Genomic DNA, 72,089 nt, shown 5'->3' with positions numbered 1-72,089 from the left:
TTCCAGACCTTGGCTATTTTAAACTAGTGGCCCAGTGCATGAAATTTGTGCATGGGGGTTTAGCTCAGTTCAGCCTACACCCTCCCCCACAGAGATCTGGCCTAAACTGGCAGTTGGACATCCGTCTCTCAATCTGGGACCGCTGGCCCTATCCGCTCACTTGCTGCCTGCTTGGTCGCCCCCAACTGCCTCTGCCTGCCTTCCTGATTGCCCCTAACACCTCTGCCTGCCTGCCTGATCGCCCCTGCCTGCCTCTGCCTTCCTGCCTGATCGCCCCTAATTTCCCTCCCCTGCCAGCCTGATCTCGCCCCTAACTGCTCTCCCCTGCCAGCCTGATTGCCCCTAACTGCCTCTGCCTGCCTAATTGTTGGGGTTTGCAGTGCAGGTGAATGGGATTCCTGGCTGGCAGGTCACTGACAGACAGAAAGCTATGCCACAGCTGATTCTGCAAGGAATGGGGCTCCATCCTTCCTCCTGTCAGGGTCTGGTTTGAAGGCCAGCCATGCCACCGATCTCGCGAGACCTAGAGTTCTACTGCACCAATGCTGGGGCCCACAGCTCCTTCCTGCCACAGCGCTGGGGCATCCCAGGGCCCACACCCCTCTTCTGCCATGGCACTGCAGTGTTCTGGGGCCCACAGCCTCCTCAACAGCCAGTGCTTGGTCACCACAGCGCCTGTGGTGGCGGCTATCAGTGCTAAGTCGCCATGGCGCCAGTGGATCCCTGCGCCAGCAGCCCCCTTGGCAGTCCACAAGAGGCGGGGGGGAGGGACCAAGAGGTCAGCAGTTCAGCCGGCTTTCCAGCAGTGCACTAAGGTTCCCTTTTCTCCACATCCTCACCAGCACTTGTCATTTGTTGATTTAATGATGGTAGACATTCTGGCAGGTGTGAGGTGATACCTCATTGTAGTTTTTAACTTGCATCTCTTAGATGATTACTGACGTTGAGCATTTTCTCAAATGTCTATTGGCCATCTGTATGTCCTCTTTGGAGAAGTGTCTATTTAGGTCCTTTACCCCTTTTTAATTGGATTGTTTGTGTTTCTGGTGTTGAGTTGTATAAATTTGTAATATATTTTTGAAATTAACTCTTCATCAAATGTATCATTGGAAAATACATTTTCCCATACAGTGGGTTCCATTTTCACTTTGTTGATGGTTTCTTTTGTTGTGCAGAAGCTTTTTAGTTTGATGTAGTTCCATTAGTTTACTTTTTCCTTTGCCCTAGGACAGTGATGGCGAACCTTTTGAACTCGGCGTGTCAGCATTTTGAAAAATCCTAGCTTAACTCTGGTGCCATGTCACATATAGAAATTTTTTGATATTTGCAATCATGGTAAAACAAAGATTTATATTTTTGATATTTATTTTATATATTTAAATGCCATTTAACAAAGAATCAACCAAAAAAATGAGTTCTCGTGTCACCTCTGACATGCGTGTCATAGGTTTGCCATCACTGCCCTAGGAGATACATCAGCAAAAATATTGCTATAAGAGATTCTGAGATTTTGTTTCCTATGTTTTCTTCTAGGATTTTTATGGTTTCATAACTACATTTAAACCTTTAATCCATTTTGAGTTTATCCTTATGCATGGTGTAAATTCTTTGTCTAGTTTTATTTTTTTGCATGCACCTGTCCAATTTTCCCAACACCATTTATTGAAAAGATTTTTTTTACTCTATTGTATGTGTTTGCCTCCTTTTCCAAATACTAATTGACCATGATAAACTAAACTTTTGATGTTATATCTCAGAAATGATTGCCTAATTTAAAGTAACAAATGTTTACTACTATGTTTTTAAGACTTTTATAGTTTCACCAGTTTCTTTAAATGTGTGATAAATTGTAAGTTGAACTTTATATACTCAATCACATTAGTATGTAGACTAAAAGAGCATATTCTCTCATAAGAAATTAGGATTTATAATCAGAAGAAAGTAGAATGTACACAGGTGAGCACAGACCACAGACATCCATTGCTCTTGGAATAGTGAGTTACCCCTCTAATCTTGAATATTCCCATCTGTCACACATGGGGTATAATTGTATGTTAACAATCTTGATCTTAAATGGTTGTAAGGCCTGTAGAAAGTGATTGAATTTACTCTTTAGTATGTTTTTCATGTTATTTACTCAAAACTGTAATATTTTTATAATGTGCCAAAATAAAAACTACAGGCAAAATATGTAATAATTATAAACTTAACAAATGGTGTTTTTTTTTTCAATACAGATGTTAATTATTTGCCTTTGAAATAAATTTTTATAATTATTAAGTGACTCATTATAGTTATATTGTGATAGAAAATGCCTTAGTCTACATCATGTAATATAGTGCACACAATTCAAATTTACTTGATTTTTTGTTGTTATTTCTGGCATAGTCTTTGCACTGGAAAAACTGAAAAAATATATAAACCAAAATGAACAGATATTTTCTTTATATAAGAAGATAAACTCCAAAATTTTGATTTGTTAGTGTACAACCCTGTTCAACTGAGATCCTTTCTCAAGCTTTGGCACCAAGGGATGTAATTCTTTTCTCTGATGACAGTCTGGAGTTCCTAGGGTGCTTGTGTTAATCAAAATCTCTTTTGAAACATGCTACAAGTGAGAGAGGTGGTTTTTTTCTCCTTTAGCACTCCTTCCCATCCCTAGATTTTAGAAGCCTGTTATACTAGCCTTTTATCAGCAAAGCCAGAAGTCTCTCTGATGGAGCCAGGACAACATGCATACTAACTTTTCTCACCTCCTTCTCTTCTCCAGCATGACATATTTTCCCATTAATTACAGTTCCTGGCTACATTATATTGTGATTCTGTAGCTTTAGGCAAGTTATAATTAGGTAGTTACAATTGAGTTTTCAAATACCACCTGGCCACACCTCAGTTCCCCATTTTATGGCTTACTCTGAATTCTAAAGACTGTGACCTGGAACTGGAGAGATGTTTTCAGAATTCCACAGTAGCCCCATCTCATTCTATCCCACACTCAACAATGTCCTAATTCTGTGTATGATATTAAAATTTAAATTTATATGCTGCTTATGTTCAACTTCTCTCCCATTCTCAACTCTTTTTATTCTAAAGAATATTTTGGTTATGTGTTTCCAAGTAACTCTTTTCATGTGTTTACTAATTTAGACATAATAAATGGAGATTTTAATTAATCTAATTGTCCATAGTATATGTCAACAACTTCCTGTATTAACTCTGTATTTATTTTCTAAAATTGTAAGACTTACATATAAAATGCTAATCTAGCTTCCAGAAAGTTCATCAATAGCTCTACAGAGGAAGAAAAGAAAAACATAAATCCAATCTGTCAATATTCTTTTTATATTTTTGTTGTTTAAAATATCAATTTATTTAATTTTATTACAAAAAGTAATTCTCCTTTGGGCTTAAACAAGTTAGAATTGATTTTTGTGTTTTGAAACCAAAGGATATCCACTCATTTTCTATAATGGATTTAATTTTCAACACACACCATTATAATAACATTTACGATTTTAATCATTTTTTTTACTCTAGAGAATTAAAGGAGCCACAAAGTAATATGAAATTGATACTAAGAAACATGTCATTGTGTTTAGATAATTGCCAAATGTTACATCTTCCCAAAACATACTGAAAGATGCTCATTTGCTTAAACCCTAAAACAGCAAAATTAAACACATCATTTTTTTCTTAAGGTTACCATATATATATATCTCCTTAATGTTGCTGTTACAAATGACAAATTGCTTGGCCAGAAGTAATATCAGCCCAGATGCTCTGTGCCTGACATGGGAAATGGGACCTTAAAAGCTCTCCCTTATTATTCTTTTTCTTATTTTTTGTTCACTAGTCACAATTAGTAAAGCGGCAGATGCTTCCACTTATTGCCTACTGTTTCAGAATTATACTTGACATAGATGATAATGCCCTTCCTATTACCTCATTACGGAACATGCAGCTGCATCTGAAAGAGAGCAAGGAAATATCTATGAAAACAGCTTGCTTCTAATTGAATAATTTAAAAGATCTACTAGTGTCCAGAACTTGTTAGAGTTCATAGTAACTGGGAGTGTTCCCTCTGTGATACAGCAAGACAAAGAGTGAACAGACATGGGTACTCTAATTAAAAAAGAAAAATGAGTAGACATGCTGTCAGGCCAAAAGGGATTTAATATACAAATAGGAACTCCATGTGTAAGACATACAAAGTGACAGTTTGAAAGGCTTTTACACTTAACACATTTTCATTAGAATTGAACATGTAAAACTAGACATTCTATTACCAGATCATAAAACCAATATATCCTTGGTTGTTTTTTGAAATGAGATTTTCACAAATTTGCAACTGTAAGAATGCAACCTTAGGAAAGGTTCTGAAGGGCCAATCAAAAGTTAATAGGAAAATGTACTCAAGGAAAAATTTTTAACCTAAAAAAAAAAGTTCTTTCATTCTCTAAACAATGGTATTCAATAGAAAGAAAATGCCTAAGTTTATATGAAGCTAGGCAATAATTATATTTATTCTGAATATCTATCATATTTTAACAATAATACATTAAAATTTGGCTTATAATACTGTCAGTATAAGAAGGAAACCATTGCCGAAGCCGATTTGGCTCAGTGGATGGAGCGTCGGCCTGCGGACTGAGGGGTCCCAGGTTCGATTCTGGTCAAGGGCATGTGCCTGGGTTGCGGGCACATCCCCAGTGGGAGATGTGCAGGAGGCGGCTGATCGATGTTTCTCTCCCATCGATGTTTCTAACTCTCTATCCCTCTCCCTTCCTCTCTGTAAAAAATCAATAAAATATATTAAAAAAAAAAGAAGGAAACCATTTTTAATATGCTTTTAGAAGAAGAAAAATCAATTCAAAAAGCAAAAAAAATAAATTCCTGAATAAATTTAAAGTAAGGTAGATTCTGAATTGACATGTTATTTTGATCCTTTCATTTATGATTACCTTTTATATGTTTATATTCAGTCTGCCCTGCTTTATTGTCTTTTTTCTTTCACTCAATCAATAATGTGGTGGTCTTTTACTCAGCTAAAGTATTCCAGTAGATTTTATTAACAAAGTTAATATTTGGAAAGATTTTAGTTTAACCAATTATCCTTGTGATACTCTTTTTAAGTCATTCCAGTTAGATGAAGATTTACTTCAAAATAAAATGAAGACCACATGAAGGATGAAAAACTAACATAATGGCATAGTGCACTTATATCCAAGACTGTTCATTTGACATTTGCTTTGATGCCAAAAAAGTTACTTCCATAGTAGATATAGAAACAGATTCTACTCTGGATTACAGCCATTTCTATCTATAAGTAATGGCTGATAAGGAATATATTTGATGCATTATAATAAACACTAATGTACCAATTATTTAGCAATGAATTTCAAATGCTACAATCCTATTTGGGCAGTCAGATTTGCATAGTAATTTGAACTCTCCTATACCCCTAGAAGTATCTATTATCACTGGTTTAACAATAGATATTGATTAAGCATCAATTTTGATTCAGGGACTGAGATACTATATAGCATTAATAGAAATAATAGTTGAATGAGTTATAAAGATGGAAAAGACCAATAGGAGCTAGAATCTGCATCAGTAAAAAGAAATTAAGGCAATCACAAGTAACCAAGCTAGAAATTAGATAAGTTTGAATCCTAAAGTAAGTCCAAGGAGATAGGGGCAGCCTTATTAGAAAACTAGTGGGCAATATCCGATGGCTAGAGAACATTATGCAAGGGTCACTATACCAAAGGCGAATGTACATATTTAAAATCCCTTTATTCAGACAACATGTAAAGTTACTCATACTGTTTTAGGCGTCTACTATAAGGCAAACACTCTGGGCGGTGGTGCACCAACATTTTAAATTTTGAGATCTCAAAAACATTACATGACAGTCAACTTATGACAATACTAGTAGCTTTGCGCATGAATCCGTGCACCAATAGCTCGCCAGTAGCTCGCTACCACCCTTCATTAGCTCTCCAACCGCTGCCCTGTCCTCCTGTAGCACCCTTTGACTGGCCCACCCCCAGAGCTTGCTGCCTTGGCCCCTCCTGTAGCTCTCTGCTGCCCGCTTGTAGCTCGCTGCCCCACCCTCCTGCTGATCTGTGACCCGGTCGTTAAGTGTTAGGTCATTACACTTCATGGCATAATGACCATTTGCATATTACATCTTTATTATATAGGATTGGATATAGAACAGGTACCCAGTTTAGGGATGATTAGGTTAAAAGAATAGAAGCATTGAAATAGAAGGACACCGTGAAGAGATGAATTTTACTTAGTTTACCCTTTCATTTAAATCAGAAGTGCTAAATATGGGACACAAAAAACACTGTAATGCCAACTGCCAAATATGGCAATCACTGCTAGGTGAACAAAGTGTTCTATTCCATCAAACTAGAATGCTTCCAACCCAGAATTCTAGAGCCACTTTTGTGGCTCAATATAGCTTAGAATGAGTTAAAGCTATTTAGGTTACCTAACATTCCCCAAATAATAAGAAATATAAACCAAAACAAAAATCAATACTTAAATCAATACTGTTAGTAGAGATTATCAGATCAGAAATAGAACTTAATAGTACATACCTACCAAAATCATAGAGATTTGTTAATACCAACCCTTGTGTGTGGCAACAATGAATGTACAGATATTCCCCAAGTATCATGGACTGCAAATAACAAAGGCTTTGATATTTCTACTTCCATGTAGAAAGCATGCTAGAGGTTCCCATTGGATAAATAAAATTTAATGTTCTTATTGTACCATATTTATCTTTTTATACTGTAGCAACAGAGAGAGCTCTGTATAGCAAAACTTAATGATCCTATATAATAAAAGAGAAACATGCAAATTAACCATTGCTCCACTATGTTCAAGCCATGCCCACAAGCCACGCCCATGAGCCATGCCCACAAAGCCAATTAGGAGTGAGTTTGCAAATTAACCCAACTAAGATGGCAGTGGCCATGGAGCTGGAGCAAGCAGGAGGCTTGGGTTGCCCCCAGCGGTGGAAAAAATCAAGCTTCCCACCTTCCATGGCTGGCCCTCGGCTCCACTCAAGGCTACAAAGTTTCAATTATAGAACATAAATAAATCCCAGGAAAAAAAAGAAAAAGAATAAAAGGAGAGGCTGGAGTTTGGGTTGCCGAGGGGTGTGGCCAGACTGCAAAGGACCATCAGCTCTTCACCCAGGCTGGCCAGGCACCCCAGTGGGGATCCCCACCCTGAATGGGGTGTGGCCACTCTGAAAACGGCCCTCAGCCCCTCAGCCAGGCTGGCCAGGCACCCCAGTGAACCCCTCCACCCTGAAGGGACTGTGGCCAGCCTCCAAACAGCCATCAGCTTCTCACCCAAGCTGGCCTGGCACTCCAGCGGGATCCCCACCCTGATCCAGAACATCCTTCAGGGCAAACCAGCCAGCCCCCACCTGTGCACCAGGCCTCTATCCTATATAATAAAAGTGTAATATGCAAACTGACCCTAACAGCAGAACAACTGGGAATGACTGGTCACTATGACACATACTGACCACCAGGGGGCAGATGCTCAATGCAGGAGCTTCCCCCTGGTGATCAGTGCTCTCCCACAGGGGGAGCTCTGCTCAGTCACAAGCCAGGCTGACGGCTGCCAGTAAAGCGGTGGTGGGAGCCTCTCTCGCCTCCTCAACAGCACTAAGGATGTCCGACTGCAGCTTAGGCCTGTTCTCCGCTGGCAAGTGAACATCCCCCGAGGGCTCACAGGCTGCCAGAGGGATGTCTGACTGCCAGCTTAGCCCCAAACTCCCCGGGGAGTGGGCCTAAACCAGCAGGTGGACATCCCCCAAGAGGTCCCAGACTGCGAAAGGGTACAGGCCGGGTTGAGGGACACCCCCCCACCTGAGTGCACAACTTTTGTGTACCAGGCCTCTAGTGTTATAATGGTTCCAAAGACCATACTACTTCAATAAGTTAGTTTTCAAACACATGAATATAAATGAGCTGAAAAGCTTGAGAGTGCAACAGTCATGAGGGAGGTTAGAAGAAAAGAACAAAGTTTTAAAAATGTGAGTTTTTGTTGCTGTTATTTCCCATGGACAAGATATAAGCAAACAAAAATATCCAGCCAGACTCTGATTTCCACCTAAGCATTCAATTAAAATTGTGCACAATGGAATAAAGCTATCAACAAAGTCACTGGAGAGGATAAATACTTAGCCTCAACCATCTGCTTCCTTTAGAGGGAAGGGAGGCATTCTCAATCAATAAGTTGTTCATTTTTATTTGTGGCCTGTTTTTTAGAGTAATCACAGAAATCAAGCCAGGCTTCAACCTCACCTTACTCCCTGTTTAAGTCCATGATACTCCGGTACATTTAACTTACTTGTGCTGTGTTCCTTGGGGAGTGACTGTGTCCTCCAGCATTGCTAAGGTATTTGTTGATAATATTCTATTAAATGCAAATGTAATAATCAGTAATCTTCTTCTAGTTTTAATTGTACTAAAACATTTTATACCTTATCTCCTACTTTTAAAATTACCTATTCCTCACAGTTAAATTGAAATACAGAATTTTAACATAAGTTTGAATATCTTTAAATCTTATATACCAACTAAAGGCCCAGTGCACAAAATTCTTGCATGGGAGGGGGGGTTCCCTCAGCCGGGCCTGAACCCTCTTGCAATCCGGGATCCATCAGGGATGTCCAACTGTCGGTTTAGGCCCAATCCTGGAATTAGGCCAAAACCAGCAGTCGGACATCCCCCTCGCAATTCAGGATAGCTGGCTTCTACCCACACACCTGCCTGCCTGCCTGATCATCCTAACCACTCTGCCTGCATGCCTGATTACCTCTAATCACTCACCTGCCTGCCTGATCATCCCTAAATGCCTCTATCTGCCTGCCTGATTGCCCCTAACCACCTCTGTCTGCCTGCCTGATCTCCCCTAATCACTTGCCTGCCTGCCTGATCACCCCTAACTGCTCGCCTGCCTGCTTGATCACCACTAACCACCTCTGCCTTGGACCCTGCTGCCACGGCTGCGTCAGGAAGGACATCTGGAATGATGTCCAGAAGGTCATTCGGCTTTCCAGTCTAATTAGCATATTATGCTTTTATTAATATAGATGTGTTGTATGTGGTAACATTTCATTAAATACTAGGGGCTCAGTGCACGAATTTGTGCACCTTGAAAGGAACTATGGGCCGCAAGGCTGCTGTGGGCACAGGGGTGTGTCTCAGCCCATCCTCTGTGCCCCTGCCTGGCCCCTCCCACTGAGTCCCCCAGTCCCCTGTCTTCCAGCAGCCTGGCTCCTGCCTCCACCACTCCTATGTGCTGATGGCATCGGCCCTGCTCGAACCCACTGATAGCACTGAGCAATTGGGTCTGGCGCCAGCAGCAGGGGTGAGCAGGGCCAGTGCCGTCAGCAGGTGCAAGTGTCAGCTGCTGCCCTGATTGCCCCTTAGGAGCAGGGGGAGGTGGAGAAGACCTCATGGGCGATCGGGGCCAGCAGCCGCTGCTCGCACCCACTGATGGCACCAAGTGATCAAAACCAGCACTGGGTGCTGGCAGCAGGTGTGAGCAAGGCCAGCGCCAGCAGCAGGTGTGACAGGTGGCTGTTGGCCCCGATCGCCCCTCAGGAGCAGGAGGAGGTAGAGAAGCCCTGAGGTGCGATCTGGGCTGGCAGCCGCTGCTTGCACCCACTGATGGCGCCTGACGATTGGGGCTGGCACTGGGGGCTGGCAGCAGGTGCGAGCTCCAGGCAGGACCACGACGTGTGGGAGCAAAGAATTTTCAGTAACTACCAAAGGGTCTCCCTGATAATAGTGATTGGCACCCCACCTTGGTCTGGCGTCCCCGCTTACCTGCTCCACCATCCTGCCACAGCCGATGCCCACCATGTTCAACGTGCACCCCCTGGTGGTCAGTGCACATCATAGTGACTGGTTGGTTGCTCAGTTGTTCCGCAATTCAGTCTATTTGCATATTAGGGTTTTATATATATATAGATAGATAGATATGTTCATTAAACTTTGAAGCTGGATATTTTCCCCCATTTTTTTTTTCCTTTTACAGTATTTCAAAATCAAGAAATTGTCTTCCCATATTTAAATATAAAATTATTTCTGCCATGGATTGAATTTCTACCTCAGCAATTCCATTAAAGATATCTTAGCCACACATAAAATTTTAATTATCCTTTTTCACAACGCTGAGATTCTAGTGGGAAAGACACAGTGGTTTGTGGAAAGCATATAATTGGAGAATAAACAAAAGCCAGAGTTTTGTTTGCTTTTTCTTAATTGAATTTATTGAGGTGAAATTGGTTAATAAAAGTATAGGTTTCAGGTGTGCATTTATGTAATTAATCATCTTTATTATGTTTTCACCATCTCAAGGCAAATCTTCTTCCACAATCATTTATCCCCCTTTTACCCTCTTCTCCCTCCACCTCCCGCCCCTCCCCCCGCTTTTCCTCTTTGGCAATCACCGTACTATTGTCTGTGTCTATGAGGTTTTTCTTAATCCTTTCACCTTTTTACCAGTCTCCCAAACCACCTCCTCTCTGATAGCTGTCAGTTTTTTCTCTCTGAGTCTGTTTCTATTTTGTTTTTCAGTGAATTTTGTTCACTAGGCTCCAAATATAAGTGAAATCATATATACTTGCTTTTCTCTGACTGGCTTATTTCTCTTAGCATAATACTCTCTAGGTATAATTTTAAAGTTTTTAATGTAGTCACATTAAAAAAAATAATACTCAGGTTAAATTAATTTAATAATATATTTTATTTAATTAAATATAGCCAAATATTACCATTTCAAGGTACAATGAAAGTAGTTATTATGAAGATATCTTATACTTTTACATATTACAGTTTCAAAATCTGGTATGACTTTTACACTTAACAGTATATATGAATTGAAACAAGCCATATACCAAATGCTCAGTAATCACCTGTGGCTAGTGGCTACTGTATTGGACATTGTAGCTCTATATTCATCCTGCTTTTGGGGCATATGTAATACAGTGTATTTGATATCAAAAGTTGTTCAGTTTGCCATGTACAAAAGTTCTTCTCTTTAAAATGGCTTTAATACTGAGATGGAGAGCCTCAAATTATACAAACCCCTATAATAACAATTCTGTGACTAGTTTTTAATGGTAGAAATTCAGTACAATGAGTAGGTACAATGCTGAATTATTGTTGTTTTGTGTGTGTTTTTTCCTCTGTGCCATCTGAACTTATAATTCACTTGAAACTATTATTCTTTGGGTCATCATCAGTTTATTATAGACTGATCAGTAGTCAGAGGTAAATCCTAATCACAAGAGTGCTCATTTTCATCACTTGGCTTAAGATTAAAAAATAAAAGTCAATCTTTTATTAATGTTTTAGATCAAGAGCTGCATTCCAGAATTCTTTAACACCAGCAAAAATCTCTAGGTTTTTCAACAGTTACCAAATTAATTTAACTGAAAACCATGTTTTGTTTAGCTTTTCTCTTTTATGATGAATAGCACCTTTACATCACTTAACCTGTCATGGTCTATAAAAATTAAAACCTGAAAAACAGTTATGGCATGGTAGAGAAGCTAAGAGAAAAGAAAAATTAACATATAAATATTATTATATTATTGGATTCAAGGCTAAATTTATTTTTCAGCAATGCTAATGTTAAATTTGTAGGAAAAGAGAAAACAAAGCAGAAAATGTTCCATAAAATTGGTTTTGATTCTTTTTCATAGGTAAGAGATTCTAGTTCTGAGATTCCAAAAGATGGAGATCAAAGCTGGATATATAGTTCATTTTATTTCTGGAAAGTTTCTACCATAGAAGTGAGTTCACTAAGCTCATCCACATCATGAAACCAATTAATCAAATCAGGAGTAATTTTTTTTGAGAACAATCTAGCTTTATTTTTTTAATTCTAATAGGTTAATAAATACCCTGTGAAAATGTCCTTCTTATAAATTCTTTTAACCACAGAAAATAATTGATGATCCAGTCAGAACGTCTTCCTAAATCAATCTTGTTCTTGGTCTGTGGATCTCAACTTCAGGAGCAGTGCATTTCTGTCTGCACTTTTGTTGTTCCCCTGCAGGGTCCTACACCTGGGACAGCACACCACAGTACAAAATGTCAATGGGAATTGTGCCTTTTGTCTGCACCACAGAACAAACATAGCTGTGAAAGGAGAGGTGGGAAGCAATAGCTAGTAGGTAAATTCTTAGTCATGTCAATTTTGGAAAAACTTACCTAGAGAATTTAAGACCCAGAAATTGGTACTCATGCGCTGGCTAATATCCGCAAAGTTCTCTTTTTCTTTAATTTGAAAATTATGACTTAAATCTTCTACCTTGTTTTTGCTACAATCTCTGTTAAAATTTTATTGTGGTCATGTAAAATCACTGAGTTATAAAATGTTTGAAGATAGGAGTGGAAGATAATTCTGAAAATTACATAAATATGTCTGAATTCAAAAATTCACAAAACTTTTGACCAAATTATTTAATAGTTGTTTTATGAAGCCCAGAGTAGCAGTAATACCAGTTGCCTCAATCACATCGACTTGACCCTTTTCTGATTCCATTCAAGGCTTGTGTAGGTGGTTCCATGCAGCCTTCCCAGGCCAAGATTCACTTTAACCTGACAAATCCTCACTTGATGAGCTCTGTCATTTTATTTCAATATAAAATTTGAAATTTTTAGCAATGGGAGTGCCTCAGAAATATGGGGAAATTATCAGTGAAGGGAATAAAAAAATAAGAGCTAATGAGAGACAAATAACATTGAGGACATTCTGAATGCTTCTCAGGATAGGTACAATGTTGAATTGTTGTTGTTTTTTCCTCTGAGGCACCTTAAATTATTCAGGTCATTTCATGGGATGACCTGAATAATTCTCCCTTAAATGGGCCTTTTCTCCTTCCCCACCTCACTTCTATTCTTCTCAACTCCTATTCTCTTGGAAAATATAATGAACTAATTTCACACAAGACTTTGTTTCAAGCTTTGCATTCAGAGGAACACAAACTAAGATATTATCAATACTGAAACCCTAGAAAGCAGACCCTCAGGATTCTAGGGCTGTTTCACTCACTGACTAGACAGTAAGAAAGACAACGCTGCAGATGGGGAATGAAATTACGATAACCGCTGGCACAATCATTAAGACACTCATATATATTGGATTGGGGTAAAGTTCAAGATTATGCACTTGAACAATTTTATAGTTGCCTTGCTTATTAACTGCTTTGATTACTTTGTTAACTATTGACTGCTTTGTTAACTTCTTTTAAAAGTCACAAATAGCCGAAACCGGTTTGGCTCAGTGGATAGAGCGTCGGCCTGCGGACTGAAAGGTCCCAGGTTCGATTCTGGTCAAAGGCATGTACCTGGGTTGCGGGCACATCCCCAGTAGGAGATGTGCAGGAGGCAGCTGATCGATGTTTCTCTCTCATCGATGTTTCTAACTCTCTGTCTCTCTGCCTTCCTCTCTGTGAAAACTCAATAAAATATATTTAAAAAAATCACAAATAAAGAGAAGTGATAAGTTCAGTTCAATAAAGTGTCAAATCAGGGAATGCTTTAAAAGCCTGGCATTTTATAACACTGTGTGCCAGTGTTTAAAAATTGTCCCTGTCTCAATGGTCTGAGGTAGATGAGAACATATCAGCTCACCAAAGGGTCTTGAAATGGATTTATGTTGCTCTGCAACCCTATTCAAGATTTTTTTTTTCAGTTATCCGTGGTATATTTGATTGTCTTATTTTATATAGAGCGAAGATTAGCCTGAGGTAAAATATACCTAAATGTTTTGCAGTGACAAGTGACTTCAATGTTGGTCAGGGGCCTAAAATGAGATCAGAAAAGAAGAATATGAATAAAAGAACAGAAGTGGGCAAAAGACATGTATATTTTTGTGTCTCACGGTAATACCTACCAGAGATCATTCACTACATAAGAAGCCAGGTGGACCAGAGAATCTTTACTTTAAAGAAAGGATTATTGCTTTCATCCTTCCCATTGCTTGTGTGATGAGTCCTTAAAAAGTGAATCATTTGTAGAAGGGATTTGTTCAACAGCTTAGACTTCTAATCCAAGCTTTTCTCACTACTGATGCTGCTGAATATCCAATCTTTCATCAGTAGATACCAACTGTTATGTTTAATATGTCCTTGATATTAAACAAAGAAATATTAAAAATATGTAATTATGTGATATGTGGGAATTAGTGTATCAAAGAAAATAAAGACAGAGTATAAAGAGGATGGGGTCAGAGGATGGGTCGTATGTGGATGAACAAGAATTGCTTTTCAGAGAAGGTGAGATTAGAGCAAAGATCTAAAAGAAAAGAGGGAAAATGGAATATGGATATCTGGGGAAATAACATTTTAGAAAGTGGGAAATTGAAGTTCAAAATTTCTTGGGCTGAAGCACGCTGTGTGATAGAATAAATACCAGGAGAGCAATATGGCTGAAGAACCTGAAAGAAGATGTGGATATTAAAAAATGAGTTCTAATAGAGAGTGGGAGAAACGACTGTAAAACCACTGATACAGTTTAAGCTCATGAGTATAATGAATGAAATGAGAAGCCACTGGGGAATCTGAGCAGAGGAATCATAGAACCTGACAATTTGAAAGGAACTTTCTGTGAAGAGTGTCTCCTTCATGGGCTGATATTAATTCCAGGAATGTTATTCAGGAAGCTACTGTAAGAATATAATTGAAATATGACCACAGATTAGACTAGGCTGGTGTGGGGGAAAGTACAGAGAAGTGGTTGAACTTTGAATGCATGTATGTGTACACACACACTCATATACACATACATAAAGAAGTTAATTATATTAGAAGGGAGATTAAGAAGGATGGAGCCAAAAGTCTCTTGTAATTCTCAAATTTCTTGCTCATATGTCAAGAACATTAATCAAAGAAGTGTATTTTGCTTCTCTGTACATTTAATTAATAATCCTCTAACTTGGTTTAAGTATACCAGTACATACACATAATTATACATAAGCATATGAATATATAAAAAGTACATATCTCCTGATTATATTCATGATATATTTTTCTTCCATCTTTTGATTAAGACTATTTGGGTAATATGATTTATGACTTGGATGCTTTTTCACCTCTCAGATATTCCTTAAAATCTCACTCAAGCTTTAAATTAAGGACATTTGTTTATGTTTGTATTTAATGCATATGTGCTTTTACTGGCTTTGGTTCTTTCATATTACCAGTCGTTTTATGTTTCTTCAAAAGAAATATGGGAAAGAAAGAGACATTTTAAATCTTATAACTGACTGTTTAGAAAAAGAGGAAATTTTACTGTGACTTTTGGGAGAAATTGCTTTATGTCATGATTTCAATTGATGTGCTTTCAGACACCTGCAACCTGGATACATGATCATGACATGTGAGGTGCCACAGTGGGGATGTGATTCATTTCCACACAGACACACTGTCTTCAACTTTTGCAATAAAGTTTTTTGAAAAATGCATTTGATAAAAAGATCAACTTCTCTCAGTAATGTTTTTTCTTCTTTGATATTAACATTTATAGCCTTTTGTACAGTTTTTTAAAAGTATTTTAAATTAACACTTGACCAGGTGCCAGGGACACTAACCTCTATTCACCTTAGCTTCTCCATCCCAGGTTCAGTTTTCTTCTTCTAAGAGCCATAAATTCCTGATCTCTAAATTCTCCAGGAGACTCCTGTCATCCAAAGCTCTCCTTAGGGTTTTATTCTAGCCTTCCTCTGCAGCTGTCACACATATTGTCTATCACTTCATGGCTTAGCAGATGGAGAAATGAAAAAATAATGCATTTGTAGAATTAAACTCAGCACAGTAATGAAGTCTCACATAAATGCTCCTTCCACCAAAAGACAATATGCTTAGTTGGCGCAATGATGTTGCAGTTAAAACAGAAGAAGCACCGTCATCAATTCTATATGCATTGCCTCAATATATGCAAATAACTTTTTCAATTATTTAACCTATTTTTATCTTTATAGGTATTCATATATGTGTATATAGGAGGTGGGTGTGTTTTTATAAAATATGAATAAGAATGCCTTTATGGATAAGATGAGGTTAGAACAGACATTTAAAAGAAAAGGGAGAAAAGAGAATATGGATATCTTGGAAAAAACCATTTCAGAAAGTTGGAAATTCAAGTTCAAAATTCCAGTGGATAAAGCAGGTTCAGTGTGGTAGAATAATAACCAGGAGGCAAGTGTGGCTGGACTGTCTGGATAAAAAAGAGCTTATTAAAAATATGACATGCAAAATAGGGGGAGAGGTGATTGTAAGACCATTTATAAAATTTTCAGCTTTGTTTATATATGTATGTATTATTACATATCCTATCTAATAATAGACAAACATGGTAATTAACCATACCTCCGACACGCTTCCCATTGGCTAATCAAGGTGATATGCAAATTAACTGCCAACCAAGATGGCGCTGGCAGCCAGGCAGCTGAAGCGACCAGGAGGCTTGCTTGCTCCAGTGATGGAGGAAGCCAAGGTTCCCTGCCTGCTGCTGTCGGCCTCTGAGCTGCACTCTACGAAACAATGTTGTAATTATAGAAGCTAAACAAACCCCAGAAACCTGCTTTCAGCCAGCCAGGCCTCAGAGCTGGAGTTGCAACAGTGTTTCAATTATAGAAGCCAAACAAACCCAGATACCTGCTTTCAGCAGCCGAGGTCTCAGAGCTGGAGCTGAGACTCAGAGCTAAAGCCGGCTCTCTGCTCCAGTGACAGCCATAGAAGGTAAATAAATCCCAGAATAAAAAAAAAAGTAAAAAAGGAGAGGTTGGGAGCTTCAGTCACCTGCCAGCCTGAAAACGGCCCTCAGCCCCTCACCAAGACTGGCCAGGCACCCCAGTGGGGACCCCCACCCTGAAGGGAGTGTGACCAGCTGCAAACAGCCATCATCCCCTCATCCAGGCTGCCCAGGCACCCAAGCAGGACCCCTACCCTGATATGGGACACCCTGCAGGGCAAACCATCTGGCCCCCACCCATGCACCAGGCCTCTATCTTATATAGTAAAAGAGTAATATGCAAACTGACCCTAACAGCAGAAGGACTTGGAATGACTGGTCACTATGACACACACTGACCACCAGGGGGCAGACGCTCAATGCAGGAGCTGCCCTCTGGTGGTCAGGGCACTGTCACATGGGAGGAGCTCTGCTCAGCCACAAACCAGGCTGATGGCTGCCAGTACAGCAGTGGTGGTGGGAGCCTCTCCTGCCTCCTCAGCAGTGCTAAGGATGTCCGACTGCAGCTTAGGTCTGCTCCCTGCTGGCAAGTGGACATCCCCGAGGGCTGCCGGGCTGCCAGAGGGATATCTGATTGCCATCTTAGGCCCAATCCCCCAGGGAGCAGGCCTAAGCCAGCAGGTGGTCATCCCGAGGGGCCCCAGACTGCGAGACGGCACGGCCGGGCTGAGGGACCCCTCCATCCCCCCCAGAGTGCACAAATTTTTGTGCACCGGGCCTCTAATGTATTAATTATTTAGGTGATGCAATAGACCAATGCTCATAACATTCACATAGATACACCAGGCATGTGTGTAGGTTTGCATGTAGCTTTGATAAAAAAGACAATTTCTATTAGCAAATATGTTGTTCTGGTGACTTATCTGTCATAGAAAAAAAGTATATTTTAGGTGGGAAGAAATAATAGATATCATCCAAATTTAAATTCAATTTATAGATGAGAAAAACAAAGCTCAGAGAGTTGAAATGACCTATCTAAGGACAAATGGCTAATTACTGGGACAGAGCATTAGAACCCATGTCCCTCGGCTTTCAAGTAAGCATCTTTCATCAATGATATCATAGTTGCTAATTGATTAAGTTGTTCAAATACTAGAAAAAATAATAGTTTGTTTCTGAAAAAAAATATAAAATTTAGCCCAACCAGTGTGGTTCAGTGGTTGAGTATTGACCTAGGAACCAGGAAGTCAAAGTTCGATTCCCAGCCAGGGCACATACCAGGGTTGCTAGCTCAATCCCTAGTAGAGGGCATGCAGGAGGCAGCTAATCAATGATTCTCATCATTAATGTTTCTATCTCTCTCTCTTCCTCTTCTTTTCTCTCTAAAATCAATAAAAATATATTTGAATATATTAAAAATATAAATATATTTAAAATATATATGTAAAATTTACTATTATGAAAAATATGCATAATGCAGCAGGCTTGTAAATTATTCAACTATGAAAAAAAAAAGTGATCTTCTTAAAAGTATCCACAAATCAAAACTAGTAAAATCATAGGTATTTACATTTCAATTGTTTAAATAGGATTTTAACATAACTGATAGAAAGTTATCTGCATATAACTCCTCAGGTTACCATTGTATCTGCTAGGAAAACTTCAACACTTATCTGAAACTTTCAGAGATGAGGAATATGAACCATTATCAAGATGTATAATTATTATTTATCACAACATTCCACCCCCCAAAACAAGGTATCTCTCTGGATATGACATAAATATTAACACAAGCTTTTGTTCAGGTATCAGGGCTGACACGAAAGGAGTATGAAGAATTTAAACCTCTGTCGTGGAGTTAGCCTAAGGGAAAGTGGAAATATCTGGGCTATGCTAGATCACGCTAGCAATCACGAAGTGGGTGTCAAATTTCAGAAATCAAGCAAGAACTATTTACAAAAGACATAAATCCTACTAATGACAATGAGGAAGGCAGGAGCATTTGCCTTGGAGTGCCATAGAAATGGTGTATAAAATTAAGGAATACTCCAAAGACACATTTTCATGAGATTAAAAAAGGGAAAAGGGAAAAAATATGTCCATTGAAAAGTATTCAGAATGCATACAGAGCAAAGCATCTGCCACCCGTTTGCATTCCATATATCTGACACTCCCTTTCATTTTAGTTTAAAGGAGGCCCTGAATCCAGAACTTTGGTATGACTGAAAAATAATACAAAATCCAGAAATAAATATCTTTGAGCTTTATGTGAACACATTATCCATTTCTTCCATTACTACTAAAGTATTGTTCACTTGTTGCCTTGGGAAGCATGATCATCCATACTGCACTCCTGTATTCTTAGCATAGCCTAATGTTTGAAATAAATGTGCTATTTAATATCTGCATATCTTATATTAGGCGACCTTAAAACATCAGAAATAACTTTAAAATTGTAAGCTATTTTATTACCTTCCTTTAAATCTGGGGAGTTGGAAGCAGAAATTAAAGTTGTCTTTCTGATGCCTATGTTATAAAATAGATAATCTACCATTTAGTGAAAATATTTCAAGGATATTTACATGCATTGTTTCCTTGGTTAAATGGCCAACCTGAAACGTTCAACATAGATCATTGAAGTCATTATAATATGTGTTACATTTCCTTAACTATTTAGCAGATATATTCAGTATGTGCAAACTGGTGCAAATGGAAAACATGGCCCATAATTATAGCAACTGTGAGTAAGCATGTTTCTCTGGCTTTGGATCAACATAAGTTCATCCTACCCTTGCTTCCACATCCTGGTTTTACTTATGGACTAACATGAGTTCTCAATGCAAGGTTACTCAGATTCTGATTTGGTATAAATGAATTTTCTAACTGCTATGAAACTATTGTGAAAATTCCTGATAAGTTTTCAAATATTCTGATCATCTTTCTTTTTTAAGTTTTACTTAAATTAAAAAATAAACTTTAGAAAATAGCATATGAGTTATTAGAATTGTTTATGTTAACAATCCCAGACCAATAGTGAGTGTGCATTAAAAGAGATAAAAAAAAAAAAAGAATGGGGGCAACACTCACTTGTTAGAAAGGTAGTTTTATTAACTCTAAACCATTAATTAGCAAGCAGCTAGATTATTCCTGGGAAAGGAGAGCTCTTCAAAGATGACTGGGCCATTATGTCCTTAAAAGTAGAAAGGAGGCAATTCTGTGACTGTTATCATTAGAAGGAGAATTGTTAACACTTCATAATTTCCAACCACAATGCCATATGAGTAAAGACACAAGCATTAAAAGAGAAAAAACAGAGCCATGCTGGTGTGGCTCAGTGTTTGAGCATTAACCTATGAACCAAGAGGTTGTAGTTCGATTCCAGGTCAGGACACAAATCGGGATGCTGGCTTGATCCCCAGTATGGGGCATGCAGGAGTCAGCCAATCAATGATTCTCTCTCATCATGGATGTTTCTACTTATCTCTGAAATCAATTAAAAATATTATATTTTTAAAAAGAAAGTAAAAACAGTGTTCAATAATAGTATTAAGAAATATTCCTCTGGCTCAAGTATTCCTTCAAAACTGTAACTTTAGCTTGGTTTCAAGTGCCTCCCAAGAATTCTAGGTCTTCTCAAGAGGTTCACTAGTATTCATTGGAGGATTCCTATTGCAATTTAGCTAACATGCTAACCACCTCCACTCCCACACTGCATATCCCTGGCACACTTGGTTAATCATTTCTCCTGGGCATTTTGTGAGCACCTGCCAAACTCTGAGCCTGACAATGCTTTACAATGCTTTATGTGGAGGGGGTGATGTCTGCCTTGAGGCATTGTTTCATGTTGTTGCCAAGCAGCTGGCAATGCCTTGTATTGCTGAAGAAGCTGTTGGCATCAGTACCAGGGCTGCTTTGTTCTCTCAATGTCCCAAGGAGACCTTTGAGTCTTTATTCAATTGTTAATTACAGACCTTAATGTCTCAAGCATAAATCTATGGGGAGTATGGGGAGGGAAGCTCTGAATGACTAAATTCTAATTTAGAACCATTCCTCCTCTCATGCTGGTCTTTGAACCAAATTTTTGCAAATAATTTTTCTTAATTAGAACAATATTACCACTAGGTCTGCATTTTTTTCTCTCTAGAAATGTCTGAATGGGTGAGAAGCTTAGAATCAAACAAGAATTACAGCTATGGAAGAGAAAAGCTAAGAGCACCACCAAAAATATAAAAGACAAAAGAAATCTTAACTCTTAGTGATGGAAGTAGTTATGGAAAGAAAAATAAACATATCAAATTAAGGAATTTCACTTCCATAGCTTTTAAAACAAAGAAAGCTACAAGAATTCTGTCCAAAATGTTCTAGATACCCCATCTAAGAGAAACAAGTAAATTACAAAAACATCTGAATTCACATTTGGATTAATATTAAATTTTATTTAATATGACATTGAAAATAATAAATTATTAGTTTAAAATAAAATATCAAATGTATTTTTCACTGATTATATTTGTTGTCAGCCCACGATAACTATATTATGCTATAGCTCTGTTTTAAATCAAGAAGTTCAATATGAAAAAGCCAAATTTTCTGATGTACATCAACTTCATTCTGAAAAATGCTATTACTTAAAACTATGTCCTAAGGCTACTATTAGCAGAATTTTTCTGACACAACATATGATCATAAAATGTACCTGAGTTCCTCAATGTCTGATTCAACCCTCTCATGGAGTAATGACTTCCCTGCACTCTAAATGAGAACTGGGGAAACTCCTGACATTTTCAGTAGGTAGGTATTTATTTATTTATTTATTTATTGGGGAGCATGAGTTTTGTTGGAAAGTTGTAAGGAGGGCATTCTGATAAAAGGGAGTGTGTGAGGCCACCTGCCCTGTTTATTGGAATTTTATAATTTTTGTATGATATTTGCTATTTAATTGTTTTTTACTCATATTTTATTATTTTTCCTTTGTACTTATTTTATGTTTAATTTGTTCTTCTTTTCCTAGCATCTTATTTAGAACCTTAGATCCTTATTTTAGAAAGAGCATTTTTATTTTATGAGATTTAAAACTAAAATATACATTTTTTTCTAAATACTTTTAGATAGATGCATAGATATCTGACTTAGGGGAGTGTGTAAGGTGGCACCCCTAACTATTCCTTGACTTTTCCAAGCAAGTCTGTGCATGTGTAGACCCCCAGGTGTTTACTGGAATCCTTATGCTTAATCCCTGAATGCCTTTGCTTAGAGGACAATGTAAACACATGCGTCCTCCCAAGTTACTCACCCTACTGATTGTATCTAAAGATAAAAATTCCAATAAAAGCCTAAGGAGGCAGGCAATTGAGGCTGCCTGGCTTCTTCAGCCGGGCTGTCCCTTAGCCCTCTTCCCCACAGTGAAACTGTGTCAGAGTAATCTGTTCATCCATCCTTCAGGGGCTGCTGGTCGGCCCCAGTGTTTATTTATTTTAACTCCAAGTTCTAGTGTCAAGTTAAATCACAAACACAGCCATAATAATAAAAATGCCAGCCCCAGAAATTGATTAATTCATAAATTTAAAGTGAAAAATTTTCCCCTCAATGATCCATGGTCTATAAATAGCTTGGTAAACTGCGCTAAGAAAAGGGATCAGTTTGAGCTCCTAATTTTCTTGCTCTGGCCTTTATCTCTTCTTGTTTGTCCTTGCTACAAGTTGATCAGTTTTATTAATTGTTTAAAAAAACCAAATTTTGGTTTTATAATTTTTGTATGATATTTGCTATTTAATTGTTTTTTACTCATATTTTATTATTTTTCCTTTGTACTTATTTTATGTTTAATTTGTTCTTCTTTTCCTAGCATCTTATTTAGAACCTTAGATCCTTATTTTAGAAAGAGCATTTTTATTTTATGAGATTTAAAACTAAAATATACATTTTTTTTCTAAATACTTTTAGATAGATGCATAGATATCCCACAGGTTTTGCTATTTTTTTTTATCATTCAATTAAATTATTCCTAATTTACCTTTTTTTGTGATTGGATCGATGGATTATGCAGAATTGCTTAATTTTATCCAACATACTTGAGATACTCTAGATGAGCAAGTTTCATTTGAAACATGCAGGACCTGCCTGTTTAGTCAGGGTCACCGACCTCTTTCGCCTTAGATTGTCAAATAAAACATATAGCAACACCATGATAGCCATCTGGTGTGAATAAATTGAAATCACACATTTTTGCTCTGTATTTTTTGTCAATTCAGCAAATAATAAAATATATTTTTGGGTATGCGGCAGAATTTTAGTAATTAGTTTTTGTGTGCAAGGGGATGGAAAAGGTTGAAAATCGCTGCTTTAGGTACCTTTTTGTATTGATTACTAATTTAATCAGTTATGGTCAAAGACATATTTTGTATAATTTAAATCCTTAGAAATGTATCTAGACTTGTTTTAGGGTCTTCCATAATGACTATTTCATTCAGTTTTCCATTTGAATTAGGAAAACAAAGTATATTCTGCAATATATTCTGCATAAGTTGAGTGGAATGCTATATCTGTATAAAGTACCGTCAATTAGGTTGATGTGGTTGGTAATGACAGAACCTCTATATTTTTTTAAAAAAATATTTTTATTGATTTCAGCAGAAGAGAGAGATTAAAAACATCAATGATTAGAAAGAATCATTGATTAGCTGCCTCTTGCATATTCCCTACTGGAGAATGAGCCCACGACTCAGCTATGTGCCCTGACTGGGAATTGAACTGTGACCTCCTGGTTCATAGGTTTACCCTCAACCAGTGAGCAACACCTGCCGGGCAGAACTTCTATATTCTTAATGAAGTTTGTTTTCTTTTTGAATTACTGAAGGAGGAATGTTTAAATCTATTTTTTTTCTTTTCATTAGTTTTGTTACTATTTTCTTTCTGTATATTAAAACTCTGATATGCCCAGCTGGTGTGGCTTAGTGGTTGAGCAGCTATCCAGGAACCAAGTGCCTGATCAAGGCACATGCCTGGGTTGCTGACTTGATTCCCAGTGGGGGCATGCAGGAGGCAGCCAATCGATGATGTTTTTCATTAATGTTTCTGTCTCCTACCCTCTCTCTCTCTCTCTCTCTCTCTCAAAAAAAAAGGAATCAATAAAAACATATTTTGGGGGAGAGAAGAAAATGGTCGCCAAATAGCCAGACCTGTTGTGCACCTCCCCTCAGGGCCAGACTAGAAATACAATTAAATTGGAGACCATTCACCTTGAATTACCAGCTGAGGAGGAGACTTATATCAGGGAAGGACAGAAAACACCTGGAGACCAATAGGAAGGGTGAGGTCACAAGAGGCGCTGACCCAGCTCCCAGGGGGGACAGGCCAGTGGGCTGAGAGGGAGGAGGGAAGTACTGGCTACAGGAAAGTCTGCTCCCTCAGAAGATAGAAGCCCAGAGCCCAGCTGGGCTCCACAGTCCAGAGCACCAGAGCTGAGACCTGCAGCCCCATAGCATCCAGCTGTGAAAGGTGGCAGGGCTGCTGGCTGCAGCAGAGCCTGGAGCCTGTAGACCAGAGCTTGTTGAAGAGAAAGTGGCAATTTCATTCCCCCTGCCCCCCATAAACCCAGAGCCTAGGAGTTTTCATGTGCAACAGCTCACCCAAGGCTTTGGTGCAGGGAAGGAGACATGAACTGGAGGGCCTGTGGGAGAGGCTGCGGTGGAAAGCATTGGGGGGAGACTTGGTAGATCAGCAGCCAGAAGCATTTGATCATAGGTCCCCAAACCAAAACAGCCATTTTTCCTGAGAGGAGCTAGCTGCTCCCAGCAGCCAGAGGTCAGGAAAAGAAATAAAAAAACCTGCCCTAGGTCGTATAGCCTGCCCCACCCTTAGAAGCCCAGCATGTCATAACCTGCATTTTGAGCTTTTCATAGGAAACAAAAGCAGAGGCCAAGCTTACAGGTTTGAGCAGTCTCAAGGAGCCCTCAATGACTGGATTGGGGGAGGGGCCGTCAGCCCCAATATCCTGAGAACCAGGCTGATATTTTCTCCACATGGGAGAACTGATAAAAACTCCAGGTTTATAGCTGACTCCACTGGTCTGCACACCAGAATCTCTGTCCAGCCAAGGGCAGAGTAATATTTTGGGCCACTCACAGAGGAGTAGCTCTGGGACAGAGAAACACACCCATCATATTCCCTGAAAGCTAGACAGCACCTCCCCCACCCAAAGTCCTTTCAGAAACAGACTCTTGAGTGATTAAGATTGACAGTTAGGTACCAGGCTAAGGCAGGCAGAGGCAGAGACCAAGGAACCAGAAGAAATATTCTGACCCAGCTCTGGGTCCCGTGCTGCTAACAAACCTACTCTAAAGGGAAGATTGACTCATCCTGCTAGCAGCCAAGACCTGTGGAGGCAGACACCAGTGGTGGATTGGTGATCACTTGGAGCTTCAAACTGGTTGCCAAAAGATAGTGTCTGACAGGGGTTGACACCTAAGTACCTACAAAGAAGCTCAGAACTGGCAGACAGAACAGAAGAGTGGAATACAAAGCTAGCTCCCATGGGACATTACATTGAATTCCACTTCACTTTTTTTTCTTTCCTCCTTTTTTTTTTCTTTTCTTTTTTTCCTCCATTTTGTCTTTACGTTTCTCTTTCTGAATTGTTTTTCCTTTCTTTTTTCTCTTTAAAATTTATCTTCATCTGTTTTATTAATTTGTTATTACTCTAGGCCAGTGGTCTGCAAACTCATTAGTCAACAGAGCCAAATATCAACAGTACAATTGAAATTTCTTTTGAGAGCCAAATTTTTTAAATTTAAACTATATAGGTAGGTACATTGTTATTAACTTAATTAGGGTACTCCTAAGGCTTAGGAAGAGCTACACTCAAGGGGCCAAAAAGCCACATGTGGCTCGCGAGCCGCAGTTTGCTGACCACGGCTCTAGGCTGTTGTTTTGTTCATATATCTAAATTTGCTCATTGCTTTTCCTACTCAGTTTTTTCTTTTTTGTTATGACTCAATCTTTTTCTCTGTTTTCTTTTTCTCCTGCTTTCTCATCTTATTTATTTTTCTTATTTTAAGTCTATCTGCTTTCTCCTCTATTTTACTTTTCAAATTTCTTTCTTGTCTTTTCAGTTCTTTTTTCCCTTCTTTATTTTAAATTGTTTTCTTTACCCTATCCAGCTAATTCTTTATTCTTATTTTCTTTATTAAATCTCTAAATCTACATATCCTTCCCCCCTTTTCATATTTTCATTGTGTCCCATAGATTTTGGATTGTTGTGTTTTCATTGTCATTTGTTTCCAGGATGCTTTTTATTTCTTCTTTGATCTCTTTGGTAACTGAATCATTATTTAATAGCACACTATTTAGCCTCCAAGTGTTTGCTTATTTTTGATTGTTTTTATTGTAGTTGATTTCTAGTTTTATGCCATTGTGATCTGAGAAGATGTTTGTTATGATTTCTATCCTCTTGAATTTGAAGAGACTTTGCCTGTGTCCTAATATATGGTCTATCTTTGAAAATGTTCTGTGTACACTGGAGAAGAATGAATATTCTGTAGTTTTGGGGTGAAATATTCTGAAGATGTCAATTAAGTCCATCTCATCTAGTAAGTCATTTAGGATTGCTGTTTCTTTGCTGATTTTTTGTTTAGAGGATTTATCCAGTGGTGTCAGTGGGGTATTAAAGTCCCCTGCTATGACTGTATTGCTATTGATCTCTCCCTTGATATCTTCCAGAGGTTGTTTTATGTATTTGGGTGCTCCTGTATTGGGTGTATATATGTTTATTGAGTTGCTTGTTGAGTTGCTCCCGTTAGAATTTTGTAGTGGCCTTCCTTATCTCTTGTTATGGCCTTTGAGGTCTATTTTGTCAGATATAAGTATCGCAACCCCAGCTTTTTTCTCATTTCCATTTGCCTGAAAATTTATTTTCCATTCCTTCACTCCCAGTCTGTGTGAATCCTTTGTTCTGAGGTGAGTCTCTTGCAGACAGCAAATATATGGGTCATGTTTTCTTATCCATTCAGCTACCCTATGTCTTTTGATTGGAGCATTTAATCCATTTAAATTTAATGTTATTATTGGGAAGTTCTTCTATGTCACCTTTTTTATTCTTTTTTTTTTAATTAAATCTTTATTGTTCAGATTATTACATTTGTTCCTCTTTTTTCCCCCCCATGACTCCCCTCCTCCCAGTTCCCACCCCACCCTCCGCCCTCACTCCCCACCCACTGTCCTCATCCATAGGTGCACGATTGTTGTCCAGTCTCTTCCCGCATCTCCCACACCCCTTTCCCCCCCAAGAATAGTCAGTCCATTCCCTTTCTATGTCCCTGATTCTATTATAATCAACAGTTCATTCTGTTCATCAGATTATTTATTCACTTGATTCTTAGATTCACTTGTTGATAGATGCATATTTGTTGTTCATAATTTGTATCTTTACCTTTTTCTTCCTCTTCCTCTTCTTAAAGGATACCTTTCAGCATTTCATATAATCCTGGTTTGGTGGTGAAGAACTCCTTTAGCTTTTCCTTATCTGTGAAGCTCTTTATCTGACCTTCAATTCTGAATGATAGCTTTGCTGGATAAAGTAATCTTGGTTGTAGGTTCTTGGTATTTATCACTTTGAATATTTCTTGCCATTCCCTTCTGGCCTGCAAAGTTTCTGTTGAGAAATCAGCTGACAGTCGTATGGGTATTCCCTTGTAGGTAACTGAGTTTCTTTCTCTTGCTGTTTTTAAGATTCTCTCTTTATCTTTTGCTCTTGGCATTTTAATGATGATGTGTCTTGGTGTGGTCCTCTTTGGATTCCTTTTGTTTGGGGTTCTCCGCGCTTCTTGGACCTGTAAGTCCATTTCTTTCACCAGGTGAGGGAAGTTTTCTGTCATTATTTCTTCAAATAGGTTTTCAATATCTTGCTCTCTCTCATCTTCTGGCACCCCTATAATTCTGATGTTGGTACGCTTGAAGCTGTCCCAGAGGCTCCTTACACTATCCTCGCATTTTTGGATTCTTTTTTCATTTTGCTTTTCCGGTTGGGTGTTTTTTGCTTCCTCGCATTTCAAATCATTGACTTGATTCTTGCGCTCCTCTGGTCTGCTGTCGGGAGTCTGCATAATATTCGTTATTTCAGTCCGTGTATGCTTAATTTCTAGTTGGTTCCCCAATATAAGATCGAGGGTCTCATTAGTTTTCTTGTAGATCTCATTAAGTTTATCGGCGGCTTCTAAACAGTTCTTGAGAGACCTTAAAAGTGTGGTTCTGAACTCTATATCTTCCATTGACAATTTTGTCCTGTTTCTTTGTCTCCGCATTTTGTTATGCTTCCTTGGTGCACCCCCTAGTGGTCTTTGTGTGCAGTCTTATAGTTAATACCAGGGAGGGTTTGACCTCCAGGCCAAGTGGCTATGAGAATCAGCTGTGTCTGCAGTGAGAGAACTTCTGTCCTCTAGGGAGGTGCTAATCTAGCCTTTGCCTGAGGCTATCTGACAAATGCCTCTGTGCAGGGCTTGGGCGGGGTGGGTAGCACAGGATCAACAGGGCGGGCCAGAGAGAGCAGTTATGGTGGCTCTCAGTCCTGTCCCCAGGGGCTCTGCCTCTCTGAGTCCCAGCAATGGTTGCAAACCTCGGAGAGAAAGCTGCACTCGCTCTGACCAAAGCCAGACAGTCCCGCTTCTCCCGTTTGAGTCTGGGTCCCTAAAGACTCGCCTGTATCTGGAGCTCAGAGTCTGCGACTCCCTCCCGATTGAAAACGCCAACCGCGCACTCCGCACCTCAGAGTTTGACTTCAGCACTGCGCCTCCTCTGAGTGTCCGTATGCGTTTCTCTTTCCTCCTAGTTGTAGGACTTCCACTCAGCCAGCGTTCCTGTGGTTCTGGGTGATGTCCCTTCCGCCTTTTAGTTTCACTTTTGAAGTAGTTGTTCAAAGCAGCAAACTCCGGCGTTAACCTATGCCGCCATCTTGGTTCTCCCCCCATCTTTTTTATTCTTAATGTTTGTGTTTCTTCTTGCCTTTCTGTTTCTTCATTTTACAGCAGTCCCTTTAGCATTTCTTGCATTGCTGTCTTGGTGGTAATAAACTCTCTTAGTCCTTTTTAGACTGTGAAGCTCCTGATTCCACCTTCAATTTTGAATGATAGCCTTGCTGGGTATAGTATTCTTGGAGTCAGTACCTTGCTTTGCATCACTTTGTACATTTCATTCCATTCCCTTCTGGCCTGATGTGTTTCTGTTGAGAAATCAGTTGATATTCTAATAGGAGATCCCTTGTAGATAACTTTCTGTGTTTCTCTGGCAGCCTTTAAGATTCTTACTTTGTTGTTGGTGTTTTCCAATTTAATTATGATGTGTCTTGGTGTCGGTCTTTTGGGGTTCATCTTGTTTGGGACTCTTTGTGCTTCTTGGACTTGCATATTTTTTTTTCTTGCCAATATCAGGGAAGTTTTCTGTCATTATTTCTTCAAAAAGGTTTTCTATTCCTTGCTTCTCTTCCTCTCCTTCTGGTACCCCTATTATGCAAATGTTGTTTTGTTTTGTGTTGTCCCAAAGTTCCCTTAGGCTCTCCTCTTGCTTTTTAAATTTTCTTTCCAGTTGCTGCTGTGTTTGTGTGTTTTTTTCTACCTTGTCTTCTAATTCCCTGATGTGGTTCTCAGCCTCTTCTAGTTTACTGTTTAAGCCTTCCATTGTGTTCTTTATTGCAGCTATGTCGTTTTTCATTTTCTCTTGGTTCCTTTTCATGTTGGTGACATTCTCATTCAGCTCCTTATAATTATCATTGAGTTGTGTGTATTTGTCATTGAGTTGTGTGTATTTGTCATCCAGCCGTTTGAGCATCCATATAACCATTACTCTGAATTCTTTCTCTGACATGTTATTTGCCTCAATTTCATTTAGCTCCCTTTCTGGTGATTTCTCTTTTTCTTTCCTTTGTGGATTGTTTTTTTGTCTTCCCATGTTTTGCTGTAACATTTTAATTGTAGATCTACTTGCTTTGCTATCCAGGTTCTTTTGGGTATGGTGCTACTAGTGTGATCTCTCAGGTTTCCTGGGCTTGGTAATCTAGTGTAGCTCCCTACTTGAGCTATTTGGGTCCTCTTGATGTAGGCCTGTGAGCTATAAAGGCACAACTGTGGTGTCTAGAAGTCAGCAGCATGGAGGGGGGTGTCCCAATTTTTGCTGTCTTGCACCGTTAGTTGAAATCACGCATGCCCAACGGGGACTCATAGTGGCCCCAGGAGCCATCTGTTGGGGTGTTGGGGCTCAGGAGGCCTGTGCTCTGGAAAGGTGTGACTGTGGTGTTTTGAGTTCTGTAGTTGTGGGAAGGGCAGACTCAGCTTTTTCTGCTGCTTCTGTGGTTGGATACATGTGCCCCCAGTGGCAGCTCACAGGGGCACCCATGGTGTGTTTACCAATAGGGTGTACTGATGCCCTCTGAAGGGCCCTGGTGCTGAAGCCACATGATCATGGTGTCTGTGGGCAGGTATCCCAGAAGAGGGAATTTAGAGTTTCTACACCCCAGCAGTGCTCCCTTGTTGGTATAAATTCACACCCAGTGGGGCTCACAGCAGTGCCCAAGGGCTGCCTGTGGAGCAGTGGGCTTGGCATGCCTGCATGCTAGAAAAGCGCATGACTGTAGTGTCCAGAATTCTGCAGCTGTGGGGTTGGAAGACTCAGTTTTTGCTTCTGTGCCTGTGGTTGGATATGTACACACTCTCAGTGGCAGCTCACAGGGGCACCTGTGGTGCATTTGCCAGTGCAGTGCACTGAAGCACTCTGAAGGGCCCTGTCACTGAAGCCGCACAATTGAGGAATCTGTGGGCAGGTATCCAGGATGAGTTCAGAAATTCAGAATTTCTACTGCCAGGGAGTGCGTCCCTGTTTGTCCAAGATCGCACCAAGTGGGGGCTCACAGTGGCTCCCAAGAGTGCCCTGTGGATTGATGGGCTCAGGGGGTCTGCTCCCTGGAAATGCATGACTGTGGTGATGCGTTTGCCGGTGCAGAGCTCTGACACACTCTGAGGGGCCCTGGCGCTGAAGTTGTGTAGTTGGAGTGTTTGTGGGCAGTTATTCGGGAAGAGGGAATTCAGAATTTCTACTGAGGGCCAGCGCACCCTTGTCACACCCAGCGGAGGCTCACATGGCTCCCAAGAGTGGCCTGTGGAGTTGTGTGCCCTGGAGGCCTGCACGCTGGAAACGTGCAACTGTGGTGTCCGGAGGTCTGTCGCTGGGGAGGGGGGAAGTTGCACTTACTGCTGTGGGAGCAGTGTACCTTTGGAGGTGGAGGTCCCAGGGTCTGTGGGTCTGCGGGTGGGGCAGCAGGATTTTGGCTGGAGTGGCTGTTGGTTCACAGGCAGTGTCCAAGGCCTGTCTGGGTGGTAGTGCTGATGAGCCTCTAGAAGAGGCTGCTCTCCCCTTCAAGATGGCGTGGGCTCTGTCGCAAAATATTGTTTTTAAATTTTCAGTTAAAAACTGAGATAAAAATTTGCTAGAAAAAAGAGCACACTAAAAATTGCTAAAGGAAGTTTTTTTGACTGAATAAAATTATTTTATTTATTTATTATTATTATTTTTAAATATGTTTTTATTGATTTCAGAGAGAAAAAGAGAGGGAGAGAGATATAGAAACATCAAAGAAACATCAATGATGAAAGAGAATCATTGATTGGCTGCCTCCTGCACACCCTCTACTGGGGATTGAGCCTGCAACCCTGGCATATGCCCTTGACCAGAATCCAACCTGGGACTCTTCAGTCTAGCCACTGAGCCAAATCAGAGAGGGCTGAATAAAATTATTTTTGATAGAAAGCTATGTCAGAAAGGATATAAGTGTGGCAAAAATGGTAAAAATGTTTAAATATAACAGATTACATTTTGTTATATATTTAAAGTTTACTATAAATTGTTTTACTAAGAGCAAATCAACAAAAAGAAAGATTAAAAAAGTTGTGACAAATTTTGCATATAATGGTAAAACATGCATACATAGTAAGATTATTTTGTTATACTATAATAATGTAATTTTAAAACATGATTGTCCAATATTAATGATATTAAAGGTTAATTTAAAAAGGAAGCCCAGAACAGGGAGTTGTAAATGATCATTATTAGGATATCTTTGTAACAACTAATATTTCATGTGCAGATAAATCACTACATTTTTAGGATTTAAATCTATAAACACAATTATATAATGAAAGACCAATCCTTTTAATTATTCTACATGTTTTATAAGATGCAATATTAAGATATACACATATAAATAAAAATGCAATTGGTTTTGATTACATGTGGGTTAATTTACTTTAAAATGTAATATTATTAACATAATGAATGTCCTTGGTTTTAAGTAATGTCAAATCCATGAAGTAATTATCCTCCTATATAATAAAAGGCTAATATGTAAATTGTCCCCTTGGGAGTTCAACTGACTGGGAATTCAATCACTCACTATGACCTGTGCTGACCACCAGAGGGTGGTGTGGAATGAAGGAAGGCCCTGGCCAGCAGCCGGTGGCCGGCGGGAGGAAGGCCCCAATGAGCCCTGATCACCAGCCACGCCTAGGGACCTTACTCATGCACAAATTTCTGCACTGAGCCTCTAGTTATCTAATAAATAATGCAGGCCTAGACAGTTTGGCTCAGTGGATAGAGTGTCCACCTGTGGACTGAAGGGTCCCAGGTTCAATTCCAGTCAAGGGCAGGTACCTCAGTTGCAGACTTGATCCCTGGCCTTGGTCCAGGTGCATGCCGGAGGCAACCAATAAATATATCTCTCTCATAGTGATGTTTCTCTCTGTCTCTCCCTGTCCCTTCCACTCTCTCTGAAAATCAATGGAAAAATGTCCTTGGGTGAGGATTAACAAGAATAAAAGAATGTAGCCAGTTGGAACTACTTCAAATATACTAAGACTATTCAATATTTCTATCATCAATTTTGTTAGAAGAAATAGTATATTCATTAAATGTTTATATTATACTAAACTTTAAAATTGTTATATGGAAAATAACTATTAAAAATTTAATAAGAATTATGCTAAGCAAAATAAATCAGTCAGAGAAAGATCAATACAATATGATCTCACTAATATGTGGAATCTTATAAACAAAATAAACTATGAAATAAAATGGAACTAGAAGCATGAATACATAGAACAGACTGGCTGGTGCCTGAGAAGAGGTGGGTGGAGTTGACTGAATAAAAAAGGTACAGGGAGTAGTTAAAGAATATATATGCATACCCAAGAACAATACTTTTGTGAAGGCCAAGGGAGGTCGGCGGTGAAGTTGGTGAAGGTGGCACAAGGGAGGGAAAAGGAGAACACCTGCAATTATGTCAACATTAACAATATCTGTAAGATAAATAAATAAAGCTTAATCTATATATATAAAAACCCAAGTGACTGTCTGATCATTCAACCGTCCGACTGGTAGCTATGATGCACAATGACCACCAGGGGGCAGGTGCTCAACACAGGAGCTGCCGAGCTCCAGTGACTTGGCAGCTGTGATTCTCAGGTGATGCACCCAGAACCAGAGAGGAAGGAGTCCGATTCTGAAGTGCGTCACCCAAGAACTGGCCTCTTGCAATCTGGGACCCCTCGGGGGATGTCAGAGAGCTGGTTTTGGTTCATTCCCCACAGGCCAAGCCAAGGGACCCCACCAGTGCACAAATCTGTGCACTGGGCCTCTAGTATACAGTAGGTTCTCAGGTTACATCGGAGATCCGTTCCTACGGCACAACGTAATGTGATTTTCTCTGTAAGTCGGAACCCATCTACACAAGCACCTACGTCACTCACATGGAACACATACACAGCAGTAATGAAGTGAAACAGTAAAAAAAAAAAAAATAAAAGAAAGATAACAATTCCTGACCTTTACTTGTGGTAAATAAATAATAAAAAACATAAAGCACATATGTACATACGTTGAAATGATGGAACTTTTTTTTTATAAATACTGTAAATGGGAGATGGTGACATAACCACAAAACGACATACGTCGAGTCTGACGTAACCCGAGGACTGCCTGTAAAAATAAAAAAGAAAATCACTATAACAGTAATTATAGAATGCATAAAGGAATAAGTGAGTATTTATAGTATGGTTTCTCTTAATCCAACTAAAAAATTTTGTGTAATGAAATAAATACTTCAACATAATCAGGAGTGTCTTCTGTACAAATAAATTTAAAATAATAAATATTAAGTGAAATTAGTAAAAAATAAAAATAATGCCAACATATATTTATCTTTTCCTTTTATTCAAATATATTCTCAGCATCATATTCAGTGCAAGTCAGGAGGCAGCTGATTGATGACTCTCTCTCATCATTGATGTTTCTCTCTCTCTCTCCCTCTCCCTTCCTCTCTGAAATCAATTTAAAAATGTTTTTTTTTGTTGTTGTTTTTTTTTAAATAGATGAGAAAATTTAAGCAGAGAAAAGTTAACTTGCCAAGGATAAATGTAAATGGCAAACTTAGTCCACGGACCCAAGCCATGAATCATAGTGAATGGGAAGAAAGGATTTTTATTTTCTTCTAATCACGCTTTTACTGAAGTATATTATACTTTTACTTCTTGAAAACAAGGATTGAATTACATTCTCCTTTATGTTTCCTAGATATGTTTGATTCTATTAAAAAGCCTAAAATATACAGTTCATCCTGAAAGAATGTATTAAATTCCTTATCTGTCAGGGAAATATGCAATTTGATCTAGCAATTTTGATTGATCTGCCTTATTCATCAGAAGGGAAACAAACCCCCGTTAGAAATATTGATTAGGATACCTTTTGTGTATAGCCTATATAGTCTTTAAAGAATCATTCCTATTTTGTTGCAGAGGTATTGGACTTCGGATACTTGATGCAACTTCCACTCTCGTAAGTTTCATGACTTTTTTTTCCAGTTAAGTACTATTCTCTACCTTACTCTACTACTTTTTTCAAGTACATTTTTTGTTTTTAACAGATCTCATAAAAAGCAGGAAGAGTCCAGTTTTAAGTTGAATAAATTAGTGAATTATGAAAATCCACATTGGAGAAATAATTTTAGTTAACAACCTTGTTCTCACACCCACAGCAGTTTGTTTTCCATTTGTATAAATTACTTGGAGAATTCAACTCTTTACTCTCAATAGGGTGATTGACAAAGTATCAGGCAGTTAAAGGTCAAAAGAGCAATGGGAGAGGGAAAAGAGAAAGCCAGTAGAGAATAAAAAAGTATTTCGCATTTCTTAGGAAAACAAATGTATGGTATAATAGATTTATTTCCAGTCATATGTATTAAACTCAATAGTTTCCATTGAAATTTTCTTAAAATTTTTCTCTTTTTCACATATTGTCACTTTTTTGATGTATGTGAGTTGATTTATAAATAAAAATAATTCAATGAATAGAACAGACTGACAGCTGTCAGAGGGGAGAGGGTAAGGGTGAATGGATGAAAGAAAGTGAAGGGATTAGCCAAAGAACATATATGCATAATCCATAGACACAGACAGCATTGTGGTGATGGCCAGCGGGATGGGGGGACAGGGCTGGGTAGAGGTGGGCAAAGGGGAGAAGGGGTATGGGGACATCTGTAATAGTGTCAGCAATAAAAATAACGTTTACAAAATTTAATGATTGAACTCTCATCATGAAATAGTGAGCAAATACACTCAAATCTTGTCACTGTCCATAAAACTTTCAAACTGACATTTCATTTGCCAATAAAAGAAAAACTGAATATAGTTGCTTTCAAAAGTAAAATAACATGCTTGAACATTTTAGTTTTGTGTATTGGTTGGCAGTAGGAAGAGGTGGTACTATTGCTAAATTGCTAACTACTATTACAAGGGAAGTTTCCCTAGGGCTCAGAGTAGAGTAAGTCAATTAACAAACAATATTTATGATAATTTATCCACCAGTACTAAACTTAATATTCTTCCTAGGGTTAATGTTGCATTAACTTCATTTTGAATTAACTTTAAATCCATTATTGAGTTATGGGTCCACAAATGTCTCTTTTTGTTGTTGTTGGCCAGGGTCTATTTGTAAGATTCTTTTGATTGCTTTAAATTTCCTGTACTTCCTTCCAATAATGTCATTGTTTCAGCTGTGAGAGCTTATTAGAAAATATATGATGCTTGCAGTTTTGCAGAAGTTGATTCCCCCCTGCGGAATAATCTTCATTCTAATTTGACTGTAAAATTTGTATAAATTATTTCAATCTCATTTTAGACTAGGACATATTTCATTGATTGGCAATAGCTTTAAATTACTTTTTATTGTGATTGTAATGTTTTCTGTCAAATAGCAGGAAACAGTAAATTACAGAGTAATTTAACAGGTGGAAGTATAGACAGCAAAAATGGTTAGAAACAAAGATAAACCATTAAAACAAATTGCAGTCTGCACATATCTAATCAGTTCTTTCATGTCTATGGCTTGAGAAATCAATTCTTTTTATCCACAAAGTTTAATTAATCTGGAATCGTGATGTATGCAAAATAAAACCTGTATATTTTTGAATCATGGAATCATAAAATTAGAATGCAACAAAATATGTCTGATGGCATTTATTTGGGGATAAGAATGCTTTGATTTGAATACCAGAAATGTCATAATGAAGGACCAGCACAAAACTATAAACCAGTAAATATATCTTGGCCTTAAATGAGCTTTTCTACTACACACAGAAAAAATGACATCATCACTCTCAGTAAAAGAGAGTGAAATATAATAGCATTGAGAGATTGTTAGGCTTTCATGAAATGTATGTCACACTTCAGATGGGAGCCCTTGGGGATTCCTAATGGGCCCTAATGGGAATTGAAAATTTATGAAAATCAGTCTTCTTTCCTAGGAAAGCTGAATTGGCAAAACCTCCTATTGGTCTGAGTGGCATTGCTATTTCATTTGAGGACTCCATTTCTAAGCCTTACTCAGATCCACTGTAATGTCCTTAGAAGGTCCTCTGACTTCTCCAGAATCCAGTGACATAATAAGAGGAAAACATCGTTTTGGAGATTTTCAAAAACCATTTAGTCAGCAACCTGATTTTTAGAAATTTTGAATTATTAAAATTTACTAAGTTGATTACTGAAATTGGCAATACTTTTTCCAATATAACTAAATCAGGAGGAAAAAAAGGCAAAACCTCAAAACAATAATATGTCAAATAAATGAATGACACAGCATTTCATTTTGTAATATGTTGAATGCTTTTGTGTATGTGATAATATGTGGCTAAATATGTGTATTTCTGTATCTTATAAAGTAAATTTTATGTTATTCAGTTTAATTTAATATTACATTTTACCAGTAGAATATTATCTACACTAACAAAAGAGAAAGATGCAAACTAACCATCACTCCATCACTCTGCCACTCTGCTACACCCACAAACCACACCCACCAGCCAATCAGGAGCAAATATACAAATTAACCCAACTAAGATGGTGGCGGCCACAGAGCTGAAGTGAGCAGGAGGCTTGGGTTGCCCCGGGCGATGGAGGAAGCCAAGCTTCCCGCCTGCCCTGGCCAGCCCTGGACTCCGCTCAAGGCTACAAAGTTTCAATTATAGAAGATAAATAAATCCCAGAGCTCAAGGAGGCCCTGAAAAAAAGAAAAGAAAAAGAAAAAAAGGAGAGGCTGGGAGCTTGGGTTGCCGGAGGGGGGGGGGAGGGGCGTGACCATCCTGAAAATGGCCCTCAGCCCCTCACCCAGGCTGGACAGGCACCCCAGCGGGACCCCCACCCTGATCCGGAACATCCTTCAGGGAAAACCAGCCGGGAATCACTGGTCACTATGACACACACTGACCACCAGGGGGCAGACACTCAATGCAGGAGCTGCCCCCTGGTGGTCAGTGCGCTCCCACAGGGGGAGCTCTGCTCAGCCACAAGCCAGGCTGACGGCTGCCAGCACAGCGGCGGTGGCGGGAGCCTCTCCTGCCTCCTCAGCAGTGCTAAGGATGTCCAACTGCAGCTTAGGCATGCTCCCTGCTGGCAAGTGGACATGCCCCTAAGGGCTCCCGGGCTGCCAGAGGGATGTCTGACTGCCAGCTTAGGCCTGATCCCCTGAGGAGTGGGCCTAAGCCAGCAGGTGGACATCCCCCAAGGGGTCCCAGACAGTGAGAGAGCACAAGCTGGGCTGAGGGACCCCCCCACCAAAGTGCACAAATTTTTGTGCACCAGGCCTCTAGTCTACACTAATAAAAGAGAAACATGCAAATGGATGTCACTCTGCTATATCTACCAGCCAATAAGATGAGTATGCAAATTAACCCAACAAAGATGGCGGTTAATTTGCATACTCAGGCATGGAGTGAAGATTGAAGACAATGTGGAAGGAAGCCAAGCGCTGCAGAAGGGAGCGAAGCTGCGGAAAAGCATGCAGGGCAGCAGAGGCGGGAGGGAAGCAAGCGGGGTGGTGGAGGCAGGAGGGAAGCCCACCTCGGCAGATTTTGTTCCCTTCTCTGCTTCACTCTGACCGCAAGAAGCCCTATTCTTGCAGGAATCTTCCTGCAATGGGCGTCTAGTATAATATATTGACCTTATAATAAATGTACTCAATGATTTTCTCAAGCAGGTAATGAAATATTGTAGAAAAAAAACCATGAATTTATGAGCCAAAAAGGCCTAGATTTAGTCCTGGGTTCTAGTATTTATATATACTTTTTATATAAATTTGTTCATAAAATTTTTTTCATAAATATAAATAGATAAGATAAGACCTATTTTCAGTTAGGGCATGAAGATTAAATATACAGTTTAGAGCTATCTTAAACCTTTCCAGAAATAAATAATGTCATAAATTGTTTAGAATAGACTCAGTAAATTTTAAATTTAATTTCATTTAAACTAAGCAATCAACTTGTAGGCTGCAACCTTATGTCCCACTAAAAAAGGGAAAATAAACAATGACACTATAATTTAAAAATATTCCATTATGGTATTTGTTTTGGAGTCATTAGCTTCTATTTGCTTTGAAATGTCTTCTTTCTTTTCTGAGAGATTGGACATTTATTCCTTCAATTTCTTTTTTTTTTTTTTTTTTTACAAATAATTCTTTATTTTTGAAAGTATTACATATGTCCCATTTTCTCCCCCAGTGATCCCCTCCAGCCTGCCCCTGCCCCAGGCCTTTAGCACTCTATTGTCTGTGTCCATGGGTTATGCATATATGCGTACAACGTCTTTGGTTGATTACTTCCCACCCACCTACCCTCCTCAGCCTTCCCTCTGAATTTCCGCACTCTGTTCTATGCTTCCATGTCTCTGAATCCATTCCATTCATCCTTTTATTTTGTTACTTAGATTCCACATATGAGTGTGATCATGTGATACTTGTATTTCTCTGCCTGACTTATTTCACTTAGCATGATACTCTCCAGGTCTCTCCATGCTGTCTCAAAGGATAAGAGATTCTTCTTTTTTACTGCTGCATAGTATTCCATGGTATAAATGTACCACAGCTATTTTTATCCACTCATCTACTGGTGGGCACTTGGGCTGTTTACAGATCTTAGCTATTGTAAATTGTGTTGCTATGAACATAAGGGTGCATACATTCTTTCTGATTGGTGCTTCAGGTTTTTTAAGATATATTCCTAGAAGTGGGGTCACTGGTTCAAATGGCAGTTTCATATTTAATCTTTTGAGGAAAATCCATACTGTTTTCCATAATGGGTGCACCAGTCTGCATTCCCACAAGCAGTCTACTAGGGTTCCTTTTTTTCCACATCCTTGCCAACACTTGTCATTTGTTGCTTTGTTGATGGTAGCCATTGTTGTTTTAACTTGCATTTCTCTGATGATCATTAACTTTGAGCATTTTTTCATATGTCTCTTGGCCATCTGTATGCCCTCTTTGGAGAAGTATCTATTTAGGTCCTTTGCCCATTTTTTAACTGGATTGTTTGTCTTCATTTTGTTAAGTTGTATGAGTTCCTTATATATTTTGGATATTAATCCTTTATCAGGTATATTAATGCCAAGTATGTTCTCCCATACAGTGGGCTCTCTTTTCATTTTGTTGATGGTTTCTTTTGCTGTGCTGAAGCTTTTTATTTTGATATAGCTCCATTTATTTTCTCCTTAGTTTCCTCTGCCTTATGAAATGTATCTGTAAACATATTGCTTTGAGAGATGACTGAGATTTTGTTGCATATGGTTCCTTCTAGGATTTTTATGGTTTCATAACTTACATTTAAATGTTGTATCCATTTTGTGTTTATTCTTTTGTATGGTGTAATTTGGTGGTCTAGTTTCATTTTTTTTTTTGCATGTTCTGTTCAATTTTTCCAATACCATTTATTGAAGAGATTCTCTTGACTCCATTGTATATTCTTGCCTCCTTTGTCAGATATTAATTGAGTGAAATGGCCTGGGTCAATTTATGGGGTCTCTGTTCTGTTTCACTCACCTATATGCCTGTTCTTGTGCCAGTATCAGCCTGTTTTTATTACAGTGGTTTTGTAGTATAACTTGAAATCTTGTATTGTGATTCCTCCAACTTAATTTTTCTTTCTCAAAATTGCTATAGCTATTTGGAGTGTTTTTTGATTCCATATAAATTTTGGAGTATTTGTTCTAGCTCTATGAAATATACCTTTGTTATTTTAATAGGGATTGCATTGAATCTATAGATTGCCTTGGGTAGTATGAACATTTTAATGTTGATTCTACCGACCCATGAACACGATATATTCTTCCACTTGTTTATATCTTCTCCTGTCTCTTTTTCCAATGTCCTGTAGTTTTCTGAGTGCAGGTTTTTTGCCTCCTTGATTAAGTTTGTTCCTAAATATCTTAATCTTTCTGTTGCAATGGTAAATGGGATTGTTTTTTAATTTCTCTTTCTGTGAGTTTATTATTGGTATATAAAAAAGCCATTGATTTTTGGGTATTGATTTTGCATACTGCTACATTGCTAAATTCACTTATTAAATCTAGTAGTTTTTTGGTGAGTTCTTTAGGGTTTTCTATGTACAATATCATATTGTCTACAAATAAATATAGTTTTACTTCCTACTTTCCAATTTGGATGCCTTTTATTTCTTCTTATCTGATCTGTGTGACTAGGACTTCCAGTACTATGTTGAATAAGAGTGGTAAAAGCAGACATTCCTGTCTTATTCCTGTTCTTAGGGGAAATGCTTTTAGTTTTTGCCCATTGAGTATGATGTTGGCTGTAGGTTTGTCCTATATGGCTTTTATTATGTTAAAATATGCTCCCACTTTCCCACTTTGCTGATAGTTTTTGTCAAAAATGGGTGATGGATTTTTTGGAATGCTTTTTCTGCCTCTATTCATATGATCATGTGATTTTTGTCTTTCAATTTGTTTATGTGATGTATCACATTTATTGATTTACAAATATTGTACCAGCCTTGCATTTCTGGAATAAATCTCACTTGGTCATTTTGTGTGACTTTTTAATATATTGCTAGATCCAATTTCCTAATATTTGAGGATTTTAACATCTATGTTCATTAGGGATATTGCCCTGTAATTCTCTAACATTGTATTGTCTTTGTCTGGTTTTGGAATTAGGATACTGCTGGCCTCATATAAACAGTTTGGAAGTGTTCCTTCCTCTTAGATTTTTTGAAATAGTTTTAGGAGTATAGGTGTTAGTCCTTCTTTGAATGTTTGGTAAAATCCCCCGTGAAGCTGTCTGGACCTGGGCTTTTGTTTGATGGGAGTTTTTTGATTACTGTGTCTATTTTATCAGTTGTTATTTGCCTATTCAGGTTTTCTGATTCCTTCTGATTCAGTTTTGGGACATTGTATTTTTTTTAGGAATTTGTCTATTTTATCCACATTGTCCAGATTGTTGGCTACTTGTTATAGTATTTTCTTACAATTCTTTTTATTTCTGTGGTGTCAGTGGTTACTTCTCCACTTTTGTTTCTGATTTTATTTATTTGGGTCTTCTCTCTTTGTTTCTTGATGAGTCTGGCTAAGGCTTCATCAATGTTGTTTCCTTTAAAGAACCAGCTCTTGGTTTCATTGATTTTTGTAATTTTTTTTAGTCTCTATGTTATTTATTTCTGCTCTAATTTTTATTATTCCCTTCCTTCTACTTTCTCTGGGCTTTTCTTACTGTTCTCTTTCTAGTTTTTTAAGTTGTAGGGCTAAATAGTTTATTGCTGATATTTCTTGTTTTTAAAGGTAGGCCTGAAGAGCTATGAACTTCCCTTTTAGGACTGCTTTTGCTGTGTCCCAGAGATTTCAGGTTGTGTGTTCATTTTCATTAGTTTCCAGAAAGTTTTTTATCCCTTTCTTGATCTTTTTGGTAACCATTCATTGTTTAATAACATGCTATTTAGCCTCCATGTGTTTGAATGTTTTGGGGTGTTTTTACTGCAGTTGATTTCTAATTTCATTCCACTGTGATCTGAGGAGATGCTTGATATGATTTCAGTCTTCTTGAACTTGTAGAGACTTGTTTTGTGTCCTATTATGTGGTCTATATTTGTGAATGATCCATGTGAACTTGAGAAGAATGTATATTCTGCTGCTTTTGGGTGAAATGTTCTATAAATGTCAATTAAATCCATCTAATCCAGTGTATCCTTCAAATAATTGTTTCCTTGTTAATTTTTTGTCTGGAAGTTCTATTGAGTGAATTCATTGGGGTGTTAAAGTGTCCTACTATGACTGTGTTATTGTGGGTCTCTCTGTTAAAGTATTCTAGAAGATATTTTTGTTTGTTTTTTTAATATATATTTTTAGGTGCTCCCTTATTGGGTGCATATATGTTTACCAGTGTTATATACTCTTATTTGATCAATCCCTTTAATATTATGTAGTCACCTTTGTTGTCTCTTGTGATGGCCTTCATTTTGAAGTCTATATTGTAGGATATAAGTATTGTTACTCCAGCTTTGCTTTGCTTTTCCATTTTCATGGATTTTTTTTTCCATCCCTTCACTCTCATCCTGTGTGTCTTTTGTTCTGAGGTGGGTCTCTTGTAGACAGACTATAGTTGGGTTATGTTTTTGTATCTATTCAGCTACCCTGCACCTCTTATTGGAGCATTTAATCCATTTACATTTAGGATTATTATTGATAAGTACTTATTTATTGCCATTTTAATTCTGTATGGGTAGGTTTCTCTTTCTGTTTCTTCTTATTATACCAGTTCCTTTAGCATTTCTTGTAATGCTGGCATGGTGCTCATGTATTATTTTAGCCTTTTTTTTTTTTTTTGTCTGGGAAGCTCTTTATTTGACCCTCCATTTTGAATAATATCCTTGCTGGATATAGTAATCTTGGTTTCAGGCCCTTGCTTTGCATTATCTTGCATGCCATTCCCTTCTGGCCTATAGTGTTTCTGATGAGAAATCAGGTGTCAGCCTTATGGGAGCTCCTTAAATGTGTCTAATGGGGTGTAGACACATTTGGGTTCTTCTTGCTTGGGGTTCTCTGTGCCTCCTGAACTTGTGTAAGTATTTTTTTTTACCAGGTTAGGGAAGTTTTCTGCCATTATTTCTTCAAACAAACACATTTTCTGTCTCCTTTTCCCTTTCTTCCTCTTCTGGCACACCTGCTATTCTAATATTCTTGCATTTAATTTTGTCCCACAGCTCCCTTAAGCTGTCCTCCTGTTTTTAAATTGCTTCTCTTTTTCTTTCTGGTTCTCTGATTGAGTGATTTATTCAACACTATCTTCTAATTCACTGATTCAATCCTCAGCTTCCTCTAACCTGCTGTGTATTACTTCTAATGTGTTCCTTATTTGTGCTATGTCATTCTTTATTTCCGAATGTTCTTTTTTTATAGCTACTATATCTTTTTTCATGCTGTTGAGCATCTTTACCATCATTACTCTGAACTCTGTTTCAGATACATTTCTTATCTCTGCTTCATTTATCTCTTCTTCTTGAGAATTTTCTTGTTCTTTCATTTGGGGTTTGTTTCTTTGTCTCCTCATTTTGGCTGTCTGTTCGGATTTGTGACTAAGTATTAGGTAGATCCTCCACATCTCTCAATCTCTAGTGCAGGACAGCATCAAATGCTGTTTTTGATTAATTAGATCAGGCAAATACTCAAAGCTTCCAGAGACTGCCTCTGCCTATAGACTGATAGAATTCCAACTTGAATTGCCCCCAGGCAATCATCTTCAGATCTGGGGAAATTTTTACTTTCAACATGGTGGGGCAGTTGCTTCTGTCTGGAGACTAATTGTTATTTTTAGTCTCTTATGTGGCCTCAGGGCAAGGTGTTTTCCAATAAAGTGGGTAAACTGTCTTTCCCCCAGGCAAGGCAATGGTCTGTTTGTGAAAGATGTCCTTTGCTGCCTGAACAAACGACTCAGCACTAAAAACTGGTGGTGTCTGCCTTCTGAGGTCTAACCCCTGAGTCCCTAGTCCTGGCTTCTGCTCACACAGCTCCAGTATACTCTGCCCTTCCTCTTCTGGAGCACAAGGTGGGTGGCTCCACATGGAATTTTATGCATTGGCCCTTTAAGAGGGTGACTAAATTTCAAGCCAGATGTTATGTGGGTACCCTTCCTAGTTCTGGTGCTCTCTGTTGGGGGGCCCAGCTTAGGGGTTAGATTCCAGTGTTCTCAGTGGCAACCCCAACAGCTGAGATATTTCTCCAGAACTTAAGTTGCTGTCTGTGGGCACCCGGCCAGCCCTTTCACACCTCTGCCCCTCCTACCAGTCTCCATGGGGTCTCCACTTTCAGTCCTGAGTATCAGGGTTCTCTCCAGCAAGTCTTCCATTGATTATTCAGGAAGTTTTTCTGTATTTTAGTTGCTATTCCAGTTTGTTCCTGGGAGCACATCTATGCAGCATCCATTTACTCTGCCACCATTTTTAATCTGCTTATGCCTTCAATTTCATTGCAACAATAAAAAATCATAGTTTCAACTCCTTGTTTTTTGTGTTTTTTTTTAATATTTTTTATTGATTAAGATATTACATATGTGTACCCTCTACCCCCCCTCCCCCCGCTCATCCCCTCACCTCCCCGTTGTCCATGTCCATTGGTTAGGCCTATATGCTTGCATATAAGTCCTTTGGTTGATCTTTCCCCCTTGCCCCCACCCTCCCCTACCTTCCCTCCAAGGCCCGACAGTCCAATCAAAGCCTCTCCGTCTCTGGATCAGTCCTTGTTCATCAGTTTATGTTGTTCATTATATTCCACAAATAAGTGAGATCTTGTGGTATTTATCCGCTCTCCAGTTCCATCCATGCTGTGGCAAATGGTAAGAGTTCCTTTTTCTTCTTCCTCTTCTTAAAGAATACCTTTCACCATTTCATATAATGCTGGTTTGGTGGTGATGAACTCCTTTAGCTTTTTCTTATCCGTGAAGCTCTTTATCTGACCTTCCATTCTGAATGATAGCTTTGCTGGATAAGGTAATCTTGGTTGCAGGTTCTTGCTATTCATCTCTTTGAATATTTCTTGCCACTCTCTTCTGGCCTGCATGGTTTCTGTTGAGAAATCAGCTGACAGTCGGATGGGTACTCCCTTGTAGGTAACTGACTGTCTTTCTCTTGCTGCTTTTAAGATTCTCTCTTTATCTTTTGCTCTTGGCATTTTAATTATGATGTGTCTTGGTGTGGTCCTCTTTGGATTCCTTTTGTTTGGGGTTCTCTGCGCTTCCTGGACTTGTAAGTCCATTTCTTTCACCAGGTGGGGGAAGTTTTCTGTCATTATTTCTTTGAAAAGGTTTTCAATATCTTGCCCTCTCTCTCCTTCTGGTACCCCTATAATTCTGATGTTGGTACGCTTGAAGTTGTCCCAGAGGTTCCTTACACTATCTTCGTATTTTTTGAATCTCTTTTCTTTTTTCTTTTTCGGTTGGGTATTTTTTGTTTCTTTGCATTTCAAATCTTTGACTTGATTCTTGGGATCCTCTTGTCTGCTGTTGGATCTCTGTAAATTATTCTTTATTTCAGTCAGTGCATGCTTAATTTCTAGTTGGTCCTTTTTCATGACCTCCATGGTCTCACTATACTCCTTGAGGGATTTATTAAATTTATCAGCGGTTTCCATAAAATTCTTGAAAAACCTTATAAACGTGGCCTTGAACTCTATATCCAGTTGTCTGGCCTCCTCCGTTTCTGCCAATTGTGACCTGTTTCTTTGTCTCCGCATTTTGGCTGCTTCCCTGTGTTGATAGAGTGGCCTGCGCGCCAGGTGTCCTGTAGGGCCCAGTGGCTCAGCCTCCCCAGTTACCCAGGGTGGACACTCTTGGTGCACTCTTGGTGCCTTGGTTGTTGTAGGATCACTGGGAGGAATTGACCTCCAGTCCAATTGGCTGTGGGAAGCAGCTGTGTCTGAAGTGGGAGAATGGTCCCCCTCTGACCACTGGGTACAGTGGCTCCTAGTTCTAAGGAGGTGTTAAGTCAGCCCCTGCCTGAGGCCACAGAGCAGGAACCACGAAGAGGCTCAGCTGTGAAGCAATGCAAGCCGCTGCGGGGCCTTGGGCCTTCTCTTGGAAGTTCCGGGTCTGCTTGGCTGGGCTATAGTTAGGTACATTCACATGCAAAAGCCTCTGCCACAGCCTGGGTGGGGCGGGGTCTCAGGGAGTCAAAAGGGGCGGAGAAAGACGCTATGGCTGATTCTCCGCGCCCGGAGTCGCGCGTCTCAGTGTCCCGGTAACGGCTGCAAGCACCTCTGAGGGAAATCCGCCCTCAAGTTCGCCTGCTGCTGCCTGACAGAGTCGCCTCTCCCCGTATGAGACCTGGGTCCCCAGAGACTTCCCGGAACTGGAGTTCAGAGCAGTCGGGAGCTTGTGATTCAAAAAGACAGCCGCGTCCTCAGGTGCCACCCCCTTTCCGCGGTGCGAGCCGCCGCCGCCGTACCTCTGCACTCAGCCTCCGCAGCTCCTCTGGCTCTCAGCGTGCTTTTCTTTTCTTCTAGTTGTAGAAATTACACTCAGCCAGCCTTCCTGTTGTTTTGGACAATGTTTGCTCCGTCCTTTGGGATAATTTTCAATTGTTGTGTGGGGCGACTATTTCCCGGTGTTTATCTATGCCGCCATCTTGGTTTCTCCCTGGACCTAGTTTCAACTCCTTGTATCTTCTTTATTTAGGTCTCAAAAGCCCCTTTGCAGTTACCTTGTTTTACTTATATATTGTATATTCACTATTCTTTTTAATGAATATCTGCATTTTCAATAAGCTTTTTTTGTTTCAATACCAAATCAATATAGTCTTTTTTAACTTTTTTTAAAAATATATTTTATTGATTTTCTTACAGAGAGGAAGGGAGAGGGATAGAGAATTAGAAACATCAATGAGAGAGAAACATCGATCGGCTGCCTCCTGCACACTCCCCACTGGGGACGTGCCCGCAACCAAGGTACATGCCCTTGACTGGAATCAAACCTGGGACCCTTGAGTCCGCAGGCCGATGCTCTATCCACAGAGCCAAACCAGTCAGGGCATAACTTTTAAAATATTATTTGAATAATTTTAAAATGAAAATTATACTCAATATGTGAAACACCGACAATGCTTATAAGTCAATACAAATGTCTATAATATGAGAATCAAAGCCAAATTAATGCCTACATAGGCCATGAAAACTGAGTCATGAGTGCTATCTAGCCAATAGAAAATGTATAATGCAATTAACTACAAGTTTCAATTCAATTTTGAAGATGATACATATGAAATATTTTGAATCTTAAAATGGATGACATACGATATTAGTATTTGCAAGACATTTAACACATACAATATAAGTTACATAAGTACATGTATTACTGATGTATGACTTTTTTTAAAAAACTAAATCCATGGAATACTTGTTATTTTTACTAAACACCATCATTGGCAAGAAGAGTAATAAGAAGTAGTAAGCATAGTTTCAGGGGCAGTTTGGTATCATGGTAAAGTATATAGATTCTGAAGCCAAAGTCCCTGGTTCAAACCCTGCATAAATCATGGCAATATTTTGTTTAGCAAATTATAGCTATTTTTTTTTGTTTATAAAGACTAGAGCAATAGCTGGGGAACCAGGACACCTGAATCTAGACTCAGATCCTGGCCCTGAATCTGATCTCCAGAATGGGAATGATAGTGTTTAGATCTGGGTTACTGCATAAACCAAGATGGCACCATAATTTTCAAAGTTGTTCAGATTGTACAACAAGGAGGAAGTCTGGGTGCTCTTTGAAGAGTATGAGGATTAAAAAATTTCTTGAGATCACTTTAAAATGTACATCAAGTACTCTTAGACCTCAGCCCTCAATTTTACAGATGGGCAGCCTGAGGCCTCAAAAGTTTAAGCCATTTTATCAAGGTAACGCAAATAGTTAGATACACGATATTTAACATCTGCAACTCAACACCTGTAAAGTTTGTTTTATGTTCTATAAACTCTTGTTGAAACAGTACTTTGTCCTGAGAGTAGATAAAATATTTTCTGTGACCTAGAGAGGCAAAATGTTATCATGGTTGCAACAATACATTCTATCTCTTATTGAATTCAGGTTTATCTCTAACTCAGTACATTCCCCAGAAAATGGACTTACCACTGGTTTCTATAATTGAGCTTCACTGTTGTCTCAGGCTATAACTTTTTTAATGGAAAAGTGTTTAAATCCAATAATCTATTTTATATCTTTTTGTGTTGTTTCCCCCATACAGCTGTTTTGTTGATAAGAAGCAATACTGCCCTTAGGGTATTTAATCAAAAAAGTAAAATAAAAAAAATAAACTTTGCTGTGTTATGAAAGTTTAAATAAATACATAAGTTAATTAATTAATTTCACTTAAATATTAATAAAAATGGGTGGCACACAAAGCATTTAGATCTTCCACTAATCCAGCTACGGACATTATATTAACATCTCAACTATGGTCATTTACTTATTCCTTCATTTGAAAAAATAATTCATTGAATCCCTACTATGTGTGTCAAGTTATAAGGTGCTTGAAAGACAGCAGAGTTAACCAGTTGGAAGCAAAATATGTTTTGAATATAAAATATTAACTAATAATAAACAGTTGTGAATTTTTTCAATATACATTCTCTAAATATTTGTGGTAGCTACCGGTATTTAGGGGAGGATTTAGCAATTTGGTCATTTTTTTTTTCCAGAGAAGATTAATTTAATAGTAAATAATATACTATAAGGCAATATTAGAATATATAGATTTATCAATTTATCTCTATATTTTAAATATACATGCATTTCATATGTTTCATTAAGTTTCAGTTGGGTATTCTTTCATTATGGATAAATCATACAATAAAAATGCAAGTATCTAGCAAATCAAGTAAACCTCACTGTTCATCAATAAAGGTTTTTTGACATTAATAGGCAAGAAGTCAAAAGGAACATTGATAGATTTGTGAGATGCAATTTACTTAAGTAAATGTCCACAAAACTACCTATATATATAAAAGTCTAATACGCTAAGTGTCCTTCCCTCCGTCTGGGTAATTACATCACATAGCAACACCAGGCTTCCTCTCCCTAGTGACAACTAGCCTCCTTGGAGTTTCTGCAGCCCAAGAACATGACTTGCTTTATAGCCAGGTGGAAACACTTTACACTGTAACCAAATATCTGTGAAGCATTTTCCCATGGCTCATCTCATTTGATCCTCACAGGAGTAGGTAGATAGAACACTCGGTGGAATCCTATTTTCTTTTCATTAGCTGGAAAATGGAGATTTAAAAAGCTTAGAAACTTGATCCGACTGAAGAAAAATAAGAAATGGTGGAGATTGAAAATAACTTCAGGTTTTCTCACTGTGAAGAATATAGTCAAACACTGCTGCAGTTAAATATTTTACCATTTTGTTCTCCCTGCATGATCTATAATAATAATCTGCTTTGTGTTGATATTTACTGCTGTGTTGCTGATAATTACCTGAAAGAAAAGTTGGGGTGCTTCACTGAGCTGGAAAAAGTTTAGCTACATCAGAAAGCAGGTGTAATTAAGTAGGTGTTCTATATATATAAAAGGCTAAGTTGATTTGCATATGTGTGATACATATGAAGCTCTCGCTGGCACCAGTTGCACACGTGTGTTTCCTTCTGTCATTGTAAATCATGAATTGGTTGGCACTTCTATTATAGAGAAAGGGCGAATAGTGATATTAAAATATTTCTTCTAATTAATTTTCTTTCAATGTGCACGAATTTGTGCACCAGGCCACTAGTAGAGTATAATACTGTCTAAATTATATGGAAGTAACATGACTTCTATAAAATAAACATTGTTAAGTTATTATATGAAAAAGAAAACAATTTATGGAAGCCAAATGAAATGCTATGCCAATAAGAAAAAGAAAATAAAAATATAAGGACAAGAATAAAAGAACAGATAACTATGGAAATAAAAAGCACAGGATTTAGATGAAAATAATTACCAAACTGCAATACTTGTGAAAGGCCAAAACACAGGAAAGATGATTTCTTCCTGTCTGTATACAGTTATTTGGGTATTATTTACATGCTATGCATATTTCTCATTCCATATGAGTACTTCATATTAAAATTGAAGTTGTCTTATACATTTATCCCTTCCTATAGTCATCAACAAGACACAAGCCACACTTATGGGAGAATATACTTATAAATGTTGAAATAGAAATCAAGTCTATATTTAAATTTCAGTATTTTGCATTGGGACCTTCGTAGATATAGCGTTTTAGAAGACCATAAAATCAACTAACAATTCCCTGGAAACTCTTCTGGAAATAAATGTACTTCTTACAAACATTCATTTCCCTCTTTTCAATGGCAATTTTAAATATATTGAATTAGAAAATATTGATCTGCAATTCTTGACAATGTCAGACAAATGCTATCATTTTTACCAATATTTTCCCTCTAAACTGTAAAAGTTTAACATATTAAGTATTAAATGAAAATAATAAAGCTGTAAAAAGGAGAAATCTGGTATTGTCTTCAGACATGGGATTGCCTTTTGTTTTTGACGTGAAACTAATTATTGAGTAGCATCAAGAAAGCCATAAATCTGAGCATTTTCCTTAATGTCTGAGCTTTTCCTTTTTATAAAATTACACTGATCTGGGAGTCAGTATTTCCCCAGGCTATAAAACTGTCTTAATACATTACTGCACTATGTCATTTATTCCTATGCTTCTATGTGTTCCATAGGTTTTCCTCCAGTGTCTAACCCACAGCAGTCATAGAACATAGATATGTGCCTGAAATGGCTTATTTTTCATTCTATTACCTCTGCAACTGGAGAAAGCAAAGCTACTTTTAGTTTCCCAGACTTAGCAATAAAATCTGTACTTTAAAAAACCTTTCAATTGGGGAGCATATTGCCTACTATTTTGCCTTTAAGTCCTAACTTAATCTCATCATCTACTTGATCCATAAGTTTTATCTCTTCACTGAGAGTCTCTTCCTTGCTGCCTCAGCACTTCAAGTGCCCTGTAAAGATTGGTTACCTCTCAAAGCTGCAAGGATAGCATAGCATGAAAAAAAATTATATATATAATTTCACGCTATTTTATATATTCACATAATTAAGGTCACAGAAGAATTTTAACCAGTCGCCTACAGCACAATTTCAAGTGTGTTTTATAGTGCATTTTCTTATTTTTGCTATCATTTTGTCCTAGAATATTATTAGGTACATTTAATAAGTGAGTCCTAGCTGAGATTTGATTCTCTGATCTGATGCATAATAGAGTTCCTAACCCAATCAACTATCAATGTAGGACTTAATATGTTTAACAGATTCAAATAATGAAAGAAGATCAAAACTCAATCTGTATCCCCAGATACAAATTTTAACAGTATAGTTTAAACTTGATTTTCTTGTCATAGAAAATTGATATACAAGAATTAAAACCAAAACAAAACCAAAATAGAAATATCAAGAGAACTACCAAAGGTATATCTCCCTAGGGAATAAAAACTACTACATTTAAATATATTTTCCCATAAGTACCTTTGAATATGACAACAAATATAACTATGTTGCACTATTTTAAGTGTAATCTACAAACCTACACACTCTATAATGAATATCCAGAAGACAGAAAAAATCAGTTAAATATATAGGTTTATTGGATAAATGGCACTAATCATCTGAATATCTTAAAACTATCTTAGAAATCAAGTATTCTAACACTTGCAAAATGCAGAAATTCTTTATTTTTACATCACTTACAAATAAACTTTAAGTAAATTCTTAAATAATAACTATTTTTATTTACTATCTCCTAAATCACTCCCTACCTCACTTAACAGTTTTGACTTTTATAAAATCATATATAATACTAGTGGCCCAGTGCACAGATTTGTGCACATTGAAAGGAAATTAATAAGAAGAAATATTTTAATATCACTTCTTGCACTTTCTCTATAATAAGTGTCAACCAAATTCATGATTGACAATGACAGATCGAAACACACGCATGCGATTGGTACCAGTGAGAGTTTTATATGTATTGCGCATGCGCAAGTCAACCTTTATTTTTAAATTAGAAGCCTGGTGCATGAATTCATGCACAGGTGGGGTCTGGCTGGCCTGCCCCAATCGGGTTGGGGGGGCCAATTGGAGGCAGGGCTGGCAGGGAGAGGGGCTGCATGCCAGCCAGGGGGAGGGGCCATGGGCAGTTGGCGGGCCAGCACTGTCCCCTGGCCAAACTCCCGGTGGAACTCCTGGTTGAGGGAACAATTTGTATATTAGCCCTATATTATATAAGATTGCCAGCGCACATCATATGTACCAACCAGTCGGTCGGTTGTGCAGTCAGACAGATGGACGATCAGTCACTTAGCCTTTTATATATATAGACTAGAGGCTCAGCGCACAAAATTGTGCGGGTAGGGTCTAGGCCTAGCCTGTAATCAGGGCCATCTTCTGCCCATTTGCCAGTCCCCAGGCCCAATGCCCCATCGGCTGCTGGGACGGGTAGGTTACAGGTGCGCCCTGCAGCTTCCGTCAGTGCGGCAAGCCCCAGGAGCAGCGGCAGCGGCGGTAGCCAGCGGCAGTGGTGGCACCCATGTGAACGGCCCTGAGCGGGCAGCATGTTCCATCAGCGGCTGGCCCGGTGCATGCACATGGAGGTGAAGTCACTAGCACCCACTTTCCCGCCGGCCTGAGCCCCAGAGCAGCAAGGGATGAGCTGGGGATCTCAGCGGCCTGACAGCCAGCCAGGTCCTCCTGCCACCCACCCCAGTTCCCTGGTTCACCATTGCTGATCCATCAGAGCCTGTGGGCCGGGGGGAGGGACCAAGAGGTCAGCCAGTCCTATCCCACCCTGCTGCCACCCACCTGCTTCCCCGTGGTTCTCTGATCACCTGCGGGGGGGTGGGGTTAGGGGGTGATGGGTGGGAGAGGTGGGGGTGGGGAGGGACCAAGAGGTGGTCAATGCACCTCATGGCGACTGGTCGAGCAGTCATTATGCTTATGGTCCCTGCCTTTTATTATATAGGATTATGAGATAATTACCCTCTCCTTATAATTTACAATTGTTGATCCTATTCCTGTGTTCCTAAAAAACATAGAATAAGTTAACTTCACCTCCACTTGGTTGTTCCTTAAATGTTTTTTTTTTTTTAATTATATTTTTATTGATTTCAGAGAGGAAGGAGAGGGAAAGAGAGAGATAGAAACATCAAATGTGAGAATCATCAAGTGGCTGCCTCCTGCATGCCCCCCATTGGGGAACATGCCCACAATGGGGATTGGGCCCACAACCCGAGCATGTGCCCTTGACTGAAATCAAACCTGGGACCCTTCAGTCTGAAGGCTAATGTTCTATCCACTGAGCAAAACCAGCTAGGGCTAGGGCTCTTTAAATGTTTTAAGACAACTATGAGATCTTCAGTTTTTCTTTGCCCCTCTAAGTAAATTAGACATCATAAATATATAGACATAGATATAAACATAGACATAGACATAGATGATAGAGATGGAGATATATAGATTATAACTAGCAAAATCTGATTTGTCAAATTTCATCTTAAAATATAGTCTCAAAAATTCAATCAATATTTCATAAATTCCCTGAATAATTCAATATTCAGGGAAGGACAAAATAATTGGATAAATAAGACTCTATATATTTATAATAGAAAATTGTAAAATTGATTTGAGATCATTATATGTGTCTATAATTGTTTAAGAATCTTACATTTATTTGAAATTTCTTCTTATAAGAAATAGGTAACATAATCCTAATTATCTGAATACTTTTTAAAAATCTTTTTTGGTTGTGTAGGTGAATCCAGTGCATTTGTTCTAAGTTCATTCCTACTCTTCCCTTCACATTTTAGCACTAACAAAAACCTTACTTACTCTAAGGATACTGCTTTTGAAATTTGGTGTGTTTTTTCACTCTCACAGCCTCTGCACTGCTCCTACTAGCTTTTCATTCAGATAGTCCCCCTTTTCTCTAAAAATTCTCAGCTCTAATCTTATATAATCAACTTCCTCACTAGTTGCTACCTTTGTGAACTGACTCTCATTTCTTTAGCTTCTGACATTCTGGCTTGTTTTTTAGTAATTTATATAAATACCATAACTTGTCAATTCCTTAAAATGTACTTTTTCAATTATCTTATCCTTTACTCCTCTTCTGCTACTTCTTTCCACAGTCATACCCTAGAACTTATTACCAAAACCATAGTTCCTTCAACATGTCAATTCCATGCATCTCAATGACCAACAGCTCCTATTTTTCATGCCAACTCTTTGCACCTGGTTCCAACAATCCTTTTACTCCACTGAAATTTCCAAATTTTTGTTCAGTCATATCTCTTCTCCATATCCAGCTTGAATTTAATAATCAATCATTATAACCATTCTCTTGCATATACCTTACTTTTTATGTCCCTCTATCACTTGACTGTTCTTGGCTGGAAAAATCATACCCAACTTTAATCCAATACTTGATATACTCCGCACCTGTAACCATGCAGATAAACGTGGCGGAAGAAAACCACACAAGTGGTTTCAGTTACATTTATAACTTAAACTTTAAATGAATCACATTTTATGTGCATTTATGCTTTATGTCCCTTCTAGTCACTCTCATTTTTCTAGGATAGGGGTTGCTGAATATTTTCTTAAAGGGCCAGGTACTAAATATTTTTGGCTTGCAGACCATACTGATTCCATTATAATTATTCAACACTAGGGGCCCAGTGCAAGAATTTGTGCACCTTGAAAGGAACTGTGGGCTGTGAGGCGTCAATGGGCACAGGGGTGGGGTTCAGCCCATTCTCCATGCCTTGGCCTGGCCCCTACTGCCACGGCCCTGGCCCCAGTCCCCTATCTGCTGGCAGCCCTGCTTCCACCACCACTGCTTCCACACACTGACGGCACGGCTCTGCTCACACTGGCTAACAGTGTAGAGTGACTGCGGCTGGCACCAGCAGTGGAGGCTAGTGGCAGCTGCTGGCCCCCATTGCCCCTCAGGAGCAGGGGGAGGTGGAGAAGCCCTGAGGGGCAATCAGGGCCAGAAGCTGCCGCTTACACCTGTTGATGGTGCTGACAGTGGATGTGAGTGGGGCCGGCACTGGCAGAAGATATGAGCACCTGGCAAGGTCACAGCCCACAGGAGCAAAGAATTTTCAGTAACCACCAGAGGCTCACCCTGATGACAGCCAGTGCCCCACCTTGGTCTGGCACCCCCACTCACCTGATTCACCATGCTGCAGTGGCCGATGCCCACCATGTTATGCATGTGCACCCTGGTGGTCAGCTCACATCATAGTGACTGGTTGGTTGTTCAGTTGTTCCGCCATTTGGTGTATTTGCATATTGGGGTTTTATATATATAGTCTAGAGGCCCGGTGCACAAAAATTTGTGCACTCAGGGGGGAGAGGAGGTCCCTCAGCCTGGCCTGTGCCCTCTTGCAGTCTGGGACCCCTCGGGAGATAAAGACCTGCTGGCTTAGGCCTGCTCCTGGGTGGCAGAGGGCAGGCCTAATCCCTAGGTGCAGCCCCTGGTTGGGCACAGAGCAGGGCCAATTGGGGAGTTGGGCACTGCCCCCTGTCATGCACAGAGCAGGGCGGATCGGGAGGTTGCAATGCCACCCCTAGTCACTCTCAGGGTAGGGCCGATTGGGGGGTTGGGGCACTGCCCCGTCACACTCAAGGCAGGGTCGATGGGGAGGTTGCGGCGCCACCCCCTGTCACGCACAGAGCAGGGCCCATCAGGGGGGTTGGGGCTCCATACCCTGTTACACACAGAGCCGCAGGGTGATCAGGGGGTTGGGGAGCTCTGCCCTGTCACACACAGAGCTGCAGGTTGATCAGGGGGTTGAGGAGCTCCCCTCTGTCAGGAACAGAGCAGGGTAGAAAGGGAGGTTGTGGCCACCCCCCCTGTCACATACAGAGCCGCAGGGTGATCAGGGGGTTTGGTCGCTGCCCCCTGTCAAGCTCGCGGCTCCGCTAATCCCAGTGCTGGGAGGCCTTGCGGCTCCACTGATCCCGGTGCTGGGAGGCCTCGTGGCTCCGCTGATCCTGGTGCTGGGAGGCATATTACCCTTTTACTATATAGGATAGAAGCCTGGTGTGGGGTGGGGGGCAGACTGGTTTGCCCTGAAGGGTGTCCTGGATCAGGGTGGGGGTCCCGCTTGGGTGCCTGGCCAGCCTGGGTGAGGGGATGATGGCTGTTTGCATCTGGTCACATCCCCTTCAGGGTGGGGGTCCCCACTGGGGTGCCTGGCCAGCCTGGGTGAGGGGCTGAGGGCCATTTTCAGGCTGGATGGTGACTGAAGCTCCCATCCTGTCCTTTTTTCCTTTTTTTTTTTTTATTCTGGGCCAGCTTTAGCTCTGAGGCTCAGCTCCAGCTATGAGACCTTCGCTGCTGAAAGCAGGTTTCTGACCTTTGTTTACCCTTCTGTATTTGAAACAATGTTGCGGTCCTTCTGGCTGAAGCCCGAGGTTTTGTTTAGCTTCTATATTTGTTACAATGTTGCTTAGAGTGCAGCTGAGAGGCTGGCAAGGCAGGAGGGGAAGCTTGGCTCCCTCCGTCACTGAAGCAAGCAAGCCTCATGTTAGTTTCAAGCTGCCTGGCTGCCGGCCGCCATCTTGGCTGGCAGTTAATTTGCATATCTCCCTGATTAGCCAATGGGAAGGGTAGCTGTCATAAGCTAATTACCATGTTTCTCTTTTATTAGATAGGATTGCCACTGAACTTGAAAGAGCCATATACAATATGTAAAAAACTGGCTACATTTTAGTAAAACTTGAAATAGATTGTTAGCCTGTGGGGTGTAGGTTGCCAAGTCTGGCCCTAAAAGACTATTTAATACCTATCCTCTCTCCTCAAATCTATATTTTCTCTACCCTCTTACTCAATAGAGAAAACTTTGCTTTAACTTTACTGAAAAAATGAAAGATTTCAAAAACAAACATCCATAGAACATCACTGTAGGGAGCAGCTATAGGGTTAAGCCTTGGACTGACCTGTTGGCAAAGCCACAAACAAGTCCCAGTTTAGAGGGCACAGTCCTCTTAGCATAATTAGGCTTGACCTTGTGAAGCTCCCTAGATCTTATCTGGGTAGCTAATGGGCTGAGGGAGATGTAGCAAGTGCTGCCAAAACAAGTGAAACTCACAAGAACATTGTAACTATGGTGACCACTACCTTATTTACCTCTGGCTATAAAATAAAGGCTCAGCTCACCTCTGGATATCTCTCTCTCTGTGATCTCAGCCAGGCACAGGAAGACCACCTAGACCCAGCTTATTCTGTCTGTCATTTCTCCATCCTTCACCGTCCTCACTCAGGCTTGTGGAACCCTTGACTGAGCTGGCTCGGCACATACCACTATTACATCTACTTTCTTATTAGCATTTCCTTCCATAAGCTCCTTCCTGTATTTTCCCTGTTTCTTTATAAAGCCAACCCCTACACTTATTGAAATTATCCCATTCTCTCTCTAGTTATTAATGACATCTATTAATTTCTTTCTTTATTCTCATTTTACTTGTTCTTTCAATAGATGATCCTAAAACTTATCATCCAAATGGAGACTTTATTAAGAACTTATTATCACTCATACAAAAACCTAATGATAGACCCACATTTCTTTGGAAAAAAAATGCGATAAATGAGCAGCAGCCTGTCACTAAGTTAATCACTCCTTCTTGCTTGATATATTCTTTCTACTTGGCTTCCAGGGCGACACCCTCTACCTGATATCCTCCTACTTGACTCATCACTAATTTTCAGCTTACATTGCTGATGCCCCCTCTTCTTCCCTATCTCAGGTCTTTAGTGCCACATGGCTAAATCCTAGACCCTATTTCCTGTATGCGCCCTTGCTCTTATTGATCATACTCAGTATCATGAATTCTGATACCATAGATAGTCAAATGATCCCCACATTTATATTTATTACTTTACTACTACCCACCTTTATCTGGGCCACCATTATCTCTGACCTAAATAACTGATCTCAGTGAATCTAACCTTATGCTGCCGTGGTCTATGTTCAAACCAGCACTCGGAGTGATCCTTTTAAAAGAGAAATTAGGTCATGTACTCCCTTACTTTGAACCTCTTCAAGCAAAATAGAAGCCAGTTTTCCCTATGTTGTATTATTTCCCCAACTATATATTCATCTTGGCCATATGAGCTTTTTTGCTATATTTGTTAACATAAAAGGCATATCAAAGAGAAATCTAGCCTTATAGATTTGAAATTGGCTGTTTCTTCTGCCTTGGGTATGCCTCCTAAAGATATCCCTACTGATTCTTTCATCACCTCCTCTAAATCTTTGCTCACATGTCTACTGGTCAACAAGGCTGAACTTGACTCAGTAATCACACACTTAATTACTTCTTTCATGGCTAGTGTGCTCAGTGGTTAAAGTGATTTCTGGTCAAGGGCACATACCTGGGTTGAGGGTTTGTCCCCAGCCCTGGTTAGGGAGCAGTTAGGAGGCAACCAATCAGTTTGTCTCTCTTACATTATTGTTTCTCTCTTTCTTTCTCCCCACTCCCTTCCTTACACTCTCTCTAAAAAATCAATGGAAAAAATATCCTCATGTGAAGATTAACCCCCAAAAAGTTATTTAATTAATGAATTTGCCCTTAATTTAAAGAATACCTTAGTTTCATTATTTATGTAAGACTAGGGGCCCGGTGCACGAAATTCGTGCACTGGGTGGGGGGGGGGGAAGTGTCCCTCAGCCCAGCCTGCCCCCTCTCACATACTGGGAGCCCTCAGGCGTTGACCTCCATCACCCTCCAATCGCCTGATCAGCCCCTTGCCCAGACCTGATGCCTCCGCCAGAGGTGTCAGGCTTGGACAGGGGACTCTCATCTCCCCCCGATCACTGGCTCTGGCCCCCGCCCAGGCCTGAGGCCTCTGGCCCAGGAATCATGCCTGGGCAGGGGACCCCCATCTCCCTCTGATCGCTTGCTCCACCCCCCGCCCAAGCCTGACGCCTCTGACCCAGGCTTCAGGCCTGGGCAAGGGGACCATCATATCCCCCCAATCCCCAGCTCCGCCCCCCACCCAGGCCTGATGCCTCAGCCAGAGGAGTTGGCCCTCATCACCCTCCGATCTCCAATCACCAGATCGGCCCCTTGACCAGGCCTGAGGCCTCCTGGGCAGGGGACCCCCAGCTCCCCGCGGTTGCAGGCTCCGCCCCTGCCCAGGCCTAATGCCTCTGGCCTAGGCGTCCGGCCCAGGCAGCGGGGACCTGCAGTGGCAGCGGGGGGCGCCGTGATCGTGGGCTTCGCTTTAGGCCCAGGCAAGGGACCCCTAGCTCCTGGGACTGCCAGCTTAGACCGTGCCCAGCTCCCATTGCTGGCTCCACCCCTACTTCCTGCTACCACTGGCCAGGGTGGCAAAGGCGCCTGATTCTCCGATCATGGCTGGGGGGCAGGGCAAAGGTGGCCCCAGGACCGCCTTTGCCCTGCCCCCCAGCTCTTAGCTCCCCCCTGGGTTTCCGATCACTGTCAGTGGCAGGGGGCTTCTTCCTGCTTTCCCTTTAGCCTCCCTGCATCGTGCCTACATATGCAAATTAGCCGCCATCTTGTTGGCAGTTAACTGCCAATCTTAGTTGGCAGTTAATTTGCATATAGCCCTGATTAGCCAATGAAAAAGGTATCGCCGTACGCCAATTACCATTTTTCTCTTTTATTAGTGTAGATACCATTAGTTATGTGTTATTCTTTTATTTTTTTAACCTTACAAACTTAACTTACACTAAGTAAGTCTAAAAAAAAAAAACTGCTTCTTAAAGATAAATGAAAGTTATATTCCCATTTGTATAAGATACCTATTCTGGTTCTAGGTGAGAACATTTTTTTTTTCTTTTTAATTCTTTATTGTTGAGAGTATTACAGATGTTCCACTTTTCTCCCCCATTGCCTTCCTCCACTCGGATCCCACTCCACCCCGGGCCTTTACCACCCTACTATTGGCTGTGTCCATGAGTATTGCATGTATGCATATAAATTCTTTGGTTAATCTCTTTCTGCCCTCAACCTTTCCTTCTGAGATTTGTCAGTATATTCCATATTTCCATGTCTCTGGTTCTATTTTATTAAGTTTATTTTGTTCATTATATTACTGTTCATTTATTTTGATTTTTAGATTCAATTGTTGATAGATATGTATTTATTGCCATTTTATTGTTCATATTTTTTATCTCTTTTCTTTTTCTTCTTCTTAAAGAAGACCCTTTTACATTTCATGCAAGACTGGTTGGTGGTGATGAACTCCTTTAGCTTTTTCTTATCTGTGAAGCTCTTTTTATGACCTTCAATTCTAAATATTAGCTTTGCTGGGTAGAGTAATTTTGGTTGTAGGTCTTTGCTTTTCATCACTTTGAATATTTAATGCCACTCCCTTTGGCCTGAAGACTTTTTGTTGAGAGATCAACTGACGGTCGTATGGGTGTTCCCTTGTAGGTAACTAACTGCTTTTATCTTGCTGCTTTAAGATTCTCTCTTTGTTTTTAACCTTTGACATTTTAATTATGATGTGTCTTGGTATGGACCTCTGGATTCATCTTGTTTGAGACTCTCTGTTCTTCCTGGACTTGTAGGTCTATTTCTTTCATGAGGTAAGGGAAGTTTTCTGCCATTATTTTTTCAAATAAGTTTTCAATTTCTTGCTTCCTCTCTTCTTCTGGCACCCCGAAGATGCAAATGTTGGTACACTTGAAGTTGTCCCAGATGCTCCTTACACTATCTTCATATGTTTTTATTATTTATTTTTGTTGTTGTTCTTCTTCTGATTGGGTGATTTTGCTTTCTTGTGTTCCAAATCACCAATTTGATTTTTGGTGTCCTCTATTCTACTGTTGATTCCCTATAAATTATTTTTCATTTCAGTTAGTGTATCCTTCGTTTCTGATTGGTCCTTTTCTGTGTCTTTGATGTTATCACTAATTTCCTTGACAATCTCATTAAGTTCCTTGATCATTCTTATAGCCATTTTAACTGTTTACCTGTGTTTGTTTCTATGTATCAGGTAGAGCTGCTATGTCTCCTGGAATTGGTAGAGCGGTCTTGTACATGAGGTATCCTGTAGTGCCAAGCAGCTCAGCTCCCCCAGTCACCTGTGCTGGGTACTCTAGGTGCACCCCTGTGTGGACTATGTACACTGTCCAGTTGTAGTTGAGCCTTGATTGGTGTTGGTGTCACTGGGTGGGATTGACTCCCAGGCCAGCTGGCTGTGCATATCAGCTGTGACTACAGTGGAAGAGCTGCTGTTCAGGAGATGCCCCCATGGAAAAGAACTTGTTTCAGTGGGGCTTTGGTGCTCACTGAGCCAGCCACTTGCGTGTGTTGCTCATGGAAGTAGTAGGGTTGTAATCTAGCATGGTCTGAAGCTGGCCACCAGGTGACTCTGAGGCCTCCCTGGTTGTGAAAAGTCAGCTACTGCCTGTCCCCTGCCTGGGGCTACCCAGCAAATCTACAGAGTGATCTTCAGATGGCTGCTACTTGTGTTGGGTATGGAGGTGCCCAGGAGAGGTCAAGCTGTAAACCAAGGCAGACTGATGCTAATGCTAGGCCTGGGGCCAGTTATCAAGAGGTATGGGCCCTGCTGATGACAGCTGCTATTTGTTTAAGAGATTTCAGGAAAGTTTGAAGGCTAAGCTAGGACAGGCCATTCACATGGAAGACTCACTGCAAATAGCTTGGGTGGGCCTGAAAATTGGGTGGGGCATGGACTCAAGGAGTCACCAGGGTGAAGTGAGCAGTGTGAGACAGGATAATGGAGTCAGATATGGTGAATGCCTGTTGGCACTGTGGCAATGGAGGTTTCAGCAGAGGAACAATGGACTCTACCAGCACTTGTCTGGAAAAAAAGCTGTCCACCAGTTCTTGCTCTGATGTCAGACAATTTAATTCCTCCCCATACGTCCCTGGATCCTTTCAAGCTGCTGCCTCAGCACTGGAGCTCAGAGTAAGATCATGCATGGGCCTTTTAAGAGAAATTGCCTGGGACTCCAGCAGCCTCTGTCCTTCTCAGACACAATCCCCACTGTTTTTTGTTTTTTTAATATATTTTATTGATTTTTTACAGAGAGGAAGGGAGAGAGATAGAGAGTTAGAAACATCGATGAGAGAGAAACATCGATCAGCTGCCTCCTGCACACCTCCTACTGCCCACTGGTTTTTAAAGCCCAAAGTTATGGGGATTTCTCTTCCCCGCACTGGTACCTGGGCTGAGGTGTCTGGTGTGGAACTGGGACCCCTTACTTCTCACGGGGGGCCTCTGCAGCCAAGATATTCCTCCCAATTAAATAAAATGCCACACATGGGTTTTGGACCAGCCCATTCTGTGCCTCTGCCCATCCTACAAGTCTCAATGGGCTTTATTCTTTAATTCTCTATTGTAGGGCTGCCATTCCGCCAGGCTTCAGGCCATTCTGAATGATGTTGTTCTGTATTTTAGTTGTAATTTTGATATGTTATGGGGGGAGGTAAGTACTGCATTTACCTACATCACCATGTTTGCCCACCTTCTTCTCGGTGAGAACATTTTAATTTCAAAAACAGATCTTATACAACAAATGCGTGTTGTTCTTTGAAATGACACGTTAGGTGGCCAAATTATTTTATTTTAGTTATGCTTCCATATATGGAAATGCTTTTTATAATATCTCCTTTTGAAACCAATTTATAAAGCAAATGAAGAAAAATAATCTCATAACTATATATTCATATCCTATTTTTTAACCATAAATTACTAGTACACTACCCATTTTGATAACCCATCTTATTCTCTATATTTAAAACTACATCTGTATTTACCTAATTTAAAATCTACCCTCGAGGAATAATTATTTGTCACTACTAAGGATGTTCCAAAGAATGGGTAAGAGATTTGGAAGTCAGTTCAAAAAATACATCTCTAGAAATAGCAATATCATTTGAATACATTTGTAGAATTTGAATTTTAGAATGTTTCTTAAAATATCAGTAACATCGCTGTATGGATACACTGTGCATCCTTTACTGAGAGGCAAATATAAGGGTCTTTAAAATATTCAATAGGACAACAGCAAGAATATGAAGCAGACTATTTTAAAATACATGTAATAATAATATCATCACCATCAACATAACAAAAAAATACATTTGTTTCCTTTCTTTTGTTACATCTGAATTTTACACGTGTATCCACACACTCTTCTTTTCCTAACTCCTCTCAGTTACTCACATTCTGGAAATATCAATTTCTGCAATTCTAAATATACTGACATCCATTCTAAGTGTATACTGTACAATCCATATGTGCCATTAATGCTTATCTCATTCATCATAAACTTATTAGTTATATAAATTTGAGAATATGCACTTCTGGCAAATTTATGGAAAACTGTGATCCACAAAGAGATCAGTACTTAATTTAGAAAGTATAACAATTAATAAGATTTGGGGAAAATATCAGAACTACATAGTATTTACAAAATTTCCATCACTAATAAAACTTCCACTTAAGTTATGGTGTCTCAATTTCTTAGCTCCATTTTACTAACCTACCTTTTGATGGACACAAAAAGATCATGCTCATCTTTATGTTTATTTGATATTAACAAGTAGAATTTAAAAATATAGTAGTAACATTTTTCTCTAATCTATTTGTACTTGGCTCACTTGTCATAGATGACCATCTACTTTCATTTGTAGTTCAAGTTAAATATATTCAATTTAATTTTAAAATGTAAGAACATAATAAAATACTAGTGAGTTGATCATAGTCCCTAATTTTCATAGTATCATCTTATAAATTTAATCTATTCACAATATCATCTTATTAATTTAATCTATTCACCTTCCTATCTAATTAAAACAATATTTTAAGATAAATACATCCATTTTAATTAAATAATATATTAATATAAATATCTCATTTTATGTGTATGTTGATAACAATGAAATTTTTTACAAAAATAAAATTAGCATGGAACCCCAAAAGACCTTGAATAATCAAAGCAAAAGAACAAAGTTGGAGGCATCATACTTCCTGGTTTCAAATTACACCACAAAGTATAGTAATCAAAAATAAGTATGTTATTTGCATAAAAACATGCATCTAGATCAGCGGTTCTCAACCTGAGGGTCGCGACCCCTTTGGGTGTTGAATGACCCTTTCACAGGGATCGCCTAAGACCATCGGAAAACACATATATAATTACATATTGTTTTTGTGATTAATCACTATGCTTTAATTATGTTCAATTTGTAATAATGAAATTGGGGGTCACCACAACATGAGGAACTGTATTAAAGGGTTGCAGCATTAGGAAGGGTGAGAACCACTGATCTAGATCAATGGAACAAAAAGCCCAGAAATAACCCCACATATAAATGTTAATTAATGTATGACAATGGGGCCAAGAATTATAATGGGGGAAAGGTCAGTCCCTTCAATAAGTGGTATTGGGAAAATTGGACAACCACATGCAAAAGAATAAAAGTGGACCACTACCTAATAAAATACACAAAAATTAACTCAAAATGCATTAAAGACTTGAACATAGGACCTGAAATAATAAAATTCCTAGAAAGAAAAAAAAAAACTTACACAGGAAGCACCTTTAGATTGGTATTAGTGATGTTTTTTGTTTGTTTGTTTGTTTTATTTGACACCAAAAGCAAAGGCGACATAAGAAAAAATAAATAAGCGGAACTACATCAAACTAAAATGCATAAAAACACATAAAATGCAAAAAAACACATAAAAATAAAAAAGAAAGGAAAAGGCAACCCACCAAACAGTAAAAAAAAAAAAAAAAAGAAAGTAAGTTACCTACCTGATAAGGGGTTAATATTTTATAGGTCTAGCCGATAAGAAACTTTCATTAATGATTCTGTTTTTCCTACTTCTGCTGGATTGACACTGATTAATATTGGGGTCAAATGTTAAAAATGGAAAATCCTTCATAAGCCTAGAGTTATGAATGTCCATGTGAAACAATGTTCCACTATGATCATCACCACCATACCCACCATCTACACAGTGACGGGACCTTATGCAAATAAGAAGTAAACTTCTATTGCATTAATGGCTGAGATCTTGAATTTATTTGTAATTACATCAATGTTTCTCTCTGTCTTTCCTTCTCCCTTACACTCTTTCTAAAAATCAATGGAAAAATATCCTCAGGTGAGGATTTAAAAAGAGAGAGAGAGAGAGAGAGAGAGAGAGAGAGAGAGAGAGAGAGAGAGAATTTATTCACCTATAAGGTTTATAGTACTACTTAAAAGGATATTAACATGAAGTTGCTTTAGTAGATAATTTTATTTTTATATATAGAAAATATTATTATTTATTTCCATGTCTAACTTACCTTTGATAGTTTTAAGAGATTGAACATCAATAAACTATGGAAAGATAAGCAACACAAAGCAAGTAAATTGTGGCAGGAGTTAGTCAAACACTCGCATGTCAACTGAAGTCACTAGTTCTATTAATATCTGAATAAAATTGACTGAGGCCTCCATTTTCTTACTTGTGAATGCTCATAAATCATCTAAAATCTTTGCAAAACCTGAGGGTCTCATGCCACTTGGTGACCTACAAGCTCATTGATGACCTTCAGGTTCATACTTCTGTTAATTTACTTTAGTGTATTAATCACCTTTTGTTTTCTTCTCAATGGATATGAGCAAGAGAATCATGTAACATATTTATTTAACACGCTAGAGGCCCAATGCATGAAAATTCCTGCAAGAGTAGGCCTTCTTTCCCCCAGCTGTCGGCACTAGCTTACCTCTGGCACCCGGGACCTGGTCTTCCCTCCTCCAGCCACCCACAGGCACCCAGGACCCAGCTGGCTTCCTTCTGGCCCTGGCTTCATCAGGAAGGATGTCCAGTCTAATTAACATATTACCCTTTTTTTTATCATAGATACACAGATATTCCAACATCCTATATAATAAAGAGGAAATATGCAAATTGACCATCACTCCACCACAAAGATGGCAGTGCCCACAGTGGAGGTGGGGTTTCTGTAACACAAGATGGCTACATGACAGCAGAGGCCGAGTTCCCATAACGAGCGTTAATGAGCAATCAGCAGGAACTTGAGACTGTGTGCCCGCCAGCCCCCAAGGGGCTTGACGGGGGACCTCAGGCCATGCCTCCCACCCTGGCGCCAGGCCGAGGGACCTCAGGTCATAACGCCCACCCTGGCACCAGGCCAGGGGACCTCAGGCCGCATCCCTGGCCCCAGCGCCAGGCTGGGGGGGCTCAGGCCTCAGCCCCCACTCAGCAGGGCTTGACGGGGACCTGAAGGTGCGCCTCCTTCCCCAGTGCAGGGCCAGGAGACCTCAGGCTCTTACCCCAGCCCCAGCACCAGGCTGGGGGATTTCAAGCCATGCCCCCAACCCTATGCCAGGCCAGGGGCCACAAGCCATGCCCCACACCTGGCAGGGCTTGATGGGAAACCTCAGGCAGCACCTCCCACCCCAGAGCTGGGCCAGGGGACCTGAGGCCACACCCCTTGCCTGGCAGGGGACCTGACAGGGACTTGACAGGGGACCTGAAGCCACACACCCCACCCAGTGGGGCTTGATGGGGGCCCTCAAGGTGCACCCCCCATCCCAGTGCTGGGCTGGGAAACCTCAGATCATGCCCCCCACCCGGCGGGGCTTGACAACGGTGGGGCTGGCCAGGTCTGGAACTAGCCCAATGGGGGGGGGGGGGCAGCCAGGTTTGGGTCTCGTGCAATTTTCATGCACACGTGGGTGGGCAGGGACTTGACTCTGGGTCCCATGGAGCACCCAGACTTTGACTGGAGAACAATTTTCATATAGATTTTACTAATTTTCTTTCATCTCTGACACTTCTATTATAAAGGACAAATAGCAATATTAAAATATTTCCTCTAGTTAATCCCGTTTTAATGTGCACCAAGCCACTAGTCTACACTAATAAAAGAGAAAAATGGTAATTGGCGTACGGCGATACCTTTTTCATTGGCTAATCAGGGCTATATGCAAATTAACTGCCAACTAAGATTGGCAGTTAACTGCCAACAAGATGGTGGCTAATTTGCATATGTAGGCACAATGCAGGGAGGTGAAAGGGAAAGCAGGAAGAAGACCCCTGCCACTGACAGTGATCGGAAACCCAGGGGGGAGCTAAGAGCTGGGGGGGGGCAGGGCAAAGGAGGCCCTTGATCGGAGAATCAGGCGTCTTTGCCGCCCTGGCCAGTGATAGCAGGAAGTAGGGGTGGAGCCAGCAATGGGAGCTGGGCACGGTTGAAGCTGGCAGTCCCAGGAGCTAGGGGTCCCTTGCCTGGGCCTAAAGCGAAGCCCCCCACTGCCACTGCAGGTCCCCGCTGACCTGGCCGGAAGCCTAGGCCAGAGGCATTAGGCCTGGGCAGGGGCGGAGCCTGCAACCGCGGGGAGCTGGGGGTCCCCTGCCCAGGCCTGACACCTCTGCCGGAGGCCTCAGGCCTGGTCAAGGGGCCGATCCGGTGATTGGTGATCGGAGGGTGATGAGGGTCAACTCCTCTGGCCGAGGCGTCAGGCCTGGGTGGGGGGCGGAGCCGGGGATTGGGGGGATATGATGGTCCCCTTGCCCAGGCCTGAAGCCTGGGTCAAAGGCATCAGGCTTGGGCGGGGTGTGGAGCAAGCGATCAGAGGGAGATGGGGGTCCCCTGCCCAGGCATGATTCCTGGGCCAGAGGCCTCAGGCCTGGGCGGGGGCCAGAGCCAGTGATCGGGGGGAGATGAGAGTCCCCTGTCCAAACCTGACACCTCTGGCGGAGGCGTCAGGCCTGGGCAAGGGGCCAATCAGGCGATCGGAGGGTGATGGGGGTCAACGCCTGAGGGCTCCCAGTATGTGAGAGGGGGCAGGCTGGGCTGAGGGACATTCTCCCCCCCCCTTCACACCCAGTGCACGAATTTCGTGCACCGGGCCCCTAGTACATATATAAGCTGATACCTCCACCACCACCACCACCACTGCCACAAGCATACACCCACACTCTCAAGGTCCCTGTGTATTGCAGACTTCACTGAAGGTTTAGCAAGGTAATTATACCACAGAAAAACTAGCAACTTCTATGTCAATTATAAGCCTCCATATATACTTTCTTTAGCCATCCTATGACTGTGAATTTTTCACTTCTTTATTCTTGTACACCAAGGACAACCTCTTGCCGTCTTTTAAGTTTTCTTTAATTCTTCTCTCTGTGTGTCCTCCTTTTGATTCCAAAGACATTTTTCTAGACTCCAGGTTTTTTATGCATTGATGGTCTATCACATACATTATCTTCCTAAACAAGACATTTTATTTCCTACCTTGGTGCAAAAGACATTCATTTATATAACTACATGTTTAAGAACAGTTATAAAAAATAATCTGCAGTTTCAGTTGCATACATTGAAATAGTACTCTACCCAAAATAGTATTTGGTTCATTCTTTCTTTTGAATGCTAAAACATAATTGCATAATAATTGTAATATTTATTTTTTAAATATATTTTTTATTGATTTAAGAGAGGAAGAGAGAGGGAAAGAGAGATAGAAACATCAATGATGAGAGAGAATCATTGACTGGCTGCCTCCTAAATGCCCCCTACTGGGGATCGAGCCCCTCAACCCAGGCTTGTGCCCTTGACTGGAATCGAACCTGGGATAGAGTGTCACTCTGCAGGCTGACACTCTATGCACTGAGCCAAACCAGCTAGAGCTGTAGTATCTATTTTAAATTTCTATTACTGACTCCTTAAAAAAAAGACTTATAAAACTAGAATAAATTCTATTTTGAATCCATAAAAAATGTTTCCTATAAATGGTTAGAATAGTTTATGAAAAAGTTATTCGTTACTTTAATTGTAAAAACACATTGAAAAAACAATAAAATTTAGTAAACCATGTATATCTTAAAGTTTTATTACCAGGAAATGTCAAGTGACAGTGAAGATACTGAGGATAGAGTGAGAAAGCATAATGATAAATCAAGACCTGATAAGTGTTGATGACAGCAGACTCTTAAGCATTCACTGTTGCTTTTTGACCACATTCTGAGGATATCAATGAAGGCTCTTATGGTTATAGACTGCATAATGCTCAGTCACAAGTGCTAACTAAAAAGAGCTATTTTTCAAATTCTATATATGTGAACTCATATGGTTTCAGATTTTTTCCATATTGTTCTAAAATCTTGACACCAGTGAAATATTTGAAAATTCAAAACATCCCAAAATAGTTGACTGACAGTAATTTCTATGCCAAAATCCAGTCAGAAAAATATTCTATTTGACATAACACACAAGTTAAAAGACAAAGTTTTTGTCTTATATACCTGTGAACAAAGGTAGAACAATTAGTATTAAGAATTAAAATCAGAAAAAAAACAACAACACAAAGAAGCCCCATTCAACTCAATTTCTCCCACCATCCTGCCCAGAAACAGAAATGCCCACTACAGTCATGTGCTGCATAAGGATGTTTTGATCAAAGACTGACCACACATGATGGTAATCCCCTAAGCTGGCACTGGAGGTAAAATATTTCTATTTCCTAGTGACATGGTAGCTGTGGTAACATTATAGCACAACAGCACATTATGTTTTGTGTTTCAGTCTACTGATTGCACTGCTATGGGCTAAAAATGCCTGGGGGTTCCTCAACTGGGTTCCCAGTGAGCCTGCCCTTGTGATTCCTTTATGGTTGCAATAATCATTAGAAAACTTTGAAGAAAAAGAGTGTATTACTTATGGGCTCTGGAGCTCACAAGATACAGCAGGGGACACACAGCAAGTTCCCAGGTAGAGAGAGCATATGCGTGGGGCCCGAGGTCTCTTATTTTTCAGTGGAAGGTCAAGTCTAGGGTTTTGCATTTAACAGGCTCACTTTTGATTGGTGAATTTAAAACATATAAACAGGAATTTAAAGAGGGGAAGAGAAACACACACAGAGAAAACAGAAGGAGTCCAAATAGTCAGTTACTTAAATCAACCAAGATCTCAAGCCCTAAAACGAAGAAGTCTCATTAGAGAGAGGTGGCCTGGCTCTTTATCCAGTCTGTAGCTGGCAATGCCTTTATTGTAGAAGACAGCTTTGATGTGAATACCTTGACAATCAGAACTTAAATCAGACACTGGAATTACAAAAAAAAGTGCAAGTGTCTGACTGTCAGGGCTTACACTACAATTATGCAGGTGTCAGTGATGACGCTGGTGTAAACAAAACTGTGGTGCTGCTGGTTATATAAAAATATCACATATAATTACAGTAACAGGCTATACCATCTAGGTTTGTATAAATACACTCTATATGGTCACACAATGATGAAATTGCCAAAGGATGCATTTCTCTGAACACATCCCCATCATTAGGAAACACAGGACTATTCTAAGATTAAGATAGTGACTTTACAGGAAATTTCAGAAAGGATAATCCACGAATACTCATGAGTATTATCTCATATCCTTAAAGTGATATATTTTAATGCTAATTATGAGGTTAGGAGACAGAAAGTCTGAGGCATGGATGTTAGATATCCAGTAGGGGAGAGAAGATGGGGCTGTGTACAACACTTTGATTACCTAAGGGGTAGTGTGGAATAATGAGCAAATGCAGAAATGTGGGAGACTTATTACTAAATCATATCAATTTAACATACTATATTTCCTATCAGAGTTGTCTAAATTGTTTTTTCTTAGCTTTTTTCTGTGATCAAGGTAAGTTGTCTAAGAATTCAAAACAATATGTAAGTAATCTGTTTGAATGAATAATTAATTTTATCAATTTGATGGAGGAAAGAAATATATAAAATTCGATTTTATATGTACATTCTATCTAAAAACAGACAATCATACAGATGGCCAATAGATATATGAAAAAAATGCTCATGATCACAAAAAATCAGAGAGAAACAAATTAAAAATACACTGAAGGCCCAGGCTGGTGTGTCTGTGGCTAGAGCATCGGCCTGCAGGCCAAAGGATTCTGGGTTTTATTCCAGTCAAGGGCACGTACCTCGGTTGCAGGCTGATGGTGAACATGCTCCATCTCAGGATACGTGTGAATGCTGGTTTAAATGTTTTAAAAGTGATGATTTCGATGTGAAAGACAAAAACGTCCAGGTCAACTGAAAAAGTTTGAAGAGCGACAATTACAAGCATTATTGGATGAAGATGCGTATCAAACTCAAAAACAACTTTCAGAAAGATTAAATGTTGCTGAGCAAACAATTTCTGATCATTTACAAGCAATGGGAAAGATTTTAAAGGAAGGAAAATGGGGGTTGTTCGAATTAGGAAGATGAGGGTAAAAAGGCACAAACTTTCTTATAGAATCAACAATTTCTAAGGACCTACTATAAAACATAGTGACTAGTTGATAACATTGCATTTTATAACTGAAATATTAAATAAAAATGTAAATCTGTGAGATAATAAAGGTTTCAATTAACTTGATGTGGGAATTATTTCACAATATACAGGGTATCCGAAAAAATGTTTCCACACTTTAACAGCTGGTAGCTCAATTTTGAAAGTGAAATGTATTTTATAAACACTACCTTTATAGTTATACAAGGTGTGTATTATACATTTTTGGAACACTCTATATATGTATATTGAATCATCACATCATATACTTTAAATATCTTATAATTATATTTGTCAATTATACCTCAATAAAGCTGAAAAATTTTGATTATGAGCCCCCCTAAAAAAAAGAAAAAAAATCTTTATTTGTCATCCTTCTAATAAAAGGGACTTCAACATTACTATCTAACTATGGCAATTATGTATCTTTTGCAATCCTTACATACTTTATTTTTCTTGACTTACATCATTGGCTAGGTTTTCCAGTACCAATTGAATAAAAATCGTTATAGTGGTCATCTTTATCTTATTTCCAAGCCCAGGGAGAAGGCTTTCAATCATTTAAGATAAATTATTTCATTTATTAAAATTTTATTTTGTTTGCATATATAGCAATATTTCT

The sequence above is a fragment of the Myotis nattereri genome (genome assembly GCF_964212035.1).
Source record: "Myotis nattereri genome assembly, chromosome: 3".
Classification (NCBI taxonomy): Eukaryota; Metazoa; Chordata; class Mammalia; order Chiroptera; family Vespertilionidae; genus Myotis; species Myotis nattereri.
This window is presented reverse-complemented; position numbering follows the sequence as displayed.